At 48.6% G+C, this 60,948-nt stretch overlaps 1 protein-coding gene across 1 annotated transcript; it reads right to left on the bottom strand.

Moving 5' to 3' along the window:
* Positions 1-4,924: 4,924 nt before the first annotated feature.
* Positions 4,925-41,203, bottom strand: TFE3 (transcription factor binding to IGHM enhancer 3). The gene is made up of 10 exons (XM_056852267.1): positions 41,083-41,203; positions 15,741-15,854; positions 14,355-14,568; positions 13,211-13,489; positions 12,541-12,630; positions 11,025-11,142; positions 10,107-10,163; positions 7,717-7,792; positions 5,648-5,795; positions 4,925-5,233 (listed from the first exon to the last, which is right to left on the bottom strand). Exons 1-10 carry the CDS (start codon positions 41,187-41,189, stop codon positions 4,925-4,927), a joined length of 1,512 nt encoding a protein of 503 aa, XP_056708245.1. The 5' UTR covers positions 41,190-41,203.
* Positions 41,204-60,948: the final 19,745 nt, after the last annotated feature.

The following is a 60,948-nucleotide window of genomic DNA, read 5'->3' as shown; positions in this document are numbered from 1 at the left end:
CACATACAGTCTTGGGCTGTATCAACAGTAGCATAGTGTCCAGATCACGCAAAGTGATGGTATCGCTTTACTTTGCTCTGGTTAGACCTTCGCCTAGAGTATTGCGTTCAGTTTTGGGCACCGCAATTTAAGGATGTAGACAAGCTGGAACGTATCCAGAGGAGGGCAACAAAGATGGTGAGGGGTCTGGAGACCAAGTCCTATGAGGAAAGGTTGAAGGAGCTGGGTATGTTTAGCCTGAATAAGAGAAGACTAAGAGGGGATATGAGAACCATCTTCAAGTACTTGAAGGGCTGTCATATAGAGGAGGGTGTGGAGTTGTTTTCTGTTGCCCCAGAAGGTCGGACCAGATCCTACATGTTGAAATCAAATCAAAAGAGTTTCCGTCTAAACATTAGGAAGAACTTTCTAACAGTTACAGCGGTTCCTCAGTGGAACAGGTTTCCTCGGGAGGTGGTGAGCTCTCCTTCCCTGGAAGTTTTTAAGCAGAGACTAGATGGGCATCTGTCAGCAATACTGATTCTATAACCTTAGGCAGTTCATGAGAGGGTGGGAATCTTGGCCATCTTCTGGGCATGGAGTAGGGGTCACTGGGGGTGTGTGGGGGAGGTAGTAGTGAACATCCTCCATTGTGCAGGGAGTTGGACTAGATGACCCTGGTGGTCCCTTCCAACTCTATGATTCTAACTCTGGGTTCTCCTCCCTCTCCACGTCTTGCGTCCCCCTTCCTTACTTTTAAAATAATACCAGAACAGGGTAGAGAGTTTTGACCAGCAACACAGAAAGGATTTTTAAAGGATTAACCCTGTTTTTTCCTTTCCTGCACAGCCCCCAGGCAAACCGAGGCTTCGGGTATCTGTAATAGTGATTTAAGAAGTGTGATCTTTATCTAGTGTGTTTGACCCCCACCACATGTCACTGAGGTGACAACTTCTGTCCACCTGAGCTCAGTGCCTTCCTCCTGATTCCGCATCGGGAGTCCCAAGATCTTACATCTACGGACTTGAGAGGGAGCTCTTAAAACTCCTTCCGGTCGGAAACCAATGACACGTTTGCACACACTGCAAGATAAAAACACAAAATAAGGAGGCCAGGGCCATGGCGGCTATAGAAAAAGTGACATCGCTGGTTTATTTGTTTAGAAGCTTCTAGCATGGGTAGTGGAAACAGTTAACATACAAAGGAAAAGGACAGGAAGAGGGGTCCGGGATGCTGAGGGTGCAGAATCCACAACAGGGAAACCAGCCCCTTCCCTCTGCCTGCAATTCTCTCAGGTTTCTGGCCCTGAAAACTGCAAGAGTAAAGCCCAATTAGAGTTCTTTCAAGTCGGCGACCGCTTCCCCCTTCCCTCTTTTGAACCTGCTCTGCCATCAATCCTCTTTTTTTACAAATGGATCACCTGAGATACCACGGCCGTTGCTTGTGTTGGACGCCCACTCCGCCTTCGCGCCTCCCGCTCGGCTGTTTCACACAGGATTCCCTCCTGCCCTAGGGTTCCCAGGTGCCCACTGATGGCGGGCAATCTCCAGGCGATTCCCGCCTCCGCCTGCCAACATTCGGCTGTTCTGCAGGCGGAAGCTGGCCGGCCGAAGGGGGGGGACAATCGGCATCCACGCGCGATGACGTCCCTTCCGGCGCGATGCAGCATTGTGGGCAAGTGCTAGAGCATCCCCCCTGGCGTGATGCTGGCGCTTCCGCATCGTGCCGGAAGGGACATCGTTGCGCATGGGTGCCGATCGCCACCCCCTGTACCCACCTCCCAACATCTCCTGCTGGTTGCCAGGAGGGCCCTGGCAACCCCTACTCCTGAATAAGGTACCCAAAGGTCAGGAATCGACATGAAACATAGGGCTATTGTTGATACACGTAATCCTGTAAGTGATGTATAATAAATTTAATACAAACACAAATAAACAACTTATATATTCAAGCCTCTATGTATCTATTATAAATATACCAAATGAGCACAAAAAAGCAGCCAAATAATTCCAAAGCTAAGACCAAACGCATTTTGGCTGTAAAGCCGTCTTCAGAGGTCTGTATACATACAATTCTGAATACAAAATGGGTCATTTTGACTTGACACATCTTGATGACCGAGAGACTTTGAACGGTACACTTCAATCTATAGGAGCCTATAACTAAAAAGGAAACCCTGGATGGAGTGTATATAAACCTATTTTGTATTTTACGAATGTCATTCTACTCCATCACCAAGATTGTAATATTCATATATACTTATGTCCTTGTACAATGGCATAGGTGTATTCAGAATTGTATGTATACAGACCACTGAAGAAGGCTTTACAGCCGAAAAGCGTCTGGTCTTAGCTTTGGAATTGTTTGGCTGTATTTTTGTATTTATTTGGTAAATTTATAATAGATACATAGAGGCTTGAACAGGGCTATATATAAGCTGTTAATTTTTGTTTGTATTAAATTTATTAGACATAATTGACAGGATTATTTGTATTAATATTTGCCCCATGTTTCATGTTGATTCCTGACCTTTGGGTACCTTATTCCAGTTTTTTAGGGTTAAGGTTTTTCCCCCCTTTTTGTTGTTGGCAACCCCTACTCCTGCCCATTGTGGTCCCCAGAAGGGTAAAGGATGCTGCAGGACAGCTGGACGAGACCTTCTTCAGACCCCACGCCTCCTCCAAGGCAGCCAACGCCCGACAGTCTTTCGAGCAGACCGCTCCTGGATGACTGTCTTATGTTCAGGAACTGAACACACCGTTGGGGAAACATACTCTACGGCCCGCACATGATCGTCTCTGTAGTAGTTAGAGCCCCCTCCTGCCCAACAAAGAATGTGTTACTGGCAGAGTCAATAGCCAGTACATTCTTGCTCTCCGTGTGTCACCTGATGCCCCTTTACGCAGAAAACCCCTTTAAATAAAACTCGGATTATAAATTTGTTTATCGTAAAAACGAGAGGGGTTGCGATTTGACCCCGACTCCTGCGCTGCAATCCTACACGCAGTTATTCCCATGTGAGCCCTCTGAAACCAGCAGGTTTAGAATGGAGCAACTGCATAGGATCGCACTGTCAAACGACCACGTGAGCAGGCTCCAGAGACACAATTCTCTGCTCGTCCCCTTCTGCTTCCCCCACGTTTGCCCGAAGGAATGCAGGACATCAGGTGTGAACTGGAGGAAGGAATGAAACGATGACGTGAAAACGTAAAGTGCCAGGGTGGTGAAACCTTAAACCCTCCTTCCTTATTTCAACCAATTAAAGGCCAAGGATTTATCATAAAAATTCCGATATCTATATAAAATGCTCATTTACACACACGCACACACACAAAAAAATAAAACGGAAGGGGCTCTTAGCAAAGAGGTCAGCGTTGCCGAGGGACACTTTCTCTCCCTCCCCCCCCCCCCCCGATTCTCTAAAATTATATACAGAAAAGGTGCAAGAAAAGAAAGCGAGGGCGGGAGTAGACGCCACCCTCCGCGCACAGTGTTAAGGAAAGGGCCCTGCTCAAGTTTCCAACAGAGACACAAAGGTACACAGTACCGGAGGTCGACAACGAGAATTCCAAGCGTTTTGCAAAAATCGTGTGTAAAATTTATGATACAAAAAAAAAATTCTGATAGAAGTATATGTTCCGTTAAAAGCATCCCGTTTCTTTCATGACTCCAGCCTGCCTTGTTAACTTAGGACAGGTGTGTTCTCTTCCTCTTTATTTTCAAGCAGCATCTCCCACATTTATCAACAAACCTAAAGGATAACATTTACCGATTCCAGGACATGAGCTCAGTTGTTATTTTTAGACGGTTATTGTATTTAACTATGTTATTCTGGCATGTTTGATTGATGATATGTTTATATATTTCGTTTCAGGTTTCCTATTGATGACCCGTTTATATTCTGATTCTGCTGGAAAATTTTGGTATTCAAATAGTATTTATTCGGTATTATATTTTTAAGTTATTGCTATGTAATGGTCAAGATTCATTATGTGTTTGTCACTGCTTACAACAGGTTTCAAGAGATATAGGTTGTATCAGCTGAGGAAGAAACTGAAACGGGATTAAGTTGGCATTCCTGTCTTGCGGTAATTTTTGCTGTGTGACTTCGTTAAGAATGATCACTTATCCAATGATTAACAGATATTTAAAATGATTCATTTCCACTCCTATGCGATTGTGTGATGGTTGGTGAGGATTTTAGATTATGAATGTGGGATGTATGTTTTACATTTGTATGTATGTGTTATGTTGTTATAAAAATAAAAAATTACTACAAAAAGAATTATCACTTATTATGAATGCAGTTTTTGACATGTGACCTTGTAAATAGTTTTTTTTTCACACAACCTGTACTGAGGTATTGATGAATTTGTTTGTCATAATGTGACACAAACTTAATTATTTTTTGGATTTCAATTTTCTTCTGTTTCACACACACGTTTTTGCAAAACTCTTTGAATTCTTGTTGTTGACCTCTGGTGCTGCGTACCTTCGTCTCTCTGACATTGCGAGGTCTTCCTTCACCTCTTTTCTACATGTTTCCCACAGGGCAGGCTCGAGGAAACACACAAATCCACGATTCCCTCGCCGTTTCCGGTCTTGAGGGCGTCTGAGCCCCACCCGCCGCGGGGAAACGCATTTCGACTACTTCCAAGGCTCATCGCTAAGATGCCCTGCAGCACCCACCCGGTCTGCGAGAGGAAATTCCATCCGCCTCCTTTGGGGAAAGGGTCAAAGGGGGGGGAGACTCTGCAAGGCAAAGAGATACAGAGCGTGGGGCGGGGGGAGAAGGCGGTGCTCCGGATAGGGTTCAGCCGACAGCAGCGGAGAAGAGGAGACTCCAAAATTCGAAGTGGATTAAAAGGGAGAGTCCACATGATGGGGGGGCGCTGCGAAGAAGCGGAGCCCCTTTCCCCCACCGCCGAGCGTCCCCAGGCGACCATCACGAGTCGTCTTCCATGCTGAAGCTGGAGCGGCGGCTGCTGCCTTTGGAGGCGCCGGGCGAGACGGACGAAAGCAAGGGGTCCGACGCCCCCAGCGGGGAGAGGGCGGCCCCCTCGTCCATCAGCACGTCCTGCAGGCCTACCCCGTCGGACCCCAGCGCCAGGCCCAGCCCCAGCTCCTCGGCAGTGAAGGGCAGGTCCAGGGAGTCCCCGAACGGCGGGGCCAGGTCTCCCGCCAAGGGCTGCGCCAGCAGGCCCGGGGTGGAAGTCAGCGGCAGCCCGTGCATCTGGACCTGGAGTTCCAGCTCCTGGGGGAGAGAGAAGAAAAAGAAGAAGAGTTGTTTTTTATATGCCGACTTTCTCTACCACTTAAGGGAGACTCAAACAGGCTTACAATCACCTTCCCTTCCCCGCCCCACAACAGACACCCTGTGCGGTAGGTGGGGCAGAGAGAGCTCTAAGAGAGCTGTGACTAGCCCAAGGTCGCCCAGCTGGCTTCGTGTGGAGGAGTGGGGAAACCAACCCGGTTCACCAGATTAGCCTCCGGCGCTCATACGGAGGGGTGGGGAATCAAACCCGGTTCACCAGATCAGAGTCCTCCGCTCCAAACCACAGCTCTTAACCACTACACCACGCTGGTGAACTAGCGAGGCAAGCCGGTGAGGTGCAACCGTGTGCTCGAAGCAGGCCTGGCCGCCTGCACCCCCCCCTCCCCTCCTGACCTGCACTCTCAGCTGCAAGCTGCGGTTGGCCTGCTCCAGCTTCCGCTGCCTGATCTCCATTTCTTTGGAGCGCTGCTGCTCTTTCTGTAGTTTCCGGATGTAGTCCACCGACGCCTTGAGAATGGTCCCTTTGTTCCAGCGCATCTCCCTGCGAAGAGAGGGGAGATGGGAATTCAAGGAGCCAAGATCCTTTAGCGTGGTGTAGTGGTTAAGAGCGGTGGTTTGGAGCACTGGAGTCTTAACTGGAGAACAGGGTTTGATTCCCCACTGCTCCACATGAGCGGCGGAGGCTAATCTGGTGAACCGGGCCAGTTTCCCACTCCTCCACATGAAGCCAGCTGGGTGACCTTGGGCTAGTCACACTCCCTTTGGTAAATACCACCGTGGTCTAATGGTATAGAGCAGTGGTTTGGAGCGGTGGACTCTGATCTGGAGAACTGGATTCCCCACTCCTCCACATGAGTGGCGGAGGCTAATCTGGTGAACTGGACTTGTCTCCCCACTCCTACACAGGAAGCCTGCTGGGTGACCTTGGGCTAGTCACAGCTCTCTCAGCCCCACCTACCTCCCAGGGTGTCTGTAGTGGGGAGGGGAAGGGAAGGCGATTGTGAGCCAGTTTGATTCTTCCTTAAGTGGTAGAGAAAGTTGGCATATAAACACCAACTCTTCTTTCCTTAACACTGTGTGGAGTGCGGTGTCCACTCTCGACCTCTGTATATATGAGTCCGCCGCTCATGAGGAGGAGTGGGGAATCAAACCCGGTTCTCCAGATTAGAGTCTACCGCTCTTAACCACTACACCACGCTGGCTCACTTTCGAACATCTCTCTGTAACAACAGGGACTAGAAACTTTTGCTCTTTAAAAATAGAAAAAAGAACGTAACCTGAGATTCTCAGAAAGCTGACGTTTGTGCCTGGTCTGCTTTCTGGAATATTTCCCCCTCTCAGTCCCCGAGAAGGAAGACATCCATAGACTACGCTCCAGATGCCAGAAATCATGAGCCATGGCCCGGTTTTTCCTGCACTCCTCCAGAACTGCAGCACGCCCAGCCCTTCCCTTTGAGATTTGCAACACAAATGCTTACTAAGGAATATGTTAGATCATGATGGGTAGCCGTGTTAGTCTGTCAACAGCAGTAGAAAAGAGCAAGAGTCCAGTAGCACCTTAAAGATTAATAAAGTTCCTGGCAGGGTGTGAGCTTCCGTGAGCCGCACTGAAGAAGTGAGCTGTGGCTCACGAAAACTCCTACTCTGCCAGAAATTTTGTTAGTCTTTAAAGTGCTACTGGACTCTTGCTCTTTTCAACTAACAAAGGAATATATTTCACTCGGACCTTGGCATGGTAGATATTTATTGATACGGTCTGTTTGACCAGCCAAAGGTTAATACATAAAATTATCTGACTTAATAAAACCGCAAAACTAATATAAATTACAAAATTAGATAAAAGACTAATGATATTAAAAGGTAAGATATTTAAAACAAATCACAAGAATTCGCTTGACATTTTCCCATTCTATTTTTGCGCGTTTTAATTGCAATGGCACAAAATTTGGCAGCTGGGAGCTAAAAGTGTTGAGTTTCACCCATCAGGAGCCTCTTCGTCAGGAATTCTATTGGCTTATCGGGGAATTCACTGATCAGGGGAGCAATGAATCTAATACGGGCCTCAAGACAGAATGAACAGCTGGAACAATACATGTTCGGTGGTTTCGAAGTCTCCTGACCTGCAAGGGCATAGCCTTGCTGATCTTGGACTCTTCCTGTATTTTCCTTCTAGAACAGCCGAAGGCAGGGCATGACATCTGGCTAGCGTGCATGCCTTCCTATAGTTGATAAATTCCAAATGGGAGAAGGGCCTTGGTATGCACCAACTACATTGCTAGAACCGCCCAGCGGAAACAACCTTTGACATTCCGCTTTTTGTATCGGTGAATGTCAGCATTTGGAAGACACATCAGCGATGAGAACGTGAGGTTCTCAAGACCAGGTGAAAAATTCAGACGTCCCCTTCCTTTCCCGTACAGCACAGGACTTTGTCCCCTTTGCTATTTCCCGGCCAGACTTACGGGTCGTTGGATTTCGGGATGAGGGTCCCCAGCTCTTTGATTCGGTCATTGATGTTGAACCGCCGCCGACGCTCAACTGCAAAGGGAGAGAGAGAACCTTAAATATCCCCGGGCAGGGTAAGCAGAATAGCCTCGGTTTCGACTGAAGACATTTCTGTAGCGCTTTCCAATCAAGTGTCTCAGCGCCGCCATCTAATGTAATCTCACAACAGCACTGCAGAGAGGGACAGGCTGAAACACAAGGCCCGTGGGTGAGATTCATGGCCAAACCGGGAATTCCATCCGCCTGCCGTCCATCCACAACCCCCTAACTGCTTCCCGCTAGCCCTGCATCTCAGCTGTATCGAGGACTGTTGGAATATTAGGAGGAGGAGAGTTGGTTTTTATATGCTGAGTTTCTCTACCACTTAAGGAAGAATCTGGCTTAAGGAACTGGCTTACAACCACCTTCCCTTCCCCTCCCCACAACAGACACCTTGTGAGGTAGGTGGGGCTAAGAGAGCTTGAAGAAAACTGTGACTAGCTCAAGGTCACCCAGCAGGGTTCATGTGGAGGAGTGGAGAATCAAACCCTGTTCTCCAGATTAGAGTCCACCACTCCAAACCACCGCTCTTTACCACTACACCACGCTGGCAACCACTCAATGTGGACCTGGGTGAACAGAATTACGCTAACACAGAAGGTAATCCACATGTGTCTAAATAATACAAAAGGCCATAGAAGTCAGCAGTCCTTGGCACCCAATATGAGTTAGCTTGGTGCAGAATTCTGGTTCTGTACCAATAGGACACGTGGTGCTTTTTCTGCACTCAACACAGAGAATACAATAAACGTCCTGAATACAGGTCAGGTTCGAGGCTAGTCTGGTGCATCGCACTGAATGTAGAGCGGACTACATCCGAGAAAGACCAAAACCGTGACATGACCTTTGCCAAGCTAATGGAGTCGACCAGTTCAGGTTCCCCACCCATACCGCAACGGCACAAGTAATCCTCCGCTAATAGGTTCAACCAGTTTGGCTTTCGTAACCGGAGCAACTGGTTGCGTCGTCCCTGCGTCTTGCCTTTCCTCCCAACATCAGATAAGTGGATTATGCCAGCCACCCCCAGGTTTTTTTTTTTTTTTTGGTTGGTTGGTTCAAGCCAATAGGCTCAGCTGCTCTGTTGCGCTCAACCTCTGTCCGGACACACACCCAGCCTGACAGCATCAGAGCTTCCAACTCAACCCGCCGCACTTCAGCTTCAACAACAACATTTATCACTTCTGCAGCATTCCTCAGCTGTGTGTGTGTGTGTGTGTGTGTGTGTGTGTGTGTGTGTGTGTGTTAAGTGCCGTCAAGTTGCTTCTGACTTCTGGCAACTCTATGAATCAAAGTCCTCCAAAACATCCTATCCTAAACAGCCTTGCTCAGGTCTTGCAAACTGAGGGCCGTGGCTTCCTTGATTTGAGTCTTGTTGGGTCTTCCTCTTTTCCTGCTGCCCTCAACCTTCCCTAGCATTATTGTCTTTTCCAGAGACTCTTTTCTCATAACGTGACCAAAGTACAATAGAATCAGTTTAGTCATTTTAGCTTCTAGGATCAGTTCAAGCTTGATTTGATTTGTTTTTTTGGCCGTCCACAGTATCCGTACCACGCGCCTCCAACTCCACATTTCAGAGGAATCTACTTCCTTCCTATCAGCTTTTTTCATTGTCTAGCTCTCACACCCATACACAGAAATAGGGAACACGATGGCGTGAATTAACCTGACCTTGGTGGCCAGTGACACATCCTGACATTTAAGAATCTTTTCTAGCTCCTTCATGGCTGCCCTTCCCAGTCTCCTTCTGATTTCTTAGCCGAGTCTCCCTTTTGGTTGATGATGAAGCCGAGGAATAGAAAGTCTCGCACAACTTCCGTTCCCTCATTGTCAGCCTTAAACTTGAGTAATTTTCCTGTAGTCATTACTTTTGTCTTCTTGATGTTCAGCTGCAGTCCTGCTTTGGCACTTTCTCCTTTAACTTTCAGCAGGAGTAATTTCAGGTCTCAAAACCTGAATTCTCAAACATAAAATCAATAGAAATAGAACAGCATTCTATTTCTATTGATTTTATGTTTGAGACTTTTATCGTATTTGATATGTGAATTTCTGCCGTGAGCCGCCCCAAACAAACTAACTAACTAGCTAGCTAACTAACTAACTAACTAACTAACTAACTAAACTAACGCATTCTGGAGAACGCCCCCACCGATTTCAGTGGGATTTACTGTGGACTCAGGATTGCAGTCTTGGAGATAATCCTGTCCCACCTTCCTCCATTCATGTCCCATTCCGCACATTAAAATCATGTCCCATTCATGTCCCATTCCGCACATTAAAATCACCCCCCCAACTGAAGCATAACACTCACTTAGGTTATGATTGTCTTTCTTCTGTCTCTCCTTCAGGAATGCCTTAGCTTCGTTTTCTACAAAGCGGGGGGGGGGGGCAGAAACACACAGACGCACACAAGATGAGCGTTGACTTCGAAGCTGCTATCAACCCCCCTCCCTCCAGCATAACAACATCTTTCAGCATTGAGCCTAGGCTTGCCAGGTGCCTCTTTGCCACTGGCGGGAGGTTTTGGGGGCGGAGCCTGAGGAGGGCGAGGTTTGGGGAGGGGAGGGACTTCAATGCCATAGAGTCCAATTGCCAAAGCGGCCACCTCCTCCAGGGGAAGTGATCTCTATTGGCTGGAGATCAGTTGTAATAGCGGGCGATCTCCAGCCACTGCATGGAGACTGGCAACCCTACACAGAAGGCATTTGGCAATGCTTTAATGCTTTAATGTGCAATTCTGTGGAAAGTAATTCCAGTCTTAACCCATAGACTTCGGTAACTGTATAGCAGGGGTCCCCAATGGGATTGCCAGGTCTCTCTTCGCCACTGGCGGGAGGTTTTTGGGGTACAGCCTGAGGAGGGCGGGGTTTGGGGGGGGACTTCAATGCCATAGAGTCCAATTGCCAAAGCGGCCACCTCTTCCAGGGGAACTGATCTCTATCAGCTGGGGATCAGTTGTAATAGCAGGAGATCTCCAGCCTCCACCTGGAGGTTGGCAACCCAAGTTGTCAGGTCCCTCTTCACCCCTTGGGAGGTTTTTGGGGCGGAGCCTGAGGAGGGCAGGGTTTGGGGAGGGAGGGAGGGACTTCAATGCCAGAGAATCCAATTGCCAAAGCGGCCATTTCCTCTATCGGCTGGAGATCAGCTGTGATAGCAGGAGATCTCCAGCTAGTACCTGGAAGTTGACGACTTTGGTGGAGCCCCTGGACGCCTCCCTGCAGCTGTGTACCTGACATCTCTCGCTTGATGTTCGGCAGGTCGGCAGGGCAGGAGTTGCTCACGGTGATTGCCGGCTCCATCATCCCCTGGCTGCTATAGACGTCCAGGAGGTTCCCTGAGACCGGCAGCTGCACAGAACAGAAAGGAGCTCCAGTTAGGTTCAGCCCAAACCACAACCACCAAGGCAGCCCGAGGAGGGGAGACTGGAGAACGAAGATGCCCGACCAGGCTGGAAGGGGGGAATTTGGAGTTCCGCTCAGCCATCTTCCGGACTTTAGCGCATACCCAAAACATAAAGACCAAAAAAAACCCCACACTGCTCACCACATCCCGGGGCAGGGAGTTCCACAATTTAACTAAGTTAAAGCACACCCTTGCTTATTTTAGAGACTAGTTGGGATATATTTTATCGGTTTTAAGAAATTGCCATTCAAGTCCAAGCCAACTTATGGCAACCCTCTACGGTTTTCAAGGCAAGAGACAGCCGACCCTGCCCAGCTTCCGACATCTCATGAGATCAGGGTAGCCGGGGCCATGCAGGTCAGGGCAGAGACAGAGCTGGTTGGCCATTGCCTGCCTCTGCGTAGCAACCCTGGACTTCCATGGTGGTCTACCCATCCAAGTACTAACCAGGGCCGACCCTGCTTGGCTTCCCAGATCTGATGAGATCAGGCCAACCTGGGTCATCCGAGTCAAGGTAAGAGACGAACAGCGGAGGTTTGCTATTGCCTTCCTCTGCATAGCAATCCTGGACTTCCTTGGTGGTCTCCCATCCAAATATGAACCAGGGCCAATCCTGCTTAGTTTCTGAGATCTGATGAGATCAGGTTAGCCAGGGCCACCCAGGTCAGAACAAGAGATGAACAGAGGTGCTTTGCCATTGCCTGCCTCTATGTTGTGACCCTGGTATTCTTTGGTGGTCTCCCATCCGAGTCCTAACCAGGGCCGACCCTGCTTAGCTTTCCAGATTTGATGACATCGGGCTAGCCGGCCATCCAGGTTCAACTGACTTTCCTTCTCATCAAAAGCTTCTGTGCATTCATCGGCATTACCGTTTTTTCCATCTCTCAAAGCAGAGTGGAAATATGCAGTACTGCAGACCTGAGTTCGATCCCGCCGGAAGTTGGTTTCAGGTAGCCGCCTCTAGGTTGACTCAGCCTTCCATCCTTCCGAGGTCAGTGAAATGAGTACCCAGCTTGCTGGGGGTAAAGGGAAGATGACTGGGGAAGGCACTGGCAAACCACCCCGTAAAACAGTCTTCCTAGTAAACGTTGGGATGTGACGCCACCCCATGGGTCAGGAATGACCCGGCACTTGCACAGGGGACCTTTACCTTTTTTAAAATATACTTGAGGCCAGATCCCTCTATTTAGCCATCTCTGCTGCATCCATCAAAAAGTTTATTTAATTTGCCAACAGCCCTGCTATCTGCATTAGCATTGCCGGGAGGCTCTGACAAATTTGGTTCCTTCGCAGTTAACACTCTTGCCTTAAACACCCACATTTAAAAAAAAACAAAAACTCACCGTGCTTGGCATCTGTAGGCCTCCGTAGTTCAGGATTTCGTCGTTGTAGCTGGATTCCAGGCTAATGATCTCATCAATGACATCATCAATCTAAGGGCAGAGGGAAGAAGACGGGTCAACAAGTGTTGTGGAGAGGAAGAAGACATAGAAGGAGGAGGAGGAAGAGGAGAAGAGTTGGTTTGTATATGCCAACTTTCTCTACCACTCAAGGAAAGATCAAACCGGCTTACAATCACCTTCCCTTCCCCTCCCCACAACAAACACCCTGTGAGGTCGGTGGGGCTGAGAGAGTTCAGAGAGAACTGTGACTAGCCCAAGGTCACCCAGCTGGCTTCATGTGTAGGAGCAAGGAAACAAATCCAGTTCACCAGATTAGCGTCCACCGCTCATGTGGAGGAGTGGGGAATCGAACCCGGTTTTCCTTTCCTTCATCCCTCAGAAGCGCCTTGATCCATTGATCCTGAGCAGTGTAAATCTAACGTTTGAGGGATATAAAGGCTGAAATAAATCTTGCCGCTGCCCATGTAGTAACCCGGTTCTCCAGATCAGGGTCCACCGCTCCAAACCACCGCTCTTAACCACTGCACTGGTCAAACCCAAAAGATGTGGCAACGTGTTAAGCGGGGAGGAAAAGGAAGTAGCTGAAAAGGGGTGCGGGGGTCCGACTCACTTCCTTCTCAGAGCTAGAACCGATGTTGAGCAGCGCCATGGGGCTGTTGGGAGCGCTGCCCGCGCCCCCGGCGACTGCCTGCTGCCGCGGCAGACTGTGCTGGGCCTCCGGAGCCGAGGCCGCCTGCGGGGAGCAGGCGGGCGGCGCCCCCGGACTAGCGCCTGCCAAAGCCTGCGTGGCCACCTTGTTGCCCATGGTCGTCGAGAGATACTGCTTGACCTGCTGCCTCTGCGCCTGCTGGATGTGATACTTGGTGGGGTTCTCCAGGTGTGTCTGCACCTACGGATGGGGAAGGGGGAGAGACAGGGAGGACGCGAACATGAGAAAGCGAACCGGCCGTATGCCTCGGCCTCTGCCCTTGTAACAGATCAAGGGTCCCAACTGCAGCAGGGCTCCCCAGAAACCTTTTGGGTCACGCAGCCGCCCTTGATATTCTATAACAAACATGGACAACGTCCAACCATGGTTGGACATTGTCCATGTTTGTTGTACCATATGTATGGTGCATGTTCATGTGTTGTTTAATACAAACTTGTATTGTTTTGCAGTTTGAAGCTGTTGTTTTGTTTGCTAACTAATTTACAGCTTGCTAATTTTTGTGTGCCCTTGATATTCTGACACAGGGCGATGGGCGCAACCACCAAAGGGCGGCCAAAAAATGGCTTCCACAGGAGGCGGAGCCAGCCACACACACAAAAAAAGGCTAACACGGCTTACCTTCGGTCACACAGAGAAGAAGAAAAAGAAGAGTTGGTTTTTATAACCTCGCTTTTCTCTACCTTTAAGGAGCCCCAACGCGGCTCACAATCGCCTTCCCTTCCTCTACCCACAACGGACATCTTGTGAGGTAGATGGGTCTGAAAGAGTTCGGAGAGAGCTGTGACTGGCCCAAGGTCACTCTTTCATGTGGAGGAGTGGGGATTCGAACCCGGTTCCCCAGATTAGAGTCTGCCACTCAACTGTCTCCATAGTCACACAGACGGTTGATAAAAGGAATTGGCTAGAGCTAATGGCTCCCGCTGCCGAGCCACGTTTGACCCACCCAACAGTGGGGGGGGGCGCCACGTCCTCTCCGGACACAGCCCTCTAGGGCAGGATCGACTCCCGCGGTCTCCTCCTTCCTGACCCCCCCCCCCGCTCTTACCTTCAGTACTTCCACGGGGACCTGGGCAGGCGCAGGGCGGGCGAGGGGGCTCATGGAAATGGCGGGGGTGGAAGGCACGGGGGCGGCGGGGGTGAACTGGGCAGCCTGCTGCTGCTCCCGCCGCTCCTGCTCCTGGGTCTGCGCCCGCATCAGCTGCTGCCGGAGGAGAACCCGCGACGACATGGTTGGGCCTTGGGCTGGAGCCGCTGGAGGGCTGCGGGGGCGAGAGGGAGGGCAGAAAGCCAAGTCATCGTACGACATTGGTGAACCGGTGCTTCGTTCTACCACTGGACTAAAGTGTCAGAACCATAGAGTCGGAAGGGACCACCAGGGTCATCTAGTCCAACCCCCTGCACAATGCAGGAAAATTCACACCTACCTCCCCCACCACACCCCCAGTGACCCCCTACTCCATGCCCAGAAGATGGCCAAGGTGCCCACCCTCTCACGATCTGCCTAAGGTCATAGAATCAGCACTGCTGACAGGTGGCCATTTAGCCTCTGCTTAGAAACCTCCCGGGGGGAGAGCTCACCACCTTCCGAGGAAGCCTGTTCCACCACTCTGTTAGAGAGTTCTTCCTAATGTCTAGAAGGAAACTCTTTCGATTTAATCTCAACCTGTCGGTTCTGGTCCGACCTTCTGGGGCAACAGAAAACAACTCGGCACCCTCCTCTATGTGACAGCCCTTCAAGTACTTGAGGATGATTATCATCTCCCCTCTCAGTCTTCTCCTCTTTAGGCTAAACATACCTGCCTCTCTTTGTAACACCTTTTCCTGCTGGATATAAAGTCAGACCTGATGGATATACTCTCCAGTGCATCTGGGGAAGTACGCTCAAACACATGAAAGCTTGGGCTGAAAAAGATTTTGTTTATCTGTATGACGCTACTGGACTCCTGTGTAGTTTTGCTACAACCGATTAATACCGCTGCCCCTCTGGAAAGTGTACTGCACATCTTTTTACTTCCTCCCAAATCTCCACTCTTTCCTGGAAAAAACAGGGGAGCGGGGAGATTGCCATGTCTTCGACATGTCCAGAAAATTTACCTTTCTACCAAATCCACCATTCAACACCAAGCTGGAGCAGCCTGTTCACAATCTAAGGAGGCCCTCGGCCAAAAGCGTTGGAAGGACTTGGAGTCTTTCGTTCTCTGACAACTTGTCCAACAACAGAGACAAAACCGTCGAGGGGAAAATCATCTCAGGGGCCCATTTGCCATTGGAGTAGTTGGGATAGCTCCCTCTCCTCGGCCCAAAACTGTGAAGGTCAAATGACCGCAATAAATCGAATTGAATTGAATTGAAACTGTGAAGGAGACAGCCGACGGCTGAGAAAGAGCCCGGTCAAGAGGACCCCAAATGGCTTCCCTCTGGTCTCCCTTACCTCACACCGATCGGCTGGCTCTTCAGCTCGTAGAAGCTGTCGCTGTTCAACGAGAGGATGTTCTCCAAGTCGATGTCGGCCACGATCCCAGATTCGGGGAGTAGAGAGTTGAGGCTGTTTGAAGGAACACATCGGCCATGAGTCACACTGCTTGGTTCGCCCTCAAGCGTAAGGGCCGTCATCTCGGTCCGTAGATGAATATCGGCCCCTCTGAATCTCTCTCTTTATGGTGGAAGACAAGAACCAGATTCCGTAAGGGACAGCTGGCGATTAAGTCTGCTCCAAAATTACAATACTTCTCTACTTTCCTGGGCACCCTCTTCGCCCACAACGGTCACTTTTATTTAAAACAAATAAAAGTTTGTCCCCACATCGGTGGTCGAAGTCCTGTTCGTTCTTGCCTTTATTTATTTAAAACATTTGTATGCCACCTTTCCATCCAATCGGGGCCCACAAGGCGGTGGACCTAAGGCACGCTAAAACATTTAAAGTCGTTAACATTATGAAATTCAATTAAAAATGCATAAACGGACAGACACTAGGAAAGAGGACCAAGAAGCGATATTGGGGGTACGCCGGAGGAAACGAAAAAAGGTTTCACCTGCTGGCGAAAAACTCCCTGGGTTGAGCGTATCTGGGCCAAACTGCCCCCAGAGTGAAGGGGCTCTGTTCCTATGACAGTGAACATGTCCCAACCAATAAATCTATTCTTATAATATATTGCGCACAATTGTATTGAAAAAACACAGGGCCTAAAATACAGGCTTCCTAAAAAAGCACCAACAACTATTGCCAACCCGTAACAGTTGATGTTAGTAAGTTAAATGACCAAAATCGGACCAGACGCGTTTCGGCCTTTTACAGGCCTTCCTCAGTGGTCATACATACAAGATTTGACAATACACAACCCGACATAGACACAAACGTTGTACAAGGTAAATATATATATATATATATATAAATATATATATATATATATATATATATATATATATATATATATATATATATATATATAAGCCTCTTATTCCGTGTGCCTTTATGTTAAAATAGTTTGTCCAAGTGCCCTCAAACCTGGCTCGCGGCTCACACCTTGTATACAGTGTCCAGCGTCAGGGCAGGATTTAGGTTTGATGAGGCCCTAAGCTATTGAAGGTAATGGGGCCCTTTATATGTCCAGATGTCCTTTGCCAACAACCAATTGCCGCTGTTTTTTGTGTTGACTATATGCTATATGGTAATTTATGGACCTAATAGGTATCTAAAGCCATTTGCACATAACAAAATATGTATTTTATTTATGCCATGCAACCAGTCCATGCAGAATGTAGGCACCCTATATATAGAAATGAGCAAACCAGTGGTATTTTAGGGAGCAGGCTAGCAGGCGGGGCCCATTACTTACATCATAGGAGCCTACACAACACAAAACACTGTTGCTGTATGTAGGTTTTATTTTATTTGTTTTTTATCTTATATTTTGGAAATGTACATCCAGGTTTTTTTTCCTTTAAATTTTTTTTGGGGGGGGGGCCAAGAGAGTGGGGCCCTAAGCTATAGCTTAGCTTATACGTAAATCCGGCACTGTCCAGCGTTTCAGGATGTGTATAACCATCAACAAGCGTGAAAAAAGCATCTCCCTGGGTTGAGCGTATCTGGGTCAAATTGCACCCATGGTGAAGGGGCCGGGTTCCTATGGAAGTGAACATGTCACACCACTGACAATTATTGGCCCGCCAGGGACGGATTGGGCCCATAACTGACAGGGAAACCTCCCAGGGGGCCGTTCCCTTAGAAGGCCAACAGTGGGCAAGCAGAACAAGCCAAGTCTCAGGAGCATTAGTCCGGTCTTAACATCAGGAGAGATAATTGCAATAGTTAAATTAAGGTGTCGGAATCTTTTTAGCGCCCTGGAGCATGTGCAGACCTCTTCCATCAACGGGAAGAGTGTTCTTTCTGGGCCCCCCAAAAAAGGACCTAAGGGCAAAAGGCCATTCAGCCCATACTGCTCACGCAAAAGGAAGCAGCTATATACAGGGCGCTTTCACACACCCTGAATAATGCGCTTTCAATGCACTTTAATGACCGCTTGCAAGTGGAATTTGCCGTTTCACACCGTCAAATCCAGCTGCAAAGTGCATTGAAAGTAGATTGAAAGTGCATTATTCGGCATGTGTGAAAGCGACCAAAGAAATCAAAGTGAGGAGCGAAAGCCCTCCCCAAAACCTGTGAACAATCTTTAAAAAAAAAAAAAAATAGGAAAGTAGGGAAAGTTTTTTTAAAAAATACAAAAGACAGCTCCCCCCTCCCCACCTTCCCCAGGTTCCATATGTTTTTCTTCTAGAAAACTGCCAAGGATTAAATATTTGGCTGACCAATGCAATTCCACCATATGAGATTCCTAAAAATGAAGAAGTGGAAGAGTTGGTTTTTATATGCCAGCTTTCTCTACCTTTTAAGAAGAATCAAACCAGCTTACAATCTCCTTCCCTTCCTCTCCCCACAACAGACACCCTGTGAGGTAGGCGGGACTGAGAGAGCTCTAAGAGAGCTGTGACTAGTCCAAGGTCACCCAGCTGGCTTCATGTGGAAGAGTGGGGAATCCAATCCGGTTCTCCAGATTAGTGTCTGTCGCTCTGAACCACTACACCACGCTGGCTCTCAGCGCATGGGCAAAGCGCATAGCCTACTTATCACCATCTATCGGGGAGGGGCGGAGGCTCCGTGGTTGACCATCTGCTTGGCATGCGGAAGGTCCCAGGTTCAATCCCCAGCAGCTCCAGGTAAAAGGATTGAGTAGCAAGTGATGTCACAGATCTCCATCTGAGATCCTAGATTGCTGCTGCCAACCAGAGGAGACAACATTGGAAGCCTAATAGCCTGACTCAGCACCTGTTTATCTGGAGACACTGCCTCCGCTACAGCCTGCGGTGGGCGGATGTTATTTACCGGCGAAACCAAAAGAAGTTGTCAACAAAGGACTCTCACGTCTCGAAAGATGAATTTCTACCATCGTAAATCGTTCATTTCTCGTTGCCCCTTACTGCATTTGGATCAGCCAGCAGCATCCTGCAAATAAGGAGAGCCTCTGCCTCTAATTCCATCTTGGTGGAATGAATTGTAAAGATTCTAACGAACGGGTCCATCGCCACGGTTTAGATCGAGAGAACGCTAAAAATCCCGTCCGCCATACTGCTGCAATCCCAAAAATCCCGTCTACCATGCTGCTCTTCTGTGTGCCTTCTGGCCACGGTGTTAGGTTCACATAGACAACCTCTTACTTCTACGCTGCTCTATGCCTTTTCTGAATTAGAACATAAGAAAGGCCCTGCTGGATCAGACCAAGGTCCATCAAGTCCAGCAGTCTGTTCACACAGTGGCCAACTAGGAGCCTTCTAGGAAGCCCACAAACAAGACGACTGCAGCAGCAACATCCTTCCTGTGTTCCAAAGCGTGCTCCTCTGATCCTGGAGAGAATAGATATGCATCATGACTAGTATCCATTTTGACTAGTAGCCATAGATAGCCCCATCCTCCATAAGAACATAAGAAAGGCCCTGCTGGATCAGACCAAGGCCCATCATGTCCAGCAGTCTGTCCACACATAGGCCAACCAGGGGCCTCTAGGAAGCCACAAACAAGACTGCAGCAGCATCGTCCTGCCTGTGTTCCACAGCACCTCATATAACAGGCCTGCTCCTCTGATCCTGGAGAGAATAGGTATGCATCATAACTAGTATCGATCTTTACTAGTAGCCACGGATAGCCCTCTTCTCCACGAACATGTCCACTCCCCTCTGAAAGCCTTCCAAGTTGGCAGCCATCACCACATCCTGGGGCAGGGAGTTCCACAATTTAATTATGCATTGTGTGAAGAAAAACTTCCTTTTCTCTGTTTTGAATCTCACCTTCCAGCTTCAGCAGAGTACCCCGCCTTCTAGTATTGTGAGAGAGGGAGAAAAGCTTCTCTCTGTCCACTCTCTCCATACCATGCATAATTTTATAGACCTCTATCATGCCTCCCCTTAACCGCCTTCTTTCCAAGCTAACCAGCCCTGAGGGTTTTAACCGCTCCTCATAGGGCGGTTGCTCTAATCCCCTGATCGTTTCGGCTGCTCTTTTCTGCACCTTCTCAAGCTCTGCAATATCCTTTTTTAGGTGTAGTGACCAGAACTGCGCAAAGTATTCCTTTGCTGCAAGCCTTTGTCAGTGAAATCCTATGGAGAGTTACTCCAGTCCACTGGAGTCAACGGGCTCAGAATGGAGTAACTCTACATTAGATTTGCACTGTTAAAAAAAAAGCACTCATCACCCACACCGCATTTTGCACACAATGAAACACTTCGCAAAATCCAAACTTCGTTAAACTGACCGTGTTAAACTCTTTACACAGTGGTACACACCGGGTTAAAAGAAAACCCAGCCTTCATGCATACAGCAAGGTATGCATACTGCACTACCCTTGGCGGTGAGGAAAGCTTCCTTACCCCTTCACGGAACGTTCACAAACATTTGAACTGCTCAACAGCGGAGTTTTCCGCAGGGGGAGGAGGATAATTGTCAGCTTGGCTGGGATTAAAGCCACCCACAACCCCTACGGACAGCTTTGTGGAAGACTAGAAAGAGATCCCTGGAGGGAGATAGCAAAGCTAATAGGGTTCGTTAGAAAAATAAAAGATGGGATGGAGGAGCGTTTGCCCTACGAAGGCAGGAACAAGGATGCAACCTTAAAACACCTGGCAGCGTGCAGAAACCTAACTTTAGGCCAGTCATCCAAAAGGCATTTACTGAAATTGCATACAGGACAAAACCAAAGGGATGTTGTTCTTCATGGCAACACATAATCATCTTCGGGAATTTATTATCCTGATACTATACTGGCAAATATGCCTTTAAACACAAATCAGGCTTGTTTCTGGTAAGATCTAGTAATGGCTATTAGCCATAAAGGGTAGATCCAGACCTCTCTCACTGGTGGCGGCGGAAAGTATTGTCAATTCACAGCAAATTTACTGTGACTTCCAACCTTTTTTCAAGACAAGAGACATAAGAACATAAGAAAAGCCCTGCTGGATCAGATCAAGGCCCATCAAGTCCAGCAGTCTGTTCACACGGGGGCCAACCAGGTGCCTCTAGGAAGCCCACAAACAAGACGACTGCAGCAGCACCATCCTGCCTGCGTTCCACATTACCCAATGTACACATGAACACATGAAGCTGCCTTATACTGAATCAGACCCTTGGTCCATCAAAGTCAGTATTGTCTGCTCAGACCGGTAATAGGAATGCTCCTCGGATACTGGAGAGAATATACATCATGATTAGTATTCTTTCTGGCTAGTAGCCATGAATACCCCTCTCCTCCATGAACCTGTCCACTCTCCTCTTCAAGCCTTCCAAGTTGGCAGCCATCACCACATCCTGGGGCAGGGAGTTCCACAACTTAACGATGCATTGTGTGAGGAAATACTTCCTTTTCTTTTGAATCTCTCACCCTCCAGCTTCTGCAGATGACCCTGCGTTCCGGTATTAGGAGAGAGGGAGAAAAGCTTCTCCCTGTCCGCTCTCTCCATACCATGCATGATTTTATAGATCTCTCTATCATGTCTCCCCTTAGCCGCCTTCTTTCCAAGCTAAACAGCCTTAAGCGTTTTAACCGCTCCTCATAGGGCAGTTGCTGTAGGCCCCTGATTATTTTGGATGCACTTTTCTGCACCTTCTCAAGCTCTGCAATATCATTTTTTAGGTGTAGTTGTTTAAGGTAAAGGTAAAGGTCCCCTGTGCAAGCACCGGGTCATTCCTGACCCATGGAGTGAAGTCACATCCCGACGTTTACTAGGCAGACTTTGTTTGCGGGGTGGGTTGCCAGTGCCTTCCTCAGTCAACTACACTTTCCCCCCAGCAAGCTGGGTACTCATTTTACCGACCTCGGAAGGATGGAAGGCTGAGTTGACCTTGAGCCGGCTGCCTGAAACCAACTTCTATTGGGATCGAACTCAGGTCGTGAGCAGAGACCACTCTGCGCCACGGGGCACGGTTGTTTACTGTGTAGGAAAACCTCTGTGTAGGAAAACCTCCATCGCAGGCTCCCATCAAGCACTAACCAGGACTGACCTTGCTTAGCTTCCAAGATCTGATGACGTCGGGCTAGCCTGGGCCATCCCAGGTACCCACCCCAAAAGCAGAATCCAGAGACAGCTGAGCTATACCCAGAGACCTCCAAAATTTGAGCAAACAGCCCGTTCAGATCCAGAGACGGCCTTATCGCCGCCTTCAGAAGTGCGAAACCCGGGCGGAATTTAATCTCATATGGAATCGGCGAGCGAAGATCCGAGGGGGAAAAACCAGGCAGCGCAAAGGACGCTCTGAACCCAGAAAGAGAAGATTGTGCAATCGATACGCCAGGAGACGGGCTGAAAACAGAGAGCCTTTTGCTTCCAGGGCACCAGATAGAAGGAAGGAGACACTTTCACTGCCGGGTGTGTGTTTGTGAGTGTGTGTGTGTGAGTGAGAGAGAGAGAGAAGTGGCACATTGAAAGAAGGAGAAGAGTTGGTTTTTAAATGCCGACTTTCTCTATTACTTAAGGGAGACACAAACCGGCTTACAATCGCCTTCCCTTCCCCTCCCCACAACAGACACCCTGGGAAGTAGGTGGGGCTGAGAGAGCAGTGATTGGCCCAAGGTCACCCAGCCGGCTTCGTGCGTAGGAGTGGGGAAACAAACCCAGTTCCCCAGATTAGGCTCCGCAGCTCATGTGGAGGAATCAAACCCAGTTCTCCAGATCAGAGTCCACCGCTCTTAACCACTACACCAGGCTGGCTACACCACGCTTTCGACTTTCTCTACCACTTAAGGGAGACTCAAAACTGGATTACAATCACCTTGCTTTCCTCTCCCCACAACAGACACCCAGCGAGATAGGTGGGGCTGAGAGAGCTCTTAAGAGAACTGTAACTTGCCCAAGGTCACCCAGCTGGCTTCGTGGGGAGGAGCGGGGAAACAAATCCCGTTCACCAGATAAGCCTCCGCCGCTCATGGGGAGGAGAGGGGAATCGAACCCGGTTCTCCAGATCAGAGCCCACCGCTCCAAACCACCGCTCGTAACCACTACACCACGCTGGCTCTTGCTGGTGGGAACCTCTCTTCTTTCAGGCATGATTTTGTAAGCTGGCTAACAGCCTAAACTCTGCGGATCACAACGTTACTCTTCACATGATTAACGTCCACAATAGCTACTTGGGCACCAAGCGTCCAAGGAGGTGCAAAACGCACGGCCTCTGTAATGCTGGCAACGATTCTGTACTTTTATTTACTTAAAGGTAACTGACCTCGGTTAAGCAAACAGCGCCCTCGCAAAAGGGCGGCACATGAAAAGGACGAAGCGCAACGAAACAATACGAAAGGTCGGAACATGACCGGCGATCGCTGGGAACCTTAGTGACCGGTGAGTCTTTGGCACACATTGTTCAATGACCGTTAAGGCTCTGTTAAATTCATAGCTTTGATAAATCCCAATGATAATGTACAATTTTGGGGGGGATGGGAGGTGTGGAGAACTTACTGTGAAAATCAATTTTTAATGGGATCATTTAAAGGATATTCGTTGATCTAATCTCTTATTTACAGTTTGCTTAAAGTAAGATAAATGTGTGTTCAACAATAGTGGGATTAGTTCCGTTAGCAAAAGATTACACAATTTATTTTAAGATGGAAGAGGGTGAGGGGGAAGTCATGTTGTTGAATTGTATTAGTATATGTTTTTTTTTAATTATTATTACTGCTATTAACTTTATAGTACTGGATATTGTGATATAAGATGATATAATTGGAAAAATAATAAAAAAAAAATTTTTTTTTAAAGGCTCTGTTAAATTCATTAAGGTATTAGCCAGCGTGGTGTAGTGGTTAAGAGTGGTAGTTTGGAGCGGCAGACTCTAATCTAGAGAACCGGGTTCGATTCCCCACTCCGCCACATGAGCGGCGGAGGCTAATCTGGAGAACCGGGTTTGTTTCCCCATTCCGGCACAGGAAGCCAGCTGGGTGACCTTGGGCTAGTCACAGCTCCCTCAGCCCCACCCACCTCACAGGTAACTGGCCAGCATTGTTATTAGTCCTATGTCTGTGTGACTATGGTCGCTTTAGCCTCCTTTATTCCCTGTTTCAGCCAGGATTCAGCCAGGATCGAACACATGCGTTTCACCGAACGTGCGTTCAATCCTGGCTGAAACAGGGAATAAAAGCGGCTAAAGTGACCATGCGTTTTCACCCTGTGCGTCATGTGCTGCACATGAAGTATTTACTGCCCAGCACAGTTCTCCCAACACCTCAACCCTCATAATTATCAGACTAGAGTCTGGGAGACCCAGGTTCGAATCCCTGCTCTGCCAGGGAAGATGGCTGGGCGACCTAGGGCCGGTCGCACACACTCGGCATAATCTACCTGCCGGGGTTGTTGTGAGGATAAAATGCAGAAGGGGAGGAAAGTATAAGCTACTTTGGCTCCCCGCTGGTGAGATAAGTGGGGTATAAATGAGGTAAATAAAATAAAGGAATAAAGGGAGCAGTAGCCCCCACCCCACCAATGTTGAACCAACATGTCCCTTGATCCTGCATTTCCAAGCATTGCCCGTCACCGCATACGTCTAGCACGGGTGTCAAAGGACTCCGCGAACAATTCCCTGCCACATCTATGCCAATTTCCTCTGAAGTCCTCAATCTGGATTTCTAAGGAGCGAACATGCGCTGGAGCTCCTACACCACCGTGCAAGTCTCCAGTTCAAATCTAAACTCAGCCATGGACTCAGTGGGCAGATGTAGGCCAGCCAGTATTTTTCCAGCCACAATATTTTTAATCCCCAGTATGCCGGCCTACCTCACAGGACCGATATAAAGCAGCCGTTGAGAAATTTTTCTTCGGCTCTGGAAGCCAGACCAAGAATTTCGGCGCCATTCTCATCTTTCAGGGACTCACAATTTAATGATAAATGTCCTTCGATATGCATTACTATTTTAAACTGACACATCAGTTACACAGGCGTTTAAAAACATTAATAACAAATACATCAGATTTATTTTATTTTCACGCTTCTAGCCCACCCTCCCCCAGCCAAGGCCGGGCTCAGGGCGGGTTGCAGCATTAAAAAATCTACAATATGATGTCAATACAAATAAGCTGCTATTCATTATCCATCTGGAGAGTTCTTTCCCTCCAAACATCAATAAAGGACTTCTTCTTAAAATAAGCAGTCAGTCTAACCATACGGAATATCCTTTCAATTGATCTGGCCGCTTTTTTAAACTTGGGAACAGAGCTGCCATATCCAGGTTGGGAAATACCTGGAGATTTTGGGGGTGGAGCCCGAGGAAGGCGGGCTTTAGAGGGGAGGAACTTCGATGCCATAGAGTCCAACGGCCAAAGCGCCTATTTCCTCCAGGGGAACGGATCTCTGTCGCCTGGAGGTCAGTCGTAATAGCGGGAGATCTCCAGCCACCACCTGGAGGTTAAACCCTAAAGCACACAGAAAACCACATAGGCAAATCTCTATCGATCTCTAATATACCAAATGTCATAGAAACATACAAATTACAATACACAACATCAACCAAAAATAGAGGTTGCGTTTACAGCAATAAATAACATCACTCCAAGGTACCCAATAAAGTAAGATAAGTTAAGTACAATCATAGCAATATATCTGACTGTCTTTTCTAATTACAGCTTGGACCCAAAAGGGCTTGAAGTCCCAGGTATGGCTCAAGGTTGAAGAGGAAGACGGCCCTTTCAGTTCTTAATTTTCATCCGTTCCCCTTCAGGCAACTATAACTCCACCTGTACTACTTCTCCTTCCTTCAGATTTTATAAACTTTGGCCATTTTGCCTCCTGCCGTGACAGGCTAGTTGAACTTAATTCATTGCTTCTCTTAGTTATCCTAAGAGAGACCTCTATTTTTGACTGATATTGTAATTTGTATGTTTCTATGACATTTGGTATACTAGAGATTGATAGAGATATGCTTACGTGGTTTTCTGTGTGCTTTGGGGTTTCGCTTCTTATTGCACAAAAGGGTCTACTTATTGTAACCGCCTGGAGGTTGGCAACCCTCCTTGGGAAAGACGTTTTCAGATGTCTAACAAATACTATACATGCAACTGTGACAGCATACAAAACCAGTCCTTGATGGGAGGCATAGGATATTTGCTACATAATTCAAAGGCAGCACTTCAGGTATATAAGGTAAAAGGTAAAGGTCCCCTGTGCAAGCACCGGGTCATTCCTGACCCATGGGGTGGCGTCACATCCCGACGTTGACTAGGCAGACTTTGTTTGCGGGGTGGTTTGCCAATGCCTTCCCCAGTCATCTTCCCTTTACCCCCAGCAAGCTGGGTCCTCATTTTACCGACCTCGGAAGGATGGAAGGAGGAGTCAACCTTGAGCCAAATACCTGAAACCGACTTCCGTCGGGATCGAACTCCGGTATATAACCCATCCTAAAACTGATACTTAAAAAAACAGTCATAACAATCATTTTCCGATATTTGAGGGCTCCTGAGGCATCGCCAACATATGAGAAAGAAGAAGGCGTTAACAGGTCCACAATACCAGCCAATTTACCGTGATGTTATAAACCTTAGATGTTCTACTTGGTGACTTGTAACATCGATTTGCCATTTATACAACGCTCTCTCTTAATGATAGTTTCACAATAAATGCTGGTCCTCTTTTATACCCCCAAAAATCCATAATGTGCAGCTGACTTGTCCGTTCAGCTCTTCTTGCCATGTTTTTTTGATATCTTTTTTTCTTCCTCTCTTGCACAGTAAGGCCTATTAACAAATAATATATCTTAAGTTGGGGGGGGGGTGTTCCTCAATGCTAGCTCTTCAAATCCTGTTAACTCTCTCACAATGAGAGAATGACCAGATTTTCTAACCATCGCTGCCACAAAACCAAATCCGAACCCCTTCACAATTTTCTTATAACTTTCTTAAAGCTATGACAAAGCGTCATAATGTACAATTATTGGGGTAACCCTGGACTGAGTCAATAAAGGAAGCCACAGCCCTCAATTTGCAAGATCGGAGCAAGGCTGTCAAAGATAGGACATTTTGGAGGACTTTCATTCATAGGGTCGCCATGAGTCGGAAACGACTTGACACCACTTAACACCCACACACACACAACCCTGGTTGTCCAAAAGCTAACTTCTAACCCCAGCCTAACTTCTCCCCAATTCTCACATTTCTATTATTGCTTGAAAAGCTCCATTTAATTGAATAGTGGAGTCAGTATAGAAGTATCCATTTTGACTAGCAGCCATGGATAGCCCTCTCCTCCATGAATATGTCCACTCCTCTTAAAGCCTTCCAAGTTGGCAGCCATCACCACATCCTGGGGCAAGGAGTTCCACAAATCTCAGTACTCCCACTAAGAATTGCTGAAAGATACTACAATAAAACGGATATAGAAAATACTGGTTGGCACAATGAAATTTCTAGGCACCATGGCAACCTAGTCTGGGATTTGCCAGGCCTTGCTGTATTCTTGCAAGAAGGATCTTTAACACACCCTAACCAGCACCCAATATTTTCATATGCAGTGTACGTGTTTTCTTCATTGAAACCTTTGGAAGCATTTCGACAGTGTTTTTCTTCTTGGCGTAAAGCCACGTCTCTTGATGGCTGTCGTTTTGTTTGAATGCATCCCCCCGAAAACAGGCTCCCCACGCCAACGCTCCGCAACTCCAACCCCACGCACAACTTCTACTACGCCTCTCCGAAATAATCCCCCCAAGGGGAGCGTTCGCACATAACCAAACGGAGCGGCTCCGTCGAAAAGCGCCATATGCTACATTAAGGAGATGCCAAGGAAAAAAGTCTACTCTCGGCGCAAATTTAAAAAGCGAACACGAAACCATCAAGGACATCACCATGGTTACCTCCGCCACAGTAATACTCCAGAACCACATCCCACACGGGATAATTCTACAATCAAAACTTCCTTCATCCTAACACACGCACACTTACCTAGAAGAAGAAGAGTTGGTTTTTATATGCCGACTTTCTCGACCACTTAAGGGAGACTCAAACCGGCTCCCAATCCCCTTCCCTTCCCCTCCCCTCAACAGGCACCCTGTGAGGTAGGTGGGGCTGAGAGAGCTGCGACTAGCCCAAGGTCACCCAGCTGGCTTCATGTGGAGGAGCGGCGAAACCAATCCCGTTCCCCAGATTAGCCTCCGCCGCTCACGTGGGGGAGTGGGGGACTCAAACCCGGCTCTCCAGATCAGAGTCCGCCGCTCCAAACCACCGCTCTTTTAACCACTACACCACGCTGGCTCTCCTAACGCTGTGTCCGTGATTTCCATGGGCTGGGAAGGCAGAGATGTGACTTTGCAAACAGGAACATTACCCAGATTGGATGCTAATAGTAATAATTAGGGCGGCGAGTTTTAGACGGGTGGGGGGGGAGTCGGTAGGGCAAGCTATTAACTAGCAGGGCCCAATTTTAATTAGCGTGTCTGAGTTTTAAGAGCCTGCTTGTAAGTTCTTTTAAAAGCTATTCTGGTCCCTGGGTAATTTTAAGACTGCCTTGGCATTGGCGAGCTGCAATCAATAGGGTTTTTTAAAGAGATAATGTTTTTAAAAGGTAGCCCTGGTTTCCATCGACAAGCTGTCGATTTTATTTTGGTAACCCGCTGATCGACTCTTCCTTCGATATCTCACCAAGGCATCTACAGCAAGGGTTTTTTTTCGCATTTAACTCATTCAATAGATCCCTCGCCGACTACATTTAGCCTGTTTAGCCTGGAAAGAAGGCGGTTAAGGGGAGACATGACAGAGGTCTATAAAATTATGCATGGTTTGGAGAGAGTGGACAGGGAGAAGCTTTTCTCCCTCTCTCATAATGCTAGAATGCGGGGTCATCTGTTGAAGATGGAGGGTGACAGTTTCAAAACAGATAAAAGGAAGTATTTTTTCCCCACACAATGCATAGTTAAATTGTGGAACTCCCTGCCCCAGGATGTGGTGATGGCTGCCAACTTGGGAGGCTTGAAGAGGGGAGTGGACATATTCATGGAAGAGACGAGTATTCATGGCTACTAGTCAGAATGGATACTAGTCATGATGCATACCTATTCTCTCCAGGATCAGAGGAGCAGGCCTATTATATCAGGTGCTGCTGCTGCAGTCGTCTTGCTTGTGGGCTTCCTAGAGGCGCCTGGTTGGCCACTGTGTGAACGGACTGCTGGACCTGATAACCACTTGGATCTTGCCAGAGACGCTTTCCTTTTGGAAGGCACCTCTTTAATTTGCGGGCCAGGAAGTGGGTCTATATTTTTCCTTTTTTTTCCATGGTCTACTTTTTTTCAAAAGGGAAAATGGAAAAAAAAAATCTCTGTCCTTCAGTGTTACTCCTCTGAAGATGCCGGCCACAGCTGCTGGCGAAACGTCAGGAAAGAAAATACCAAGACCACGGTTACACAGCCCGGATAACCTTCAAGAACCAATGTATATTTTCTTTTTCCCATGGTCTACTTTTTGCAAAAGGAAAAACTATATATATAAAAAGATTATATATATTCTTTTTTCCATGCTCTCCTTTATTGCAGAAGGGAAAACTATAAAAGTATATATATATATTTCTTTTTTTCATGCTCTCCATTTCGCAGAAGGGAAAAGTATAAAAGTATATATATTTTTTTTTCCATGCTCTCCTTTTTGCAGAAGGGAAAACTATAACAGTATATATATTTTTTTCTTTTTTCCATGCTCTCCGTTTCGCAGAAGGGAAAAGTATAAAAGTATATATATATATATTTTCCATGCTCTCCTTTTCGCAGAAGGGAAAGCGGGGGAAAAATGTATGTTTTCTTTTTCCCATGGTCAACTTTTTAGTGTGTGTGTGTGTGTGTGTGTGTGTGTGTGTGTGTGTGTGTGTTTCTTTTTTCCATGCTCTCCGTTTTGCAGAAGGGAAAAGTATAAAAGTATATATATGTTTTCTTTTTCCCATGGTCAACATTTTAGTGTGTGTGTGTGTGTATATATATATATATATTTCTTTTTTCCATGCTCTCCGTTTTGCAGAAGGGAAAAGTATTAAAGTATATACATGTATTTTTCTTTTTTCCATGCTCTCCTTCTCGCAGAAGGGAAAGCGGAAAAAATGTATGTTTTCTTTTTCCCATGGTCCACTTTTTGCAAAAGGGAAAACTTTATTTCCCCCCCCCTTTTCCCCAGATTGCCCCCATTCCTCAAACCCTGCAGTCAGTTTCCGGGGTCCCCTTCCCCAAACGCCAACGCCCGGCGCAAGAGAGGTCCCCCGCCGCCCCGGGGAGCCGTGCCGGAGCGCGCTCACCTCCTCCTCCTCTCCAGCCGGACGCCGCCCCGGCGCGGCTGCGCGCCCCGAGCCGGCGGCAGGGGGCCCGGCCCGCCCCCGCGCGGCGATCCCCGCGATCCCCGCGCGCCTGGGGCGGCCCGCGCCGCTTCGAGCCCCCGCGCAAGGCCGGCCGCCCTTCCCGGAGCGGCATTTTAACGCGGCATTGCTGAGTGCGCGGAGGGGGAGGCGGCGGGAGGAGGTGCAGCCCGAACCGGGCTGGCAGGCTCCCCCCGCGGCCGATCCACCCGCAGGACCCGCGCAAGGAAACCCCCCCCCTTCCACCCGGTGGCGCATCCACGCCGATCCACCCGGTGGCGAGCCGGAGAGACCCCCGGGGCGGCCAGGAGGAAGCACCCGGTCGCCGCCTCCCCGGCCGGCCCCGAAAGCAGCCGCGCCTGCATTCCTCGGGCCGGCTCCTTCTCCGCCGCGCGGAGGCGCCCTGGAGCGCACGGAGCGCCCTGGTCCCTTTAACTGGACATGCCGGGGATTGAACCTGGGACATTCTACATGCCAAGCGGATGCTCTACCACTGAGCCACGGCCCCTCTCCGTGGCTCTCCAGGGTCTCAGGCAGAGGTCTTGCCCATCACCTACCTGCCTAGTGCCTTGAGCTGGAGATATTGAACCTGGGACCTCCTGCATGCGGAGGGGATGCTCTACCAATTGACCCAGGGCCCCTCACCAAACACAGGAAGCTGCCTTCTACTGAATCAGACCCTCGGTCCATCGAAGTCAGAATTGCTACGCAGACCGGCAGCGGCTCTCCAGGGTCTCAGGCGGAGGTCTTGCCCAACACCTACCTGCCTGGTCCCTTTAACTGGAGATGCCGGGGATTGAACCTGGGATCTTCTGCATGCCAAGCAGATGCTCTACCACTGAGCTACATCCCCTCCCTAACACATGAAGCTGCCTTCTACTGAATCAGACCCTTGGTCCATCAAAGTCAGTATTATCTACTCAGACTGGCAGTGGCTCTCCAGGGTCTCAGGTGGAGGTCTTTCCCATCACCTACCTGCCTAGTCCCTTTAACTGGAGATGCCGGGGATTGAACCTGGGACCTTCTGCATGCCAAGCAGATGCTCTACCACTGAGCCACGGCCCCTCTCCATGGCTCTCCAGGGTCTCAGGCAGAGGTCTTTTCCATCACCTACCTGCCTGGTACCTTGAGCTGGAGATGCCGGGGATTGAACCTGGGACATTCTGCATGCAGAGGGGATGTTCTACCAATTGACCCAGGCCCCTCCCCAAACACAGGAAGCTGCCTTCTACTGAATCAGACCCTTGGTCCATCAAAGGCAGCATTGTCTACTCAGACCAGCAGCAGCTCTCCAGGGTGTCAGGCAGGGGTCTTTCACATCACCTACTTGCCTGGTCCCTTTAACTGGAGATGCAGGGGATTGAACCTGGGACCTTCTGAATGCCGAGCAGATGCTCTACCACTGAGCCACAGCCCCTCCCATAAATGTAACTCACACATAACTGCCTTATTCTGAATCAGAAGTCCACGAAGCTGCCTGGTATTGAATCAGACCCTCGGTCCATCAAAGTCAGGATTGTCTGCTCAGACCAACAGCGGCTCTCCAGGGTCTCAGGCAGGGGTCTTTCACATCACCTACTTGCCTAGTTCCTTTAACTGGAGATGCCCGGGATTGAACCTGGGACCTTCTGCATGCCGAGCAGATGCTCTACCACTGAGCAACAGCCCCTTCCCAACACATTAAGCTGCTTTATACTGAATACCTTGTTCCATCAAAGTCAGTACTGTCTGCTCAGACCGGCAGCGGCTCTCCAGGGTCTCAGGCAGGGGTCCTTCATATCACCTACTTGCCTGGTCCCTTTAACTGGAGATGCTGGGGACTGCACCTGGGACCTTCTGCATGCCAAATTACAAGACCTTATTACAGGGGATTGCATTACTGGCACCCCAAAGACAGTACCCGGTTGCACGTTTGGACGGGGAGGGGCTGGGAAGTAGGTGTCCCCAAACTGGGCCAATGCAGGCAAATAGTTATTAGCATTATTATTTATTTATTTAAATAAATACATTTCTACCCCGCCCTCCCCAGCTAAAGGCCAGGCTCACAAGAATACCACACTTGTTTGGGGAGAGGCTGTGGCTCAGTGGTAGAACGTCTGCTTGGCATGCAGAAAGTCCCAGATTCAATCCGGGGCATCTCCAGTTAAAGGGACCCCACTCAAAGCTCTGTGGGGCTTTGTTCTGAGTAAACAGGCAGAAGACTGGGCTGCACCTGGCTCTTTTTGTGACGTAACTTTATAAGGTTTGCTATTTTACAAGTAAATAAGCATGCGCCTTCTCTGTGGTGGCCCCCCACCCTGTGAAACAGTCTGCCTGGGGAGGTCAAAAAGGCTCTCCTATTCTGGCATTCCTCAGAATTGTTCAAGAGGGCATTTTGATCATGAAAATAGGACTACATCATAAGAAGCTTGGTCCAGGAAAAGGCACTGTGTGTATACTTATGTAACCCCACATACACTGTGTGTATACTTATGTAAACCAGGCTCCGGGTGGTTTAACATGTCACGTTTAATAGTTCTACTTTATTCAGATGCCAGCTCCGTCACATAAGAAAGGCCATGCTGGATCAGACCAAGGTCCATCAAGTCCAGCAGTCTGTTCACACAGTGGCCAACCAGGTGCCTCCAGGAAGCCCCACAAGCAAGACGTCTGCAGCAGAATCCTGCCTGTGTTCCACAACACCTAATACGATAGGCCTGCTCCTCTGATCCTGGAGAGAATAGGGATGCATCATGACTAGTATCCATTTGGACTAGTAGCTGGGGATAGCCCCTTCCTCCATAAGAACATAAGGAAAGCCCTGCTGGATCAGACCAAGGCCCATCAAGTCCAGCAGTCTGTTCCCACAGTGGTCAACCAGGTGCCTCTAGGAAGCCCACGAACAAGATGACTGCGGCAGCAGCATCCTGCCTGCGTTCCACAGCACCTAATATAATAGGCATGCCCATCTGATCCTGGAGAGAATAGGTATGCATCATAACTAGTAGCCATTTGGACCAGTAGCCATGGACAGCCTCATCCTCCATATGAACATGAAAGCCCTGCTGGATCAGACCAAGGCCCATCATGTCCAGCAGTCTGTTCACACAGTGGCCAACCAGGGGCTTCGAGGAAGCCCACAAGCAAGGCGACTGCAGCAGCATTCTCCTGCCTGCGTTCCATGGCAGCACCTCATAGAATAGGCATGCTCCTCTGAGACTGGACAGAACAGGTATGCATGATGACTAGCATCCATTTTGACTAGTAGCCATGGATAGCCCTCTCCTCCGTGAACATGCCCACTCCCCTCTTCAAGCCTTCCAAGTTGGCAGCCATCACCACATCCGGGGGCAGGGGGTTCTCAAAACTCTACATCTCCTAGTCCTATTATTTTGCATATTACATATGTTGATTGAACTGGTTTACACTGTGCAATCCAAATTGAGTCTCACAGTCAGAAAGGCAGGCAACAAATTAAGATAGAAATAAATACACAAAAATATGCAGTACGTAAAAAGAGGTCATGCTCTTATTTCTTTAAGCAGTAACCTCAACCCGATTATTTCCTGTCCGGAGTCGCTATGCCTGGGATCTGACCTCTTCAATGCGAGAGCCAAATGTGGATCAGTGTGGAACCAAATGCAGCTTATTAAAAAAAAAAGAAAATGAAATATTTAAATTAAAGGAAAAGGGACGCTAGATTATCTAGGATGGGAAAGGAATGGCAGACAAAGGCCTTTTGTGGGGCTAAAAGGGCTTCTTAGAGATGCTTGACTGAAAGGAAAAGGAGAATTCGACAGTTGCCGGTAATCCGAGCATGAGTCATGTGCAGATTTATGCCGCTGCCCTAAAACAATTGCAGAGGGTGCTCCTGTGTATATTTTATTATTTATTTATTTGTGTTATTTATAGTCCCCTTTTCTCACTGGGACTCAAGGCGGATTACACAGAGTGAGTCAACAGGATGGAACATTCAGTCAACAACAAAATAGGATTTGGGTGGTAGAACAACCCAGAAGTCTGCAAAGAGAAATGAAGCGAGGCATAAGCGTTATGTCATGACACACTGGTTACGGAAAGTGACGTCAAGTCACAGCTGATGAATGGCAACCCCATAGGACAGGGGTGTCAAAGATAAGGCCTGCGGGGCAGATCCGGCCCCTTGAGAGCTCTTATCTGGCCCACAAGCCAGCCGAGGCAGCCACCCCCACCCCACTCTTGATCTGGCCTGGCGAGGCGTGGCCCGGCCAAGTGACATTTATGTCACATCCGGCTCTTGAACCATTGCGTTCGACACCCCTGCCATAGGATTTTCAAGGCAAGAGATGTTCAGAACTAAGAACATAAGGAAAGCCCTGCTGGATCAGACCCAGGCCCATCAAGTCCAGTAGTCTGTTCCCACTGTGGCCAACCAGGTGCCTCTAGGAAGCCCACAAGCAAGACGACTGCAGCAGCATTATCCTGCCTGTGTTCCACAGCACCTAATATAATAGGCATGCTCCTCTGATCCTGGAGAGAAAAGGTATTCATCATGACTAGTTTCCATTTTGACTAGTAGCCATGAACACCCCTCTCCTCCCTGAGCATGTCCACTCCCTTCTTAAAGCCTTCCAGGTTGGCGGCCGTCACCACATCCTGGGGCAGGGAGTTCCACAATTTAACAATGCGTTGTGTGAAGAAATTCTTCCTTTTATCAGTTTTGAATCTCTCACCCTCCAGCTTCAGCAGATGACCCTGCGTTCTGGCAATATGAGAGAGGGAGAAAAGCTTCTCCCTGTCCACTCTCTCCACACCATGCATAATTTTATAGGCCTCTATCATGTCTCAACCACCGCCTTCCCAAGCTCAACAGCCCTAAAACAATGGTTTGACATTGCCTACCTCCACGTCACAACCCTGGTATTTCTTGTAGGTCTTCCCTCCAAATACTAGCCAGGGCCGACCCTGCTAAGTTTCCGAGATCAGGCTATCCTGGGCAATGTGACACATGAAACGATGCAAAATAACACAATAGGATCCAGCCCTCCGCAAACTATACACAGTAGCACAGAGCACAGTCTCAAATAATTTTTCCAAGTAACTTTGTGAATCATTTAGTACAGTGCTACTCTATTGCCTGCATAGAAAAGCCCTCCGGGATAATTCAGTTTAGCATAGTTTGCAGAAAGCCACGGTGGGACCTCGTGTGTCCCATTTCCTAACAGACTTTAAACAACCAGTGCTTGGCCTGCAAAAACTTTATGGATTATTAATCGACGTGTCAATTATCAGTAACGTTAAGCTGTATAGTTTTCGTTTCAGTTATGCAAACGGACTTTCTTAATTTTATTTTTTGTGCCGTCAAGTCACAGCTGACTTATGGCTACCCTGTAGGGTTTTCAAGGCAAGAGATGTTCAGAGATGGTTTACCACTTTACCACTGCCTGCCTTCGGGTCATGACGCTGGTGTTGAACACATGAACACATGAAGCTGCCTTCTACTGAATCAGACCCTTGGTCCATCAAAGTCAGTATTGTCTACTCTGGCCGGCCACAGCTCTCCAGGGTCTCAGGCAGGGGTCTTTCACATCACCTACTTGCCTTGTCCCTTTAGCATAAGATGCTGGGGAATGAACCTGGGACCTTCTGCATGCCAAGCAGATGCTCTACCACTGAGCCACAGCCCCTCTCCTTTAGCAGTCTGCCCATCCAAATACTAACCAGTGCCATACTCTTGATGGTTGCCGATCCAAATACTAACCAGCGCCGACCCTGCTTAGCTTCTGAGATCTGATGAGATCTAGTTAGCTTTCCTATACCGACTCATTATTGATCTTCCGCTGTGAATTTCGAAATACTTTTTTCCAATTGTAAAAGGCTGCAGACACCTGCTATCTGCATGCATCTAATATATAACTCTGTGGCTTCTCCATCATACGTTCTTATGTTCTTATTCAACCTGTGTGATACAAAATGACTGTCGTTTAACAAAGGCCGAAAGATTCCAGAGGGGCAGCCCTGTTACCCAGGCATAGCCAAAATAAGAGACAGTCTCGGGACGCCTTCAAGATCAACAAAATGTCTTGGTTGACAACCAACCATGACTCAGCAAAACCACAAGACAAATGGCCCTCGAACCAAGACTTCTTCCACGTCCAACCGCCTTTGTACCAGACCGCCAACTTCTGCATTCTAGGTCCCGCACAACACACTCCCACGTGGGCCAACTATCAGGGTTCATTCTAGGGCTGCCAGCCTCCAGGTCCTAGCTGGAGATCTCCTGCTATTACAACTGATCTCCAGCCGACAGAGATCAGTTCACCTGAAGAAAATAGCCCCTTTGGCAATTGGACTCCATGGCACTGAAGTCCCTCCCCTCCCCAAACCCCACCTTCCTCAGGCTCCACCCCAAAACCCTCCCGCCGGTGGCGAAGAGGGACCTGGCAACCATAGTTTATTCAGATTACAAAGTCAAATCTCATTGGAGATACAGTGCGGCCGTTTCTAACTCCCCCTGTCTTACGCTTGACTCTTGCTCTAATCATTAGACACCACTACCTGCAGTCCCAGAATGCATCCCAGGCCCTTAACGGTAACCGCAAGCCTCACCTAAGAGTACAAATCTCATTTCATTTCTGAGATTTCTGTATGACAAATATAGGCATTCTTAGAATGACCTGTCTCATTTTAGGTAAAGATATTCAATGCTATCATAATAATTAAATCTATAACTGGCGCGGTTAGTTCAATCAGTACAGAAAATGCATATAGGTTCACCCCCAGCGATATTATATAAACCAGGTATTAATCAAAAGTATAAATGACAATATAGGTAATGACTAAAAAAATTGCATCACTGTTTTAGAAAGTTGTATCAGATATTAAATTTTTAAGTATTGGTTAATGGCTTTTTTCCCATAGTCACCATTGGAACACAGGGGTTAGATACAGAGAAGAACGAACCATTGTTTGGGCACCGTCATATTGTTACTCGTGTCTTTAAATTCTTTCCCCAATGTGTTTTTCCCTTTTTTTCCCCTTTCTGTATCCCCATATATTAAAAAAAAGAATATATATATATTTTTAAGAGTACAAATCTCAGCCATTTCTCCATCTGAACTCCAGTTTCTCAATCAGAACATGGTAATTCCATCCTGGGAAGGAAGAAAGAACTGTACCATTATATACTACAAGAGGGGAAATCCCATCTGGGCAGGTTCCCACGCAGAGAGCCAATTGAAGCGTTGATCTTTCCCCCCTGATCATTTTTGCTTGGTTTTTTTTATTTGCAGGCAGCTTTCGCGATTCAGGAGCAGTCAAAAAGTCGCCTCTCCCCTCTCCCGAGAAAAGGGACTGCTGAGTCTATGAATTTCTGAGCACACCTTTTGTAAACAGGATCACCGTGCAGAAAAATCTCGAATCTGAAAGACTATCTCAAACTTAAAAGGACACTTAAAAGCTGTGGTACTTCAAGGGTAGGGCTACCAGTTCCGGGTTGGGAAATACCTGGAGATTTTGGGGGTGGAGCCTGAGGAGGGTGGGGCTTGGGAAAGGGGAGGGACTTCAATGCCATAGAGTACAATTGCAAAAAATGGCCATTTTCTCCAGGGGAACTGATCTCTATTGGCTGGAGATCACTTGTAATAGCAGGAGATCTCCAGCCGCCACCTGTAGGTTGGCAACCCTACGCCCCTGCAATGTGAAGTGGTACAGTCCAGTCTACCCTTTCAGGACTCTACCATCCCATTCCCACTTTCTGCTGCCACATGCGTAGACCACCAATATATAAAGAGGGGAGTGGTACCTGAACATAAACTAATAGAAACCAATACCACTGTACAAATATAAGTCTATTTTATATACATTCATTAATGGTTAACTCCATGAGATATATAAGCTTTTATACAGATATTATAACATAAATACATAAGCTTTTATAACTTGAATACGTAAGCTGTTCTCTATGTAAAACAAAGTTTATAACATAACTTTACTAATCCAATGTTAACCTATTTATTATACAAACAAAATAATATTACTATATTTACCCAAGCAAATATTCAGTTAAATGTTATAAACTTTCTTCTACATCAAGAACAGGAATAAGAATCATAGAGTTGGAAGGGACCACTAGGGTCATCTAGTCCAACCCCCTGCATAGGGTTGCCAACTTCCAGGTAATAGCAGAAGATCTCCTGCTATTACAACTGATCTCCAGCCGATAGAGATCAGTTCCCCTGGAGAAAATGGCTGCTTTGTCAATTGAACTCTATGGCATTGAAGTCCCTCCCCTCCCAAACCCCACCCTCCTCAGGCTCCACCCCAAAATCTCCTGCCAATAGCGAAGAGGGACCTGGCAACCCTACCCCTGCACAATGCAGGAAATTCACAACTACCTCCCCAACACACACACCCAGTGGCCCCTACTCCATGCCCAGAAGATGGCCAAGATGCCCTCGCTCTCATCATCTGCCAAAGGTCATAGAATCGGCACTGCTGACAGATGGCCACCTAGCCTCTGCTTAAAAACCTCCAGGGAAGGACACATTCAGTAAAACCTGAAAAGCAGCTAAGATTCTCCTGTGAAATTTAAAGAAACATACCTCCGAGAAAGCAAAAAGTGAAATGAGGAATAATCGCGAAACCTCATCAGCTTATGTATTTATGTTATAAAAGCTTATGTATTGACATGACGACATCCGTATAAAAGCTTATACATGTAACGGAGTTAACCATTAATGCATGCATATAAACTAGACTGATATTTGTATAGGGGTATTGGTTTCTATTGCATGCATAGACCAGGCTGCAAGAGGAAGGGAAAGTAAAGGTCTGAGCGCCAGTCAGCAAAAAATACCCAACCGAACCATCCAGCATTGGTACTGAGAAGGGGTCCAGGTCAAAGCTGAAGTCAGCAGAGAGTTTAAAAAGAAAAACAAGAAGTTAAAAAAACAAATGAACCCTGGGGAAGAGTTGTCAGCAAAATAGAAGGAAAGTGAGTCATGGTGCCTCCTTAGCTGTCCCTCCTCCTTCCACCGCCACAAATCTCTCGCTCTCTTTCTCTCCTATGGGGTCCTGCAAATTCAAAGCACGAGGCCGGGGAAACAACCAGGACTCGGGACACGGCGTCCCAGATCCCTGCCAAACTTGGATCTTGACGCGCTGGGGAGGGCAGGGTTTGGTGAAGGGAGGGACCTCGGCGGGATATAATGCCATCGAGTCTACCTTCCAGAGCTGCCTTTTTCTCCAGGAGTAGAAAAGAGCAAGCGTCCAGCAGCATCTTAAGGACTCACAAAATGTCTGGCAGGGGATTGTGAGCTTTCGCGAGTCGCAGCTCACTTCTTCAGAGTCTGTATTTGAAGAAGCGAGCTGTGACTCACGAAAGCTCATAATCCCCTGCCAGACATTTTATTAAGTTGCTACTGGACCCTTGCTCTTTTCTACTGCTGCAGAAAGACTAACACGGCTACCCGTCGTGATTTTCTCCAGGGGAAACCGATCTCTATTGCCTGGAGATCAGTCGTCACAGTGGGCAGTCTCCAGGCCCCACCTGGAGGTTGGCAACCGAACCCAAGGCAGATGTCCGCACTGACCCCTGCTCCCATTAAAAGAGCCAAATCTGCACTTTGTGCTGGTAGATCCTAAGGGGCCCTTTCGAGGAACCAGAAAACTTCTGCAGGCTCTGAGTTTGGACTGCAGGTGGAGGAAAGCATTCTTCACACCTGAGGACAGAAAACTCAGGTGTGGCAACGGGAGATTAAACCCTAAAGCAGATTTTCGGGAGGGGGGGTGGACAGAGAAATAACTGGGGCATCGGAGTTCCCACGGTTTCCGGGCTCATCTTGTATCCTTGACATTAGAGCTTTCACCCCACAAGAGAAGAGACCACTGAGGAGCTCGCCTAGGATTGCCAACCTCCAGGCGGTGGCTGGAGATCTCAAGCTGTTACAACTGATCTCTAGGTGACAGAGATCAGTTCCCCTGGAGACAATGGCCGCTTTGGCAATTGGACTCTACGGCATTGAAGTCCAAGCCCTGCCCTCTTCAGGCTCCGCCCCCCAAATCTCCAGGTATTTCCCAACCAGGAGCTGGCAATCCTAGCAATGTTCCAGAAGGGGGGGAGAGTGGAAGTGGCCTGGGAATCTGTCCTTCTAAAACTCTGACATTCCCAAGGTTGCTGTTTTGAATGAATTGGGCCATTTGGAAAAAAATAATATTAATATCACTAGTTTGCATTGCCTGTTGGGATGGGGGAGGTGTAGGGTTGCCAGCCTCCAGCTGGTGGCTGGATATCTCCCACTGTTGCAGCTGATTTCCAGGTAGGTTTGCCAACCTCCAGATGGTGGCTGGAGATCTCCCGCTATTACAGCTAATTTCTGGGTAGGGCTGCCAACCTCCAGGTGGCAGCTGGAGATCTCCCGCTATGACCGCTGATTTCCAGGAAGGGTTGCCAACCTCCAGGTGGTGGCTGGAGATCTCCCACTGCTGAAGCTGATTTCCAGGTAGGTTTGCCAACCTCCAGATGGCGGCTGGAGATCTCCCGCTATTACAGCTAATTTCTGGGTAGGACTGCCAACCTCCAGGTGGCGGCTGGAGATCTCCCGCTATGACCGCTGATTTCCGGGTAGGGTTGCCAACCTCCAGGGGGTGGCTGGCGATCACCAGGTGACAGCGATCAGCTCCCCTGGAGAAAACGGCCACTGTGGCAAGTGGACTCTACGGCATTGAAGCCCTTCCCCTCCCCAAACCCCGCCCTCCTCAGGCTCCGCCCTCCGAACCCTACCTGGAGCTGGCCACCCTAGCCCCACCCCTCTCCTTGCACGAGGATTCCCCCTGGTGCAAATCCCGTTACACCAGTGGAGGGCAGCTCAGCCGCGGGGCCTGCAGGGAGTGGCCCCTTCGGGTCCCGGGCAGCCACTCCCGCGCCCCTCCCCGCCAGGCCCCCTCCCTCCCAAGGGGGGGGGCTCCTCACCTGAGCAGCTGGAGGGCGTCGGTGGAGCGCGGGTCCTCCACGAGGACGTAGACGGTCGCGGGGGGCGGATCGGGGTTGGGGGGCTTCTCGCTCGTCTCATGGGACATCCTTCCCCGCCCCCCACCCCGACGGAGCCCCCACCCCCAACGCGATCTGGGGCTCCGGGCAGCTAAGGGGGGGGGTCGAGGGCTCGCCCCGTAGGGATGGAAGCCAAAAAAAGAAGAAGGAAAAAAAGTCAGATCAATGCAATGCAGATTTTAAAGGGAGGGGGGGTCCGCCAGAGCCAGGAAGAAGAGCTCAGCGAGAGACCAGCCTCCTCCCAAAGCTGGGGAAAAACAGCCAGCCGGGGTATTGCTTCATTTTCCGGCGGCGGGCGGGGGGGATCTCCACGGGAAATGACATCAGATGGGATCCACCCACTGGTGGAGTTGAGAGGGTGGAAAGGGGGGGTGGAAGGGGGGGATGGAAAGGCGTGGGGGGGGAGAACGACGTTATTATTATTTATTACTTGGGGGGGGTCTCCATTCCACGCAAAGGCGCGCGGTGGCAAAGCATTGGCTCATTCTGTCTTTGTACATCACCAAGAAGACTATACACCAAGAAGACTATATTGTTGCATAGAGACTGCATCATACGTGTTTTGCATGCACTGTATATATATATATACGTATACATATACATACATATATACATATATATATATATATATATACACACACACACACACACACACACACACACATATACATATATACATATATATTGGTAATTAGGATAGTGATTCAGTAGCGATGTGTGTAATGTAATGTATCCCACGTTGTGTCGTTATATATGTCTAGCCTTAATAAGATTTTTTGCAATTTCGAATTAATTTCTCCTGTGCGGATTTCCTAACCTATACGGTACAGGAAGAAAATAGAGGGTGTGACGTGGGAGGGGAGGGTGACAGATTCCGTGGACTGCCCAAAAAACCAATCAGTGGGTTCTAGATCAAATCAAGCCTGAACTGACCCTAGGAGCTCAAATGACTAAGCTGAGGCTGTCGTATTTTGGTCACGTCGTGAGACGGCAAGAGTCCCTGGAAAAGACAGTCATGCTAGGAAAAGTTGAGGGCAGCAGGAAAAGAGGAAGACCCAACATAAGATGGATGGACTCAATAAAGGAAGCCACGGCCTTCAATTTGCAAGATCTGAGCAAGGCTGTCAAAGATAGGACATTTTGGAGGACTTTTCATTCATAGGGTCGCCATGAGTCGGAAGCAACTTGACGGCACTTAACACACACAATTAGGATAGTGATTCAGTATTGAGGTTTGTAATGTAATGTAATGTATCCCATGTTGTGTCGTTATATATGTCTAGCCTTAATAAGATTTTTGCAATTTTGAATTAATTTCTCCTGTGCTGATTTCCTAACCTATACGGTACAGGCACAGAGGTGCCTCTTTTTTTTTATTGTAACCTCCAGGTAGTAGCTGGAGATCTCCTGCTAATACAACTGATCTCCAGCCGATAGAGATCAGATCACCTGGAGGAAAATGGCTGTTTTTGCAATTGAACTCTATGGCATTGAAGTCCCTCCCCAAACCCCACCCTCCTTAGGCTCTGCCCCAAAAATCTCCCGCCAGTGGCAAAGAAGAACCTGGCAACCCTACTCCAGGTGGTTAGGAGAAACTGACACCTCCGTGTGTAGGGTTGCAACTTTCCAGGTCTTTCTTCGCCAACAGCAGGAGGTTTTTGAGGTGGAGCCTGAGGAGAGCGAGGTTTGGGGAGGGGAGGGACTTCAATGCCATAGAGTCCAATTGCCAAAGCGGCCATTTTCTCCAGGGGAACTGATCTCTATTGGCTGGAGATCAGTTGTAATAGCAGGCGATCTCCAGCTAGTACCTGGACGTTATAGCAAGGAAAAACTCACTATCACTGTTATATAGTATTGGCAAGAAAAAAACAGTGCAGGCAAACTATATCAAATACATATATTCCGGATTCAACAAACAGTGCAGAAACACACAACAGTGCTAACATTAATAAAGTATCTATCTAAGGTATACACAATATGTACAAAGGCTGTTCTAAATTGACAGCAAGATACAATAAGGCACAATGGCTAGCAGCCCACTTCTTTGGGAGCTAAAAATTAAAAAATCAAAAATCAAACAAATAAAAAATACGATTGGAAAACCTTTGATTCCTCGTCTAAAAGAACCTCCTTGAAGTGTATACATTGTGGACTTTGTCCTGAGGCTGATGAAGCCAAGCTTATGGTGAAAGCGTTACAATATCCGGGATAGCGTTTCCTCCCTCTGTTACCTTCATTCACCTTTAAACGTGAAGCAGCCTTGGTCCCTGCAGACGATGTTATATCAAGCTATTAGCTTTGGACTTTTATACACTGAACTCTTTTTGTCTTGCTGGAGAGAGAGCCATTGTGCCTTATTGTATCTTGCTGTCAATTTAGAACAGCCTTTGTACGTATTGTGTATACCTTAGATAGATACTTTGTTAATTTTAGCACTGTTGTGTGTTTCTGCACTGTTTGTTGAACCCTGGATATATGTATTTGATTTAGTTTGCCTGCACTGTTTTTTTCTTGCCAGTACCTGGAAGTTGGCAACCCTATCTGTGTGTAAAAGAGACTGATCTAAAGAAATTAGACACAGAATGGCACAAAAGTGTACTGTTAACAAATCTATTCTTGAAATGACCAAAAAACATGCAATGCACTTGTAAATAATAAATGTCATATATACAGTGTAAGATCACATCAAAGAGTCCATGTGGAAATCCACTAATGGTCCTTCTCTTTCCATGCGTTTCATAGGAGAACAACTCAGTCACCCCAGAAGACGATGACCATTCCCGAGAATCTCTCGTTTCGAGCTTCAAGCCTCTTCTTTAGTTCTTCAGTCAAAATCTCTCCTTGCATATAATAAGCAACATATCAATGCCCATCTTATATTATAAATAAAAATGCTACATGTATAAAGCTATGAACACCTGAAGCTGCCTTCTACACCTGAATCAGACCCTTGGTCCATCAAAGGCAGAATTGTCTACTCAGACCGGCAGCGGCTCTCCAGGGTCTCAGGCAGAGGTCTTTCACATCACCTACTTGCCTGGTCCCTTTAACTGGAGATGCCGGGGATTGAACCTGGACCTTCTGCATGCCAAGCAGATGCTCTACCCCTGAGCCACGGCCCCTCCCCTAATTATGCCTCCTTCCTTTCCTTGGCTTTTCATCTTGGGGATCCTTCAAAAAGCTAGGAAATCTAGGAAGCTTCCTGGCACTATGTTTACCAGAAAGCTGCTTAACACCTATGGGCAGGGCAGCAACCAGAATGGTCTGGCCAAGCCCTCCAGCTCCTCACAGGAATATTTATTTTAATACTTATTTATTCAAAGTATGTACTAGCTGCCATTCTACCTTGCGGAACTCAAGGTAGAGTTCAAGGTAGCTATATAACTCACCAGTGTAGTTCTTTCTTATACATAACATATAAGTTTCTCATGTTTACACCTCATTGCTCTGTTCCATTGTGGGATACATAATAGCAAGGGTGGAATCCTAACTGATCCTACCACATTTAACTTTGCCAAATACCCTACCTTTCAAGGGGAACGCAAAGCAGTGTACGTTGTTCTCCTCCATTTTATCCACACAGCAACCCCGTGAGGTAGGTTAGACTGAGAGTAGGTGAGTAGGGTTGCCAACCTTCAGGTGGTAGCTGGAGATCCCCCGCTATTATAACTGACCTCCAGGTGACAGGGATCGACTTCCCTGAAGAAAATGGCTGATTTGGCGATTGGACTCTATGGCATTGAAGTCCCTTCTCCAAACCCCACCCTTTTCAGGCTCCACCCCCAAAATTTCCAGGTACTTCCCAACCTGGAGCTAGTAATCCTAGTTTGCACTCTGTGTTTGTAGCCATAGGGGCCAGGATGGCAATTTTCTAGGAGACTTAACGGCATAGGAGCCGGTGTGGTTAGGGTTGCCAACCTCCAGGTACTAGCTGGAGATCTCCTGCTATTACAACTGATCTCCAGCAGATAGCAATCAGTTCCCCTGGAGGAAATGGCAGCTTTGGCCATTGGACTCTATGGCATTGAAGTCCCTCTCCAAGCCCCACCCTCCTCAGGCTCCGCCCCAAATACCTCCCGCCAGTGGTGAAGAGGGACCTGCCAATCCTAGGTGTGGTGTAGTTGTTACAATATTGGACTAGGATCTGGGAGACCCAGATTTGAATCCCCACTTTGTCTCGGATGCTTGCTGGGTGGACCATGGCCAGTCACACACACCCAACTTAACCTACTTCACAGGGTTGTTGTGAGAGAAAACAGAGAGCAACGTCAGCCACTTTGGTTCTCCATTGGGGAGAAAGTCAGGGTATATTTGAAGTAAATAAATAAAATGTTTCCTCAAGCAGCCAGTAGTGTCTTGGAAATAACTGGTCGTACTGGTGGCAAAGGTGCCAACCTCCAGATGGTGGCTGGAGATCTCCCACTATTGCGACTGATCTCCAGGTGACAGAGATCAATTCCCCTAGAGAAAATGGTCGCTTTGGCAATTGGACTCTATGGCATTGAAGTCCCTCCCCTCTCCAAACCCCGCCCTCCAGCGTGGTGTAGTGGTTAAGAGTGGTGGACTCTGATGTGGAGAACGGGGTTTGAGTCCCCATTCCTCCACACAAGCGGCGGAGGCTAATCTGGTGAACTGGGTTTGTTTTCCCACTCCTGCACATGAAGCCAGCTGGGTGATCTTGGGCTAGTCACACCCTCTCAGCCCCACCTTCCTTACAGGGTGTCTGTTGTGGGGAGTGGAAGGGAAGGCGATTGTAAGCTGGTTTGATTCTCCCTTAAGTGGTAGAGAAAGTCAGCATATCAAAATCAACTCCTCTTCTTCTCTGGCTCCACCCCCAAAATCTCCAGGTATTTCCCAACCCGGAGCAGGCAACCCTACCTAGGATACAGTCCAGTTCACTAGAAAACTGTGCCATAGTAGTCCTCAAACTTTTTAAAAGTGGGACCCAATTCTTTTTAAAGTTTCAGGTGGGCAGCCGTGTTGGTCTGCAGCAGAAGAGCAAGATTCAAGTCCAGTAGGACCTTAAAAACCAGTGGCTCGGTGGTAGAGCATCTGCTTGGCATGCAGAAGGTCCCAGGTTCAACCCCGGCATCTCCAGTTAAAGGGACCAGGCAAGTAGGTGATGTGAAAGACCCCTGCCTGAGACCATGGAGAGCCGTTGTCGGTCTGAGTAGACAATACTGACCTTGATGGACCGAGGGTCTGGTTCAGTAGAAGGCAGCTTCATATGTTCAACATTCCCAGGGTATTTGTTAAGCTTAACTCCCTTTGTCAGAGACAAGTAGGAATGGCGATTCCTGAGATGCACCACTCAGAAGGTAGGAGGGGTATTGCAAGGAAGGGAATCGGGATGCAAAGGTCTAAGGCGAAATGTAATCAGCTTGATTAGAACAGGAGACAAACGCTTGGGGGCCGCGACTTAACATCTGCAGCGAGATAAGAAAATAATAAGAACATCAAGAAGGCAAAAGTAATGACTAGTGGGGGAATTACACAACTTTTAATGTTGACAATGAAGAAACGGACACTGTTAAAGATTGTCTCTTCCTTGGCTCCATCATCAACCAAAAGGGGGGCAAGAAATCAGAAGGAGATGGAGACTGAGAAGAGCAGCCATGAAGGAGCTGAAAAAGAATCTTAAGTGTAAGGATGTGTTGATGGAGACCAAGATCAAAATAATTCATATCATCGTATCCGCCATTACTATGAATGGGTATGAAAGGTGACAGGAGAGTTTTTTGAATACTGCGGACCTCCAAAAAGACAGATAGGTGTCTTTCTAGATCAAATCAAGCCTGAACTCTCCACAGAAGCTAAAATGACTAAACTGAGGCACATTATGAAGAGACAAGAGTCACTGGGAAAGACAATCATGCTAGGAAAAGTTGAAGGCAGCAGGAAAAGAAGACTCAACAAGGGATGGAGTGACTCCATCAAGGAAGCCATGGCCCTCAGCTTGCAAGACCTGAGCAAGGCTGTTAACTCTAGGATGTTTCAGAGGTCACTCATCCATAGGGTTGCCATAAGTCGGAAGCAGCTTGATGTCACTTAACACACACACGCACAGATCAGAATCCTATGTCCCTATTCAGCCCTAGAGGGGTCTGTTGTTCTGAACTTGTGAATGAACTCAAGTCCAGCAATCTCACGTTCTAATCTCCCCTTGAAGCTTCTCTGAAGACTGTCACTCTTAGGTCGTCAATGGAATGTCCTGGAAGATTGAAATGTTCTCCCACTGCTTTCTGAGTGCCAGACTTATGTCCATTCATTCTTTTGCGTAGGGGCTGCCCTGTTTGTCCGATGGAAGGGCACTGCTGACTATTTAGGACACACTTGCCAGTCGCTCAGTGCTAACTTCCCCCTCCACAACACCAAACACAAGCATCTTGCATCAATGAAAGATTAAGAATGTTTGGTTTTTACAAAACTTCTCCACCATTACTGATACTTTCACAGAGGAAACCCCTCACCACTAGGCTTGCCAACCTCCAAGTACTAGCTGGAGATCTCCTGGGATTACAACTGATCTCCAGCCGATAGAGATCAGTTCACCTGGAGAAAATGCCCCCCTTGGAAGATGGATTCTATGCCATTACACCCCATTGAAGTCCCTTCCCAAACCCTGCCCACGTCAGACTCCGCCCCAAAAATCTCCAGGTATTTCCCAACCCAGAGCTGGCAACCGCAATTTTAAAAGGATGTAGACAAACTGGAACGTGTCCAGAGGAGGGCAACAAAGATGGTGAGGGGTCTGGAGACCAAGTCCTATGAGGAAAGGTTGAAGGAGCTGGGTATGTTTAGCCTGAAGAGGAGAAGACTGAGAGGGGACAGGATAACCATCTTCAAGTACTTGAAGGGCTGTCATAGAGAGGAGGGTGCAGAGTTGTTTTCTGTTGCCCAAGAAGGTCGGACCAGAACCAATGGGTTGAAATTAAATCAAAAGAGTTTCCGTCTAGAGTCGGAAGAACTTTCTAACAGAGCGGTTCCTCAGTGGAACAGGCTTCCTCTGGAGGTGGTGAGCTCTCCTTCCATGGAGGTTTTAAAGAAGAGATTAGATGGCCATCTGTCAGCAGTGCTGATTCTATGACCTTAGGCAGATGATGAGAGGGAGGGCACCTTGGCCATCTTCTGGTCACTGGGTGTGTGTGGGGGGGGGGAGGTAGTTGTGAATTTCCTCCATTGTGCAGGGGGTTGGAATAGATGACCCTGGTGGTCCCTTCCAACTTTATGATTCTAACCCTACTCACCAGCTTCTGAGGAAGCCCAACATACTCTGGAACACAGCTTGAATGCCACTGACTTCAGCCATTTTAGTTGCACGGGTGACCTGAATTTTTAAAATAGATTCACTCTGGGAGACTAGTTCTGCAGTTGCTTTCTTCTCTCCCAGTACTTGGTCCAGTTTCTCCTCATCATGCTTGCTGCTCAGAAATCCTCACGTCCCCTAAAAAAGCCTACCTTTGCCAGGTAAGAGCTATAAACAGGGGCGACCTGGAATCCCTGAGCAAACCACCCCCTGGCATTTATATCCTTCTCCTTAGGATCTCATTCCCGAGGCCCATCTTTTTCTTACCCTCTGCCCAACCCTGAGCTAGGTGAGGTTCAGGCAAAATAAGAGGATTAAGGTCACCCAGTATGTTTTGAGGCTTAAACACAGGCTTCAAACCCATCCCGCTATCATAGGGTTGCCAGCTCCCGATTGGGAAATACCTGGAGATTTCGGGGGTGGAGCTTGAGGAGGGCGGGGTTTAGAGAGGGGAGGGACTTCAATGCCATAGAGTCCAATTGCCAAAGCATCCATTTTCTCCAGGGGAATTGATCTCTGTACCCTATTGATTTTACTAGACTACTCAATAGCTTTTGGCTACTGGCTTTCATAGAATCATAGAGTTGGAAGGGACCACCAGGGTCATCTAGTCCAACCCCCTGCAAAATGCAGGAAATATACAATGATCTCCCCCCCCAAACACACCATGACCTGTACTCCATGCCCAGAAGATGGCCAAGATGCCCTCCCTCTCATCATCTGCCTAAGGTTATAGAATCAGCCTTGCTGACAGATGGCCATCTAACCTCTTCTTAAAAACCCTCCTCTGTGTGACAGCCCTTCAAGTACTTGAAGATGGTTACCATATCCCCTCTCAGTCTTCTCCTCTTCAGGCTAAACATTCCCAGCTCCTTCAACCTTTCCTCATATGATTTCCGTAGGATTGCCAACTCTGGGTTGGAAAATGCCTGGAGATTTGGGGATGGAGCCTGGGGTGGCAAGCAGGCCAAGTTTCCATGATATACTTGCATAATTTTGGAAATAAAAAGGACATTTTGTCTTCCGCGATTAATGCTTTTGTATGCACAGGACAGGAGGGGGTACACATTTCACAAGCCGTTGATCGCGGAATCAACAATGAAATGTAAGCGTCCATCATCTGTCCAAGTCCACACGTGCCTGCTTGTGTATACAAGCAGCAGGCTGGCAGCTGTCACAGCATGCATCGCTTCATCTGAGGACGTGGTTGCACCGAGCATGGACACTGTTTTGGTCTGTTACCCTCGTGAAACTGCATACTGTTAACTATCGTCAGCGCTCTTAGAGTGCAAAGGGTTTGTCTCCTCCGATCTCACCACCAATTCCTAGGGCTCTCAACCCCTTACTTGGAGGTTGGCAGCCCTATTAAGGTTGCCAGCCTCCACGTAGTAGCTGGAGATCTCCTGCTATTACAACTGCTCTCCAGCCGACAGAGATCAGTTCCCCTGGAGAAAATGGACGCTTTGGCCATTGGACTCCATGTCGTTGAAGTCCCTTCCTTCCCTAAACCCTACCCTCCTCAGGCTCTGCCCCAAAAACCTCCCACCGGTGGTGAAGAGGGACTTGGCAACCCTAACCCCTATTCTTTAGATACCATTAGGTAGGGTTATCAACCTCAAGGAGTCCTGCAGACAACAGAGATTGGCTCACCTCTGATTTGCACGTTCTGATTTTGGAGGCTGGGGGTTTCCTCCGTTGATGCCTATGCGTGCTGCGCATGCCCAGAGGCACTCCCACCATTCGATTGAATGACTGACTGACAGATGGACTGGTTATTACAATGACACGACCTGACATCTCTGACCCTCGCAGGTCCTCAGTACGAACAATTATGATTTTTAAGCAGAGATGTTTCGAGAGTCAGAGATGTTGAGTCGCCCGAGAACATGGGTTGAAAGGCAGGTGTCAGCCCCCAGACCCATGAACATGCGATCCTCCGGCTGTTGCCAGCCCGCCAACCGTATTTGGGTCCATTGTTTCTATGTGCGTCTTTGACTTGGAAGTATTGAGCAGTCTGCTTGCGTGCGCTCCATTATTTCACAGAGGGAAACGGAGACAGGCTGTATCGAAGTGTCCCTGTTTTCACACTATGGCTCACCGCCCAAGTCTGCCGCTCTGTATATTAGTACGCACTGACCATGCTTCCCTGCCTGCTGCAGATTTGCTCTACAATCGTATGTGCCACTCTCTGGAGGGACCCCGTAGCCCTATTCTGTGTGTGAGACACAGCCAGCATGGTGTAGTGGTTAAGAGCGGTGGACTCTAATCTGGAGAACCGGGTTTGATTCCCCACTCCTCCACATGAGCGGTGGCCTCTAATCTGGAGAACCGGGTTCGATTCCCCACTCCTCCACATGAGCTGTGGACTGTAATCTGGAGAACCGGGATGGTTTCCCCACTCCTCCACATGAGCGGTGGCCTCTAATCTGGAGAACCGGGTTCGATTCCTCACTCCTCCACATGAGCTGTGGACTGTAATCTGGAGAACCGGGATGGTTTCCCCACTCTGCCACATGAGTGGCAGACTCTAACCTGGAGAACTGGGTTGGTTTCCCCATTCCTCCACATGAAGAAGAAGAAGAAGAGTTAGCTGAGGCAGCTAAAAAAAACAACCCACTCTCGATCTGGACTGGCGAGGCCTGGCCTGGCCCGACCAAGTGACATTTATATCATATCCGGCCCTCGTAACAATTGCGTTCAACACTCCTGGTATAGTGGGTAGAATGTTGAGACTAGCATCTGCGAGACCCAGGTTCAAATCCTTACTGTTATGGAGGCGGGCTAGGCAACTTTGGGCCAGTTGCTCTCTCTTGACTGGGTCTACCTTGCAGGGATGTTGTGAACCATTGCAGAGACAAGTGGGGTTTAAAGGGAGTAAAAAATTTTACATAAAAAAGCAAAACATAACCCAACAGGGGCATGTGTCTGACCAAAGGCCAGGGCCAGCAAATATTGTCCCTGATAAACAGGGACAGCGGAAGGCTGTTTTCAAACATGTCGTTCAATTGATCCGCTGATGTGTCAGCAGGAAAAGCCGCTTCCTTCAGCTAAAGAACGTCTTGGAGCACCGTAAAGCAAACAAGATTTGATCCCAGCGTCAACCCTGTTGGATTGCAGCCTACTTCTCTGGATGCAGCGTGCGGATCTTTACTACACAGTCATACTATGTTTGGCTGATTCCCCACCCCCCCAAGAAAACAGAAGGGTCAATAGGCCATTCACAGGCTTTGCATATGAGGAAATGGGTGCTATAGTCTGCAAAAACGGATGCCGGAATTAAACTTTGCTCTCTTGAGCACACCCTGACCTGGATGGACCAGGATGGCTTGATCTCCTCAGATCTCGGAAGCTAAGGAGAGTCAGCCCTGGTTAGTGCTTTGATGGGAGACCGCCAAGGAAGTCCAGGGTTGCTACGCAGAGGCAGGCAATGACCAACCACCTCTCTTTGTCTCTGCCCTGAACTGCATGGCCCAGGCTAGCCCAATCTTGTCAGATCTCGGAAGCCAAGCAGGGTCGGCCCTGGTTAGTACTTGGATGGGAGACCGCCAAGGAAATCCAGGGTCGCTGTGCAAAAGCGGGCAAAGGCCAACCACCTCGGTTCGTCTCCGCCCTGACCTGGACGGCCCGGGCGAGCCTATTTTTGTCAGATCTGAGAAGCTAAGCAGGGTTGGCCCTGGTTAGCACTTGGATGGGACACCCCCCCAAGGAAGAAAAGAGTTGCTACACAGAGGCAGGCAAGGGCCAACCACCTCTGTTTGCCTCTTGACCTGGATGGGCCAAGCTAGTCTAACCTGGCCAGATCTCAGAAGCTAAGCAAGGTCGGCCCTGGTTAATACTTGGATGGGAGACCCCCCCAAGGAAGTCTAGAGTTGCTGCTCAGAGGCAATAGTCTCTTGCCTTGCAAAACCCTACACACACACACACACACACACACACACACACACAGAGTCAGAAGGCGCCAGCAGCCTCCCTTTCCATCTGAATTCTCGTTTTATAACATTTTTTATTGCTTTTTTATAGTACAGTAGTTTCCATCATTCATTAACATAATTATCTGATATAAACAATATTTCACTATTCTATATAACTAATTAATTCAAATATTTACGTTGACTTCCCCTCTCTCCTCCTCTATCTTTTTGATAACTTTATTGTCACCTTTGCATTTAACTTCTGATTCAATACAATACTTCATATAAAAATCTGATGACAATTCTAAAAATGTACATAATTTCTCTTAATAACATTTCTCCCTTGATCAATTGAATGAGAGCAAAACATAACCCTCAAGACTTCCCAATTTAAATTCATTTTGACCATATATTGTCCATGCCTCCCAGTCTCCCACGAATTCTGTATTCGCCTTTTGATTTACTAATGCCTCTTTCCATCTGAATTCTCAAAACTCTGCACGGGAGCTTATTTTTGAGTTCGGAGAATTTGGCTGGGGGAAGTGTGCATCTAGATCCAAATGTGCATCTAGATCCAAATGTGCATCTAGATCCAAGGCAAAACCTCCCAGGCATAAATCGGAGTTCGGAGAATTTGGCTGGGGGAAATGTGCATCTAGATCCAAATGTGCATCTAGATCCAAAGCAAAACCTCCCAGGCATAAATCGGAGTTCGGAGAATTTGGCTGGGGGAAATGTGCATCTAGATTCAAATGTGCATCTAGATCCAAATGTGGATCTAGATCCACATCTAGATCCAAAGCAAAACCTCCCAGGCATAAATTGGAGTTCGGAGAATTTGGCTGGGGGAAATGTGCATCTAGATCCAAATGTCCATCTAGATCCAAGGCAAAACCTCCCAGGCATAAATCGGAGTTCGGAGAATTTGGCTGGGGGAAATGTGCATCTAGATCCAAATGTGCATCTAGATCCAAATGTGCATCTAGATCCACATCTAGATCCAAGGCAAAACCTCCCAGGCATAAATCGGAGTTCGGAGAATTTGGCTGGGGGAATGTGCATCTAGATCCAAATGTCCATCTAGATCCAAGGCAAAACCTCCCAGGCATAAATCGGAGTTCGGAGAATTTGGCTGGGGGAAATGTGCATCTAGATCCAAATGTGCATCTAGATCCAAGGCAAAACCTCCCAGGCATAAATCGGAGTTCGGAGAATTTGGCTGGGGGAAATGTGCATCTAGATCCAAATGTGCATCTAGATCCAAATGTGCATCTAGATCCACATCTAGATCCAAGGCAAAACCTCCCAGGCATAAATCGGAGTTCGGAGAATTTGGCTGGGGGAAATGTGCATCTAGATCCAAATGTGCATCTAGATCCAAATGTGCATCTAGATCCAAGGCAAAACCTCCCAGGCATAAATCGGAGTTCGGAGAATTTGGCTGGGGGAAATGTGCATCTAGATTCAAATGTGCATCTAGATCCAAATGTGGATCTAGATCCACATCTAGATCCAAAGCAAAACCTCCCAGGCATAAATTGGAGTTCGGAGAATTTGGCTGGGGGAAATGTGCATCTAGATCCAAATGTCCATCTAGATCCAAGGCAAAACCTCCCAGGCATAAATCGGAGTTCGGAGAATTTGGCTGGGGGAAATGTGCATCTAGATCCAAATGTGCATCTAGATCCAAATGTGCATCTAGATCCACATCTAGATCCAAGGCAAAACCTCCCAGGCATAAATCGGAGTTCGGAGAATTTGGCTGGGGGAATGTGCATCTAGATCCAAATGTCCATCTAGATCCAAGGCAAAACCTCCCAGGCATAAATCGGAGTTCGGAGAATTTGGCTGGGGGAAATGTGCATCTAGATCCAAATGTGCATCTAGATCCACATCTAGATCCAAGGCAAAACCTCCCAGGCATAAATCGGAGTTCGGAGAATTTGGCTGGGGGAAATGTGCATCTAGATCCAAATGTGCATCTAGATCCAAGGCAAAACCTCCCAGGCATAAATCGGAGTTCGGAGAATTTGGCTGGGGGAAATGTGCATCTAGATCCAAATGTGCATCTAGATCCAAATGTGCATCTAGATCCACATCTAGATCCAAGGCAAAACCTCCCAGGCATAAATCGGAGTTCGGAGAATTTGGCTGGGGGAATGTGCATCTAGATCCAAATGTCCATCTAGATCCAAGGCAAAACCTCCCAGGCATAAATCGGAGTTCGGAGAATTTGGCTGGGGGAAATGTGCATCTAGATCCAAATGTGCATCTAGATCCACATCTAGATCCAAGGCAAAACCTCCCAGGCATAAATCGGAGTTCGGAGAATTTGGCTGGGGGAAATGTGCATCTAGATCCAAATGTGCATCTAGATCCAAGGCAAAACCTCCCAGGCATAAATCGGAGTTCGGAGAATTTGGCTGGGGGAAATGTGCATCTAGATCCAAATGTGCATCTAGATCCAAATGTGCATCTAGATCCACATCTAGATCCAAGGCAAAACCTCCCAGGCATAAATCGGAGTTCGGAGAATTTGGCTGGGGGAATGTGCATTTAGATCCAAATGTCCATCTAGATCCAAGGCAAAACCTCCCAGGCATAAATCGGAGTTCGGAGAATTTGGCTGGGGGAAATGTGCATCTAGATCCAAATGTGCATCAAGATCCAAGGCAAAACCTCCCAGGCATAAATCGGAGTTCGGAGAATTTGGCTGGGGGAAATGTGCATCTAGATCCAAATGTGCATCTAGATCCAAATGTGCATCTAGATCCACATCTAGATCCAAGGCAAAACCTCCCAGGCATAAATCGGAGTTCGGAGAATTTGGCTGGGGGAAATGTGCATCTAGATCCAAATGTGCATCTAGATCCAAATGTGCATCTAGATCCACATCTAGATCCAAGGCAAAACCTTCCAGGCATAAATCGGAGTTTGGAGAATTTGGCTGGGGGAAGTGTGCATCTAGATCCAAATGTGGATCTAGATCCAAGGCAAAACCTCCCAGGCATAAATCGGAGTTCGGAGAATTTGGCGGGGGGAATGTGAATCTAGATCCAAATGTGCATCTAGATCCACATCTAGATCCAAGGCAAAACCTCCCAGGCATAAATTGGAGTTCGGAGAATTTGGCTGGGGGAAATGTGCATCTAGATCCAAATGTGCATCTAGATCCACATCTAGATCCAAAGCAAAACCTCCCAGGCATAAATCAGAGTTCGGAGAATTTGGCTGGGGGGATGTGCATCTAGATCCAAATGTGCATCTAGATCCAAGGCAAAACCTCCCAGGCATAAATCGGAGTTCGGAGAATTTGGCTGGGGGAAATGGGAATCTAGATCCAAATGTGCATCTAGCTCCAAATGTGCATCTAGATCCACATTTAGATCCAAGGCAAAAACATTTAGATCCAAGGCAAAACCTCCCAGGCAGAAATGGGCTTGCGATTGCACGCACCCCCCACCCCCCCCCAGAGCGTCCGAGCAGGGCAGGAGAGCGCCCCCCTCCGCTCCCCCATCTGGGATCCGGGCGGCGGGGGTCTTCCAGGTGGCAGAGGGCGTGGCGGAGCCCGGGGAAGGGGAGGAGGCCGGGAGACCCCCCGGGCCCTCTCTCTCCTCCTTGCATGCGCAGGGCCGCCTCGCCTGCAGCGCCCGAAGGGTTAAAAAAAGCGATCCGGCGCGCACAGGCATTGCAAAGCGCCCCCCCCCAAAAAGAAAGCCTACGTCGAGGGGCGTGCAAGCAACAGCCGGACTCCAGCCTGCGTGTCTCTGTGTTTGTGTGAAAGGGGGGGGGGATGAGGACCCCACCGAGGCTGGACGCCAGGAGGTAAACAAACAATGAGCTCCTTTCCCCCCCAAAAAAACCCCCACCCCGGATCCGCCTTGTGTCCTCGGCTCCCCTTCTCTCCCCCCCCCCAATCCTGGGCTGCAAATTCCTGGCATTTCCAGCCCCCCCAGCCCTTCCTGGAAATGGGGTCGAAGGAAGGGGGCTCAGGGAAGGGAGGGTCGGCGCTGGGAGTGAAGATCCGCGCCCCCCCCAGCCCCCCCACTCCACCCCCCGACCCGCATCCCCCACCCCAGATCCCTTTCCCTCCGAGGAGGCTCGTCTACACGGCTCCCCCGATCCGGAGCAAGGGGGACTCAGCATTGTCTTGGAGGGGGGGGATGGTGAGAAGCCCACTGCCATGGCTGATCGGGGAGGGGGCTTTTTCTTTATGGCGATGGAGGTGTGTGTGTGTGGGTCTCCAGATCCTCGCCCCTCCGCCTGAAAAGTTTCGGGGGGGGGTTGTATAATGTCTAGGGGTCCTTGATGCCAGGTGGGAAGGTGGAAGTTAGCCCCTCCTGGCTGGTGGCGGGGGGGGGCGCCTCGGCTGCAGGCCAGCCCCATATCAGTGGGTTTTTTTGGGGGGTGGGGAATGGCACAAAGGGGCAGGACTGGAACGCGAAGCTTTCCCCTTTGGGAAGGATTCCCTCGCTCTGGGGCCAGCTGATCGTGGAGAAAGGCAACAAGGATTGTGAAACGGAGCCCTGGTTTATTTCGGGGTGCCAGCCTCCGATTGGGACCTGGGGATCCCCTGGAATAACAGATCTCCAGACTAAAGAGATCCGTTCCCCTGGAGAAAATGGATGTTTTGGAGGGTGGACTCTATGGCATTTTACTCCACTGAGATCTCTTCCCCCCCCCCCGCCCGCTCCGTCCCCAAATCTCCAGGAGTTTCTTCACCTGGATCTGGCAACCCTACCCCTGCATATCCCCAACCGGTGGCCAGGGGACGGACGGACCTGGCAACCCTAATTTATATATTTTTTTCTAACAACCATCTTGCAAGGTAGTCCGTGTTGTTCCTGTTTTACCGATGACGGATCAGCAAGGGAAGCAAACGGGCTCGCCCAAGATCTCGGGAGTAGATTCAGAGCGATGTTAGGTTTTGAACCCGACCACCGGGTCAGAGTACTGTGGAGTATACGTTCTTCAATCCAGAACAAGGCAAGGGGTGGGGGTAAGCAGAGCCAGGGTCCGGCCTTGGGAAGCAGACCCCATTTCCTTCCTCTGAGTACAAATCCCTCGGAAGAAAACTCAGTCTTTTCCCAGTATATCTCGGCTGCTTCCAGCAACTGGCTGTGCTGGAATCGGTGGGCTTGTGGTTCTGACTTTAAAAAAAGGGTTGGTTTCTTCTAAGCATCGGCGGCAATTTTGTAGTGGGATGGGGGGGCGGTTAGGTGGCAGGGACAGCGAACAGTTTTCTCCTTGGAGTCAAGGGGGGGGGCAAAGATCTCATTAGATGGACCAGATGACATCTGACCGACTTTTAATTGTCTCTGTGTGATGCTGTAACCTATCGCCCCACCCCTGCCCCATTTAAGCAGTGATTTGTTGTGGGGCTGAAAAATCTGTGGCATAAATCCTCCTGATGCAGGGATGGTTACCTGAAACTCAGTGTTTGGGTGGAAGAGCAACTGCCCTATGAGGAGTGGTTAAAACGCTTAGGGCTGTTTAGCTTGAAAAGCAGGCGGTTAAGGGGAGACATGGATGGGGAGGGGCTGTGGCTCAGTGGCAGAGCATCTGCTTGGCATGCAGAAGGTCCCAGGTTCAATCCCCGGCATCTCCAGTTAAAGGGACTAGGCAAGTAGGTGATGGGGAAGACCTCTACCTGAGACCCTGGAGAGCCGCTGCCAGTCTGAGAAGACAATATTGACTTTGACGGACCAAGGGTCTGATTCAGTAGAAGGCAGCTTCATGTGTGTTCAGGTCTATAACATTATGCATGGTATGGAAAGAGTGAAGCTTTTCTCACTCTCTCATAATGCCAGCACGCGGGATCATCTGCTGAAGCTGGAGGGTGAGAGATTCAAAACAGAGAAAAGGAAGTTTTTCTTCACACAGCGCGTAGTTCAATTGTGGAACTCCCTGCCCTAAGATGTGGTGATGGCTGCCAACTTGGAAGGCTTGAAGAGGGGCGTGGACATGTTCATGAAGGAGAGGGCTATCCATGGCTACTGGTAAAAATGTCTACTAGTCATGATGCATACCTATTCTCTCCAGGATTAGAGGAGCATGCCTATGATATTAGGTGTTGTGGGACACAGGCAGGATAATGCTGCTGCAGTCATCTTGTTTGCGGGCTTCCTAGAGGCACCTGGTTGGCCGCTGTGTGAACAGACTGCTGGACTTGATGGGCCTGGGTCTGATCCAGCAGGGATTTCCTTATGTTTCTTATGTTTGAAGGCTTTAAGAGGAGAGGGAACATGTTCATGGAGGAGAGGGCTATCCATGGCTACTAGTCATGATGCATACCAATTCTCTCTAGGATCAGAGGAGCAGGCCTATCATATTAGGTATTGTGGAACACAGGCAGGACAATGCTGCTGCAGTTGTCTTGTTGGTGGGCTTCCTAAAGGCACCTGGTTGGCCACTGTGTAAGCAGACTGCTGGACTTGATGGGCCTCGGTCTGATCCAGCAGGGCTTTCCTTATGTTCTTAAGATAGCTACATAAACAGCTGCTCAACGACACATCGTAGAAACAGATCCCCAGCGCTCATGTAAGATGCCCCCGAAAGAAACAACCACCCAGCATTGCCTTCTAGCAAACTTGTATTTCCAGTTTGTTTGGGTCACACGAGCAGCTTTGGAAGAGAAAAGTCCCTTGTGCATTGATGCTCAGGCCAAACCTTCCCTTGTCGAGCAACCGAGTTGGCGCCGGTTGTTGAGCATGAATGCACCACGCATGACCTCTGTTTCATATCATGCTGTGAATTAGCTCGGAGGGACAGTTCAAGCATTGCATGGGTGAATCAGGGCAGAAAGGGAAACCGCCCCACCCAATCAGAGGCAAATGCGGGAGATGGCAGGCCCGAAACGGAGGCCTGGGATGGCTTGGTTGAGAACTCGAAACCTGGAAGAAACAACCGGGACCCAAAGGATAACTCTTGGGAGCGAAACCTCTGGGTTGTGTTGTCAATCCGGAAGCAATAACAGTTATTCCAGCAAAGGGAGATTCTGAGCCGCTCTGAGGCAGGCTGACCTAGTTTGATTGGACTGGCCTGGTGGTGAATCCAACTCGATCTGCCCGAGGGAAGAATCGGTGATCTGTTAAAACAAAAAAAGCACCTTAAAGACTGATAGGCTTTCTTGGGCCGATGCCCGCTTCGTCTGCTGGCAAGCAAATGTGATCTCCTATCTGGTGGCCAGGATTCCAGACGTGGGAGAGGAGGGTGTTATATCAAAAAGGGTGCAAACTTGAACTCGTTTTCAGCGAGGATCTGGCGCCATGCTTTGCTTGTTTAAAGGTTTGTACCTTGGATAAAATTAAGGAGAGGGCTTGTCTTTAGGGTTACCAGGTCCCTCTTCACCACCGGCAGGAAGTTTTGGGGGTGGAGCCTGAGGAGGGTGGGGTTTGGGGAGGGTTGGGACTTAAATGCCACAGAGTCCAAATGCCAAAGCGTCCGTTTTCTCCAGGTGTACTGATCTCTGTTGGCTGGAGATCAGTTGTAATAGCGGGAGATCTCCAGCTAGTACCTGGAGGTTGGCATCCCTAGTAGCCTACCACAAAGCTTTGCTGTGTGTGGTGCATCCCACCCACCCACGCCCAGTTTTCTTTACAAACTGGAGGGCCCTGGTCAAAATCCACATTCCTCTGGTCCTAATTCCCTTGCGAAAGGTCTGGTGGGTTAAGAACAGGGTGGGGCAGAGAGCCAGGAATTCTGGCTCCTTGCCCTGGCAGGGAAAGAAGATCTATTGTGGTGGTTTGGAACGGGAAACCGAGACCCGGGACTTCTGCCCTCCCGGCAGGGTGTGTGTGTGAAAGGATTTAGGAAGGCAGGCCCTCTGAATTTATTGGCAAGGAGGGTTTTTGGTTCCTGAGAGAAGGGGGGCGTTCAGTGGGAAGGAGCAAAGGGGAACTATCAGCAGCGGCGCTCTCCGGCTTCCCCTCTCTAAGCCGATTTAAAGTCAGGTGACGGCTTCTTGCTTCTTCTCCCCGCAAACTTTCTAATCCCCAACTTCAATGAAGGAGGAATGAGTGGGAGGCAGGCAGATGAGTGGAAACGGAGAAAGCGCTTAACTGCCTAGTGCCCGTTCCCCTCTTAGAAGGGGAGGGACAACACAGAAACCCCCCAGATTTATGCTTTAAAAACGCAGACCCCTCCTTGGGCCAGTCACAGTTCTCTCCGAATTCTCTCAGCCCCACCTACCTCACAAGGTGCCTGTTGTGGGGAGAGGAAGGGAAGGAGGTTGTAAGCCGGTTTGAGTCTCCTTTAAAAAGGTAGAGAGAGTTGGCATATAAAAAAAAACTCCTCTTCTTCTTCCCTCCCTTAGAATCATAGAGTTGGAAGGGACCACCAGGGTCATCTAGTCCAACCTCCTGCACAATGCAGGAAATTCACAACTACCTCCCCCACACACACACATAGTGACCCCTGCTCCATGCCCACAAGATGGCCAAGATGCCCTCCCTCTCATGATCTGCCTACGGTCATAGAATCAGCATTGCTGACAGATGGCCATCTAGCCTCTGCTTAAAATCCTCCAGGGAAGGAGAGCTCACCACGTCCCGAGGAAGCCTGCTCCACTGA

The sequence above is a fragment of the Euleptes europaea genome, chromosome 1, assembly GCF_029931775.1.
Source record: "Euleptes europaea isolate rEulEur1 chromosome 1, rEulEur1.hap1, whole genome shotgun sequence".
In the NCBI taxonomy this organism is placed as follows: Eukaryota; Metazoa; Chordata; class Lepidosauria; order Squamata; family Sphaerodactylidae; genus Euleptes; species Euleptes europaea.
The sequence above is the reverse complement of the archived record's forward strand: the minus strand, read 5'-3'. Positions and strand labels throughout refer to the sequence as shown.

What these genes read in the sequence shown, in the direction of transcription:
- TFE3 (XM_056852267.1), bottom strand. Translation starts at nt 41,189, where the DNA reads ATGTCCCATGAGACGAGCGAGAAGCCCCCCAACCCCGATCCGCCCCCC. An exon ending in GACGCCCTCCAGCTGCTCAG is followed by an intron (nt 15,855 to 41,082) that starts GTGAGGAGCCCC and finishes TCCTTCAAACAG; the next exon opens with CCTCAACTCTCTACTCCCCG. An exon ending in TCCCCGTGGAAGTACTGAAG is followed by an intron (nt 13,490 to 14,354) that starts GTAAGAGCGGGG and finishes CCCCATCCGTAG; the next exon opens with GTGCAGACACACCTGGAGAA.